Source organism: Micrasema longulum, unplaced genomic scaffold, assembly GCF_059751315.1.
Source record: "Micrasema longulum isolate JH-2025_06_02 unplaced genomic scaffold, ASM5975131v1 h1tg002452l, whole genome shotgun sequence".
NCBI lineage: Eukaryota > Metazoa > Arthropoda > Insecta > Trichoptera > Brachycentridae > Micrasema > Micrasema longulum.
Window position 1 is genome coordinate 8008 of NW_028279596.1, and position 62015 is coordinate 70022.

At 34.1% G+C, this 62015-nt stretch overlaps 3 protein-coding genes across 3 annotated transcripts; 2 read left to right on the plus strand and 1 right to left on the minus strand.

Annotated features, from left to right (window-relative positions):
* Window positions 1-3104: 3104 nt before the first annotated feature.
* LOC148272163 (uncharacterized) lies at window positions 3105-24374 on the plus strand. Its single transcript, XM_088240438.1, has 8 exons — window positions 3105-3314; window positions 13218-13597; window positions 14187-14400; window positions 16725-16866; window positions 18776-19162; window positions 21403-21518; window positions 22401-22556; window positions 23971-24374. Exons 1-8 carry the CDS (start codon window positions 3231-3233, stop codon window positions 24265-24267), a joined length of 1776 nt encoding a protein of 591 aa, XP_088096564.1. The 5' UTR covers window positions 3105-3230; the 3' UTR covers window positions 24268-24374.
* Window positions 24375-29755: 5381 nt separating this feature from the next.
* Window positions 29756-45311, minus strand: LOC148272164 (NEDD8 ultimate buster 1-like). Its single transcript, XM_088240437.1, has 12 exons — window positions 45063-45311; window positions 44724-44983; window positions 44154-44254; window positions 42127-42242; window positions 38825-38982; window positions 37373-37569; window positions 36658-36949; window positions 35857-36028; window positions 35473-35544; window positions 33486-33585; window positions 32155-32263; window positions 29756-30967 (listed from the first exon to the last, which is right to left on the minus strand). The coding sequence occupies exons 1-12, from the start codon at window positions 45189-45191 to the stop codon at window positions 30838-30840; spliced, it is 1836 nt and encodes a 611-aa protein (XP_088096563.1). The 5' UTR covers window positions 45192-45311; the 3' UTR covers window positions 29756-30837.
* Window positions 45312-46451: 1140 nt separating this feature from the next.
* On the plus strand, window positions 46452-60710 carry Ccdc39 (Coiled-coil domain containing protein 39; the record flags this gene model as incomplete). Its single annotated transcript, XM_088240439.1, has 14 exons — window positions 46452-46685; window positions 46764-46872; window positions 47941-48088; window positions 48944-49101; window positions 49289-49408; window positions 50141-50242; window positions 52125-52315; window positions 53213-53264; window positions 54862-54987; window positions 56652-56741; window positions 56885-57011; window positions 57142-57230; window positions 59184-59411; window positions 60516-60710. Coding segments are annotated over exons 1-14 (1845 nt in total), but the record flags the coding sequence as incomplete, so codon positions are not given.
* Window positions 60711-62015: the final 1305 nt, after the last annotated feature.

Genomic DNA, 62015 nt, shown 5'->3' on the forward strand with positions numbered 1-62015 from the left:
ATAAATAAATTTAGTGAATACATATAATTGGATGGCGGGCCGTACTATGTATACATTTTTTATAGTTTTTATTTATATTCATTTAATCTGTACATCTGTTTTTACTCGAAATAAATAAATAAATAATTTTGTTTGTTACTTGTGAAGGCGAAGGTGACAGAAGACATAAGGCGGGTAATTAATTAGAAGAATGCGAAATGAAAATAGTAATCACAAAACAAAGAACTTCGGAATGTAAAACACCTGTCAATTGAAGAGTCAGCTCTGCTGTAAATCGCGTATTCGAATAAACAGGACGTATTAGAGTTTGAAAAACATCGGAATTTCTCTGTCCGCACCAATTGGTGCACGGAAAACTTCGTTCTGATACTCTTAAAAATAAATAAATAAGTTTGGTTATAGGGTGCGGAAAACGGGACAGCCGAACGTCCATTTTAGTTAGGTAAAATGAATTGGAGAGGCATTTGCCAGAGAGGGACAGAAAACAATGTTCACCGGCATCGCATATTCTCTTAAGACTCCTTGGCGGTGTCCATATAGGTGTAAATTCCTGTTGTGATCGTACACAGAGAATGATTATTCGAAGTCCACCAATGTAAGACGCGAAGATTTTGTATATTAATTTATTCTTCAAAAGACATTACAAAAAGCAATTCTACTACACTTGAAAGCTACGGTATCTGACCAAGTATTACCCTACAATTTTCCATGCCTATGATTTCAGAAGAATGCAGAAAGCTGGCTACGAGCTTACCCAGATTCTCACGGGTCGTGGTGGGTTCATGAGCTACCTGCATCGCTTCAAGCTCTCCGAGATCGACAGCTGCCCATGCGACGATGAAACTCCTCAAGATGTCCCTCACCTGTTGGTGCATTGCCAAAGACGCAAGAGGCGCGATGCAGAAGCCTGGGTGAAGATCTTTGCGACATCCCATCGGTGATAGGTAATAAAGAACTCACACGAGAGTTAGTATCATACATGAACAATATAGTGCGGGAAATTAGTAAAATAAACCAAAGTAGGGAACAAAATGCGAACACTCTTCTAGTGGAACAGAAGTTGTCAACAGGTCAACTTCTCCTGAAGAGTTGTAAGTGGTTTCCTCTCCACTTGAGCAAATGCTGAGAAGTTCCCGATTGGCCTACATTAGAATATCCTTCCTGATCCCAACAGTTTAGCTAAAATAAAGTAATATACTAGCAGAAAAATCCTCTTTTTGAAATATAAACCTTGTATATTATAAGCAAGGTAAAAAAAACAATTCCGGTAAAAATATTAAAAAAACAATTACGTCGTACTAGCGTAGTAACGGCGTAAGATTATATCTCTAATTACCGCCCAAAGGACTGCGTATGGATTTATATAATGCAAGTTTTGGTCCTATGGAGGGGTAGGTTAATACAAAAAATAGTTACATTTATTATTCTCAGGCGACATTCTGAGATTCACGCGAAATTATGTTTCTCACGCACTGAAGCATATGATTTTCGGGTGCATACCATTAACGACCCTTTTAAATAGAAATACATTACTTTTGTATTGCATAAGATATTAATATTGGTCTTTGGGGATTTTACCAGATGACTAAGTGCCAAATGCATCAGAGCTCAAGATATATCACATCCTGTGGAGTACGTAATTTCTACCACCAGCTAGCTAAATACAATATGTACTATGTAAGTACATGACAGCGACATCCTGAGATTCACGCGAAATTCTATTTCTCACGCACAAAAGAATATGGTTTTCCGATGAATACCATTAGAGACTCTTTTGAATGAAAATACACGATTTTTGCATTGCGTAAAATAATATTAGAATCAGTCCTTAGGGGTTCTACCAGATGCTAAACGCCAAATGATTCTGAGCTCCAGGTACATTACATCCTATGCAGTGTGTTATTTCTTCCACCAGCTAACTAAATACAATATGTACTAATGTAAGTACATGACAGACAAGGATTTTTCCCGTAGCACTGAACTTAATTATTGGTCTGAGTGTTGTTGTGTATTTTTCATAAATTCCTTACATTTCCTCTCTTTCCCACCTGATCAAGCCTCTAAAATAGTGGCTTTACGGGTTCATTTGGAAAATATAATAACTTTTTTTTTCAATTATCCAACAAAATAAAAATAAATATTTACAAGGTTTACAAAAAAATGTGTTTGTAAACCTTGTAAATTACATGTTTTTATTTATTTATTTGTAGACACTCCACTGGCCCATAGGCACGTTCTGGAGTGTGGGCGTATTATTTATTTCATACATAAGAGTACTTTTAACTACCAACTACTCGAGAACTTTCGTTTCAAAAATTATAATTACAGGTAAACGTCGTTTTGCGCTGGTTCGATTTACGCCGATTTACAATTACGCCGGTCGGTGCCGGCGTGGGATTCCCCGGTTCGGTCGACAGCAGGAGCCGCGATTCTAATGGCAGACACACTTTTACACGTTGTTTTATTATATTACTGTGTACACGGCGTGTACACGAGCAGCCTATTGTGTGTGTGAAATTGTTTCCGAGTTAGTTTTCGTTTTGTTTTTAAGAAAAACAAAAAGGTATGATTATATTTTATTATTATTAAAATTAAAAGAATATTAAAATATTTGTAGTTTGAGCTATGATTCTGCTAGAAAGGAAGCAACAATCACAGCAAATGAAATTGGAAACTTTTTCAAAAAAGTGTGAGAATTTAATTTAGTACCGACGAACTGGTGAGTTAGTATTTATTATAAAAAAAATCATTATTTTTATCAGGAGATTATTATTTATTTTGTAAACGAATTTAAACTGTATTTGTTAAATACGTTTATAATTTATTTTGAATATATGTAGGAAATGTATTAAATATACAAGTTAGATTGTTCTTAGAATTTTGACACGGAACCTAACCTTATATCTGTGTTTATTTTACACCCGTGTCTCTCGGAACAGAACACCGGCGTAAAACGACGTTTACCTGTACTTTAAAAAAATGTAACTTTTTCCAGCGCCAGCGATATGACTCAGGGCCACTTTACACCTTGCGCCATGCCTTGTCAATTTGCTGATAAACTGATAAGCGTAATGATATCTCCGATAACACTGCGCGCCATATTCAGTACCCCGTATTCTGTAGTCAGTATGTAGTTATGTTACCCACTTTGCCGAACATTTGTCCGTTTCTGAGCCGCGTTATACGAGCGCAACCGCCCGCATATCCCACCCGATAAAGCCATATTCGCCATGAACGGAAACGGGAATGCTCCGAAAACAAGTGTCGTGTGCTATTTCTGCAATGAGTCGTTCGCGAGTGCGTATTTATTGCAGGTAAGTCACGGAAACGCCGCTCGTAAGCGTACCTTTGTGATTAACAATTACTAACTTTAGACAGGTGCATGGCTCGCGCGAGTCACCGCGGATTACCTAGAAAATGGAAAACTGTCATCAAAACATTTTTGTAAATACATTTTAAGATTGAGAGAATTTAAAAAAAAGCACCTAAACTATCGTCAAAATGTACATTTTAATAACTATGAAAAAGCTGGAGTACACAAAATCGATACCTTGCAATCTAAAAAACCATAATTGAAAACGTTTTCCTTTACAATATAGTCGATAACATTCAAATTTATTGCAACAGAGAGGGAAAATTTTTGCGTATGACCTGTCATTGGCTGGTTTAAGAGGCCACTTTACACACTGTGTAACATTCACCATTTTGCCCATGTTTAAACATCCACATTTCCTCAACTCTTCCATCTGTTGACTTTTGTGAAGTAAAGGAGCTGAAACCTTTATTATGCGGGCGAGATTCATCCGGCTGAACCAAATCACCTACTAGACAACGCCTGAAAACAATTTCCCAATTCTTATACATCTTTTACCGGGTAGTTAATTTAACAATGTTTTGAATATGCCAAAATGCTTGCAGACTGGCTGGATTTCCTCCCTAGGGAAGACTTCCATATTCCTTGCTCAAAAATATTTTCCATCTCTGTTGCAATAAATTTAAATAGTCGTTAACAACTTAGATTGCCCTCAACTGCTTGAGAAAATTAAAATTAGTATCCCTCAACGTACAACTCGACTTGAACAATTATTGTTTCATGTTGGAATTTCAAGCACAAACAACAATAAGAATGCATCTTTTCCCATATTCCTAAATTATTATAACAACTTTTTTATGATATCGATATATATTTCCTCACTCTAAACTATTATAAAGAAAATGCAAGAACCTTAATTGCAAATAATAATTATAATTTAATTTAATCTAATTTAATCTAACTGTACCTGTATAAAAAGGTTTTACGTTAATTTATTTATACATACTCGTATTATCATATTACATAAAAAAAATTGTACTCTTTGCCGAGCTAACAAGGGTACACACCCCGTTCCAAGCTAGGCAATTACTTTTTAATACACTATACAATATAAACAGACAAAAAAAATATAAACTTACCAGTAAACACATATTGATACATACACATATAAATACACCCATACATATATATTAAATTTAAAAAAAATGCACCACAACAGGCCAGGAGGCCCAATTACAGTGGTGAATTACATCACAGAACACCCAGGCTTGAGAAAAATCACATTTAAATTTTGTGTTCTCACCGGGAATCGAATCCAGAACCTTCCGTGCGTGAGTCAAGCGTCTTGACCAGTACACCACGGAGGCCGTCTAACATACATACATACACACACACACACACACACATATATATATATATGTGTGTGTATGTGTATGTATGTATTTACATACATACATACACATACACACATACATATACCCATGCGCATACACATACATAAATTATCCAAAATTTAATGAATGTACGCGAAACTTCATAATTGCCTTTTGTATTTTTTCATATTTTTTATTTTATTTTATTTATGAAACAGATATCCTGTAACCATCCGGTACCCGGCCTAGTGTAACTATCCGGCCGGATACCGGATAGTAGCACAATAAATACTTATTATAGGTTTTAGAGGGTATAATTTTCTTAATTTTCAAATGAATGAAAACTCACGAAAATCTGTAAGTGTGACAAGCACTGCATATTATAATAAATATTACACGTTTTAGATTTAACAATTATTGTTTTCCCCTTAACAAATTGAAAAAAAGTTATTTTTACATATTTTCTTTGTTCATATTTATGTGTAACTCGTTACTATCTATCTATAGCTACAATACAGACTGTCAGTTTGCACCTAAAAATATGGACAAGCTACTTATCTACGTATTGCCGTTGCGCAATATAATATTTGTTAAGTAACGTTGTAAAAATGAGGTTCAGTGGGTTTAAAAAAAAGTATTCGTTAATAATAACAATAATAATAATCATGGCTTATTAACAAAAAAATATAATTTCTTTATCTACTACATACATACATAGGTAATATATTTCTCTGGATTATGTCTAGTCTGCCTAACTATGTAGGTACAACCTGTTTTAATTTTTGTTAATTTTTCCGATTTTTCTCCAGTAACAATTTTTTTACAAATTTATTTAATTGCATTCGGGTCATGGTTTTGTGATGTTCGAGTAACATATGAAATATTTTGGGGCCCAGAAACCTGAAATTTCTTTGCCCGAATTCAGAGTTTGTAGTAGGCCCCATGACCATCCTCTAATTTGACTTCTGGTAGTGTGGGAGTGTTCCTTTTGGGATTTAGTAAAATAATTTGCTTTCACAAACATAATTATTCTAGATATATATAATTGCCTTATATTTAATATATCGAATTCCATGAACAACATGACGCTGGGGTACCTGAAGGGCTTTTTAAAAAATATTTCAATTATCGATTTTTAAGCAGATTCGAGAGATTTTAATAGACTATTAAACTAAATTAATATTTGTTTATGTATCGTATAACTGCTATGATTTTCAAAGTTTTGTATTTTTGAAATTACTTCGCGTAAGACGTCTCAATTTATCTTCCTCTTCTTCTCGATGAGTTCTGTTGATGCTTTACTTGACCTACCGTAAACTGGAAATATATCACAACTCTCTTATCATCGGTTGATTCGTAAGAACTAGTGAGGTCATGCAAAGTAGTTCGTTTTTATTAAAATCATTTTATTTTGTTGATAAATCTACATAGATAGCCAACGCCTTTCAATTACAGTTCACAGCTACAATAATATCCTCTATTTATAATTATGTAGATGTAGATGCCTGACGCCACATCTTATCCGTGTAATCTTTTCTTATCAACTTTAATCGACGATTTAATTCAGATTAAATACAATCTGTTAAATTTTAACATCCATTAAGGCAAACATGTTTCATATCTTTTGATTTGTAGTCTTAGAGTATTAATTTGTGTTTTTTTACCTCTTTACTGTCGAGTTTTGGGTTTACTTACAACAGATTTATCCTTTCGCCCTTTTCACACATCCACGCCAATGTCGCCAATCCACCTGGCCCGGCCTGGTGGATTGGCGTGGCATGTGTGAAAGGGCCTTTCTGAGCCCAAGCGTGAAAAAACCCACGAGTTCCTGACGGGGATGCCAGTACCAGGAATCTCTTCTTATTCAGCCTTATTCTCTCCACTGCTGGACAAAGGCCTCTTCCAAACGTCTCCATTCCTTCCTATCACCCGCTTTCATCATCCACGTTTTACCGGCAATAGAGGCAATATCGCCGACCCATCTTTTTTGTGGCCTTCCAACACTTCTTTTGTTTGCCCATAGTCTCCACTTTGTTATTCTGGGTGTCCACGTCCAACTGCCATCATTTTGCCTCGTCAAGTGTCCTGCCCACTGCCATTTCAATTTCACTGCATGATCCATGATATCCACGACTCCGGTTCGGCGCCTTATTTAGCTACGTCTACAGATAGGTACCAGGAATACCTCAGCTAAAATGTTATATACGTCATTATGTTTGGCATGGTATGGTAGGTGTTCGGTAGCAGGCAGGTACGGCGTAAAGTTGGAAAGGGGAATGCATGTAAAATCTAACGCACGAAATCCAGATTTTTGTAGTTATTGCTGGAAATTAACGACCAAATAGCAAGAAGCACACGCGCGAACCGACCAATGTATCAACAATTATTAAACTGTAGAGCGATTAATTGTAACGTTTGCTGTTTGCGCAGGGCAAATGCAAAGACATGTGTGAATTATTGAAATAATTCAGCAGAAAAATATTTTCAAAATTTTGAAAAATTCTTAACATTATGGGGTAAGATTATGCAAAAAAAACATTTTTTATACAAATACTTGTATATAACAAAAAAAAACAAAAAAAATAAACGTTAGCGTATCTCCAACTCTATGAGGCCAAGAGCCCCGTGTTAAGTTGGGATAACAAGTGATTCGATTTAAATGAATTAAAAGTACTAAGATATTACTGAAGAAATATTCCACAAATCACAACGCATGACAATAAGCTAAAACAATACTCGCTCACAGATTCAAAAACTATTCTCACTCAAACGAAAAACGTAACCCCAACAATTATAACATAGGTACAAATAATATAATCTCTAGATCCTCAACACAAAGACAACTTAAACAAATACAAACCAATACCACTTTCTGACAAAAGGATTCTGAGTACCTATTATGCAATTAAAATCTATAACCTACTCCATTATCCATTAAAACAATTAGAAACGAGAAAATGTTCAAAAAGGCTAAAAAATTGGATAGTGGAGCTAGGTAGAAGTAAAATGGATTGTCTTATTCGCCCAAACCAACATTGAATCACCTGCTCCACAAACGCATAGTTTACGTTATGTTTTTGTTCTTTTATTGTGCGTTTTATAATATAAATACTATAGGTATACAGAAATTAAATACAAACATAAAGACGTATTGTTTAAAACTGTATTAAAAATTTATAATTTCTCCATGTGTAAAAAAAATATAATAAAAGGATTGTTATGTGTCCTCGGCACGGGTAACCCTAGTCAGGTTACATTTTAAAAAATATTTTTATTGTTAATAAGGAAAAAATAAAACAAAACATGATATCTATAAAAACATATGATATGTATACCTACAGTTCGCACCAACTATGCACAGAACTCTTCTCTGATTCGCTTGGCGCGTAATTATAATGTATTTTTTAATAACATAGACATTTTTAACTGCAGTAAACTCACTTTTGAATCAAGAATTAAAAAACTATGATTTTAAAAAAAATATGTTTCTTCATAAAAAAAAAATATATTTTTACATTATAAATTTAAGATGTTTCTATTCACTCATATTAAACACACATTTTCACCCTGTCTATAAACCCACCCTCACACCCATATACACTCACACACATATTCACATACCTACCAAAACCACACTCCACTCACTTACATACGCATTCTCACACAAAAAACTCGAAAACATGCACTTCTATGAATTAATGTCTAACTGAACTGGATTTTTATAATTGTATTTATGTGGAAAACTAATTTGGTTTTATTTTATGTTCTTTATTAGGTTGTGTTTATTTTTTTGTATTGCTGTTGCTTTTGGATAAACAAAAAAATAAAACAAAAAAAAATTTTTTTTAAATCTCATTGCACAATGAAAAGTATCTGAAAATATATCAGTATTATTTACGCAAAATAATTTCAAACAAATAACGTAAAGAATTTTACACCGACATTTTCGGCAAAATTAAATATATGAAAGCTGCTTCGAGTGGTTAAATTATAAGCGTTAATTTACCCTTATCAAAGCTTTTGTATTTTATTTAGAAAAAACAACACTTGTTATATAAAAAATATACGATATAAAAAATAGAACATACATCCAGTAAATTTTTTTCACAAATATAATGAGAGAACATGTTACACAGTAAAGAGAAAAAATAATATATTATATAAGACGGAGTGGAGGAGTGGAGGAGAGGGGGAGAGGAGGAGAGGGGGAGAGGGATTTTTATAATATAGTTGACCAATTTAAATTTTGATATGATAATAACATGAACATAATTAAAGGTATATAATCTTATTATACACTGAAATTATTTGAACTATTTAAATTATTTTCCACTAACGATCAGACTTTTTTTTTTAAATCAATACTTTTAACCACCTGCGACCGGCTTTCCTATTAAGGCCACTTAAACCCTAGACGTAGGTTCTTTCGGTTCGATATAATAACGACTTTCGACAATTCGTTCCGAGTAAATATTCCAACAATATTATTCAATTCCTATTTTAGGTTATGTGTAACCCTGGCCTGAAAAAATATTGTTGTGTAAGAAGTGTTGAAGTACCTACTACCTTCAGTACTACTGAATATTTGAAAATATTGTTATTAGACATTGTACCGATCTTCAGGAGCTGTTAAATAGTGTGGATGCATTTGGCGAACAACTGAGTTTAACAATAAATGTTGGCAAAACAAAATGGATAACATTTGGTCGACTTGATTACTCCGAATTTTCTCTTAAATTAAAGAGTAGTTACATTAAAAAAGGTGGACAAGTTTAAGTACCTCGGCAGCATTCTAACAAAGACCCTCGACCCAGATATAGAAATTAAATGCAGAATTGAGAAAGCAAGAGATGCTTTTAATAAAATGAAATCCCTCTTCTACAATGGTAATCTCAACTTGAAAATAAAGCAAAGATTAGTAAAATGTTATGTGTGGTCTGTATTGTTGTATGGCTGTGAGACTTGAACTCTGAATGTGAACACTATGAATAGGCTGGAGGCTTTTGAGGTGCGGTTGCATCGCAGAATGCTCAAGATCTTGGATATACTTAATTACGAACTCAGAAGTCTTAAGTCGAGCTAGAACGTACAGAGAACTCTTAACTACTATAAAAGTTCGTAAAATTAAATATCTGGGGCATATAATGCGTGGAGAAAAGTACCACTTGCTTCATTTAATTTTGAAAGGCAAGATTGAGGGTCACAGAGGGGCTGGAAGAAGACAGATGTCCCGGCTGCGAAATATACGAGACTGGACTGGCTTCAGGACTGTGGAGCAGATTTTCCGGGTGGCACAGGACAGATAGACTTTTGCCAGAGTGATTGCCAACGTTGGGGATACCTGACAGGGCACTAAGAGAAGAAGACATTGTAAATATGAAAATAAAACAAATATTCCTGAAATGGTTGCAAAAAATGTTCGAGCGCACGTGATTGACGAATGCGTAATTCCTATACTAACGTAGGTACTGAATATCAAGGTACCTGCTTGGCCTTTGAATCTGGATACTATTCTTTAATTTGAGTCCAGTCGTATTACAAATGTTCTAATTTCCGCGCACGCGCATTAAGATTCATAATGTTGTCATATTATTCTACAAGACTCGGAGATAACAGCATCAAACTCGTGTAATGCAAAGAAAAAAACGACTCTAATAACATAAATCATAAATATTTAAATAGCGTATTATTGAAATTTGGCCAAAATTGAAAACATCTTGAGTTTTAGATACTGTCCTAATGTTTATAGGTTCCCCGCTAGACGTGCCGCGCTCCTGTGCCCCGTAAATTTATAGTAGTTCTGACTGTAACAAATCTTTATGATGAACAAGAGACTTATCATTTCACCTTATGGTAGAGATTGTTTTATTCATAATTGATGTAATATTTACCTTTTTTAAAATTATACGTTATAATACCTGAAAGAAAATGCATTTCCGTCTAAAAAAAACTTAGTTAAAAAGGAAATAAGCATAGTTACTCGGAAATTTCGAATAACATATATAGGTAAGTGATTCAAAACAAAGTTATATTAATTGATAGCGAACATTAATAAAGTTATATCTGCTATATAAATATTTTATATATCATTGTAAAAAACCAATACAAGTGTAACAGACGCGGCGGATCACTGGCTTCCGTGGCAATCGCGCCAGTCACAAGAACTGTATACTGTAGGGGCTAATGTCAACGCAGGGTGGCTGGGCGTAGGCAGGCCGCGGCCGGCGAACGATAAGCTCCGGAGGAGGTATCGCTGTCTAGAGATCCCTTGCGGGGTCACTAGTGAGTAGCACTGGTGGCCGCAATCCTGAAGTAGGCAACCGGGTTGTAAGGCCGGTATCTCTCCGTCGGCGGGAACGGCGGGGTGTGTTCCTAGGAAGTAGCCAAGGGTCCAATTTATCCGGGGTCCAAAATCCAATCCAGAGAGTATCCGGGTTACAAGTCCAGGGGGTAGCGGCGGTCGAATATTCCAGGTGGCGGCGTGGTCCGGTTGAAGCGAATTAGGGAGACGAAGTGGAGAGTAATAGCCCTTAGTGGTATTGACGAATGATTGACTTTCATTTTTGGCCCGGTGGGCTATATATACAATACATTTCGCCGTGCGGCGGCGATGCTAGACCAATAGCGACCGGTACTAGTTTGGCCAATCACGCGGCGAGAGAGATAGCGAGCACATTTGCCCGCTCTATCGGTCTCTCTCGCGCCACGTATAACGACGCCCCCCTCCCGCTACCCGGCCGCAGTCCCCTGCCGACCGCGTGGCGATCAACATTCAAATAGGACAATGAACAATTTTATTTCTGACACAGTAAATAATATAATAGGTAGTCAATAATATTTTATTGCGACAAACGTTAGTCTTTATTGGGGAGGAGTACCTCGCATACACATACTGAAGTCCCTAATAAAAATATACTGAAAGGCCCCAGGAAGGGCCGCCAACAATTTCACGTTTTTAAAAATGAAAACAAATTAATACTCAAACTAAAAAATGTATTTTTTAAAAATTCATTTTGTTTTTACTGAAAGTAATTAAAAAATCTTATTTTAATAACACCTTACCCGAGAGTATGCTGTCTTTGTTCGCGTCCTAATATTTTCTATAATTTGAAAAATTGTATTGTTTAGGAATGATTTAAAGATACGGCAAATATTCAATTGTTTCAAGAGTTCAATTCGAAAATAACAGGTATTTTATGTAATTAAAATAACGACTTTTTTTTTGTTTTTCATTTTTATTTATTCATACAAATACATATATATTACAAAAAATAAAAATAATAACGCATCCCAAACTCAATGAAGCCAAGAGCCCTGTGTTGAGCTGGGATACAACATAATGGACAGTAGAATCACATACATTATAAAATAATAGCAAAAATAAAGCTTTCCAATGCGAAATCACATTAAAATGATCCAGATACGCTGCGATTGGTGTACCAATGCAGTGCCTTATGCACCATTAGGTGCGGAAAGGGAATGATGATGAACTGTTTTTTTTTACAAGACCTTTAAATAAAATAATATTATGGAGCAATCACTAGGGTTGTGGGCATCCAATTTTTATTTATGTAGTACCTACTAAAGATCATTGAATAATTATTGAGAGCAACACTAAATTTTGAGTGGGAATAATTTGGAATTTGACACAGAGATAATGTAGAACTATTACTAGTATTTGACATATAAAATGGAAAATGGCGGATGTGCTTATGACTTATTATGACATCGAAAAAATTAATTATGAATAGTTTGTGATGTTTCTCTATAACAATGTCATATGATAAAAAAATTAATATTTTATTTAGCGCCATAGATCTTTTTAACGAAAAAAGAAACTGTTTAAAAAAATATATCAAAATTGCGATAGAGACGTCATAAGAGCAACATTTTTAGTTACTATTTTTTTATCGTTTTACTTATGAGTGTTCATTATTTTATTATCAATTATATATATGTACGCGAAAGTATGTGCATTAGTGTATGCTTATATGTTCATGTGTGTATGTATATATTTGCATGTTCATGTGTGTATATGTATGTATGGGTGTGTATGTATGTGTATGTATGTATAAATATATATATATGGATGTGTGTGTGTGTATATGTATGTATGTTGTATGTGGACATTTAAATACATTTTTATTTATTTTTTCATTGTTTTATATTTACTTACTATTTCTTCTTCTTCTCTTCCTTCCCTATTTTCCCATCCTACTTCCTTTCACCCCTAGCGAACTGTACATTTTGGTTTTTTTATATTTTTGTTCCTATATGAAATCCGTTGGTATTATGTGTTGTTATTCTTTATATTGTTTATAACTATGACTGAGTTGGTATTAAAAAAATATATTTATATTTTTTAATGTATTTAAGATTAGTAATTATCTTACCTAGGTACCTATGGATTAAAAACATACAGTCATGTTATTATCTTGCCCCATAATCGACTGGAGATATCTAAATATTTTGATTGAGTTATGATATGAAACACAATATAAAGTTTACTCAATTTTCCTTTTTTGTTTTAGGGTCACATCAAACAATGTGGAAGCATTTTACAACAATGCCCAAAGTGTCAAGCTTATCTAGAAAGACGACATTTCGAATCACACTCGAGACAATGTCGAAATCCAAATACACTAAGCCAGACACAATATGTATCGAACCATTACACTTCGACTCTGAAATTACCCCAATCCAATAAAACTTTGTTTTTACCCGAGTACAGCCACCTAGCGGCTGCTGATGGCGTTCAGAAAATACACTATAATCATTCACAGAGGGAGACGGATCAACCCACCCTAAATGGATATGGACCTTCCCAACAGAATTCTCTCAGTAGAAGACCAAAATCCGGAATATACGAAAGTGAACCGCAGTCCTTCAAATGGGAAATTGATAAACTAAGGTAAGTTTTGTCAATTTAATGACCTTTGCGCGGTAAAAATTAGAGCTTTAAATTGTATGTCAAAGTTTCTTGAAAATGTATATATCAAAACATGATCGGCCAAAAACAAGTTACATTAATTTACAATAAACATAAGAACAACACAAATAACAATAAAGACACAAACAATAGACAGCAAAAATATAAGTACAAGAATAACATAAAATAATAATTGAACATATTATATAACTAAACTAACAAAATTCCAACCAAAATTGAAATAGGCACTAACAGAAAAAACCCATGTACCTATCTTTCTTTTTTGGTGTAAGTCTTTCTAAATTTAAACAATCACTAAGATAGACCAGATCTTGTCTTGATGTAGTATTATTATTTTAGTTTTTTTTTCTAACTTTAATTTTCTTTAGTTGTATATTATTTCAATTGTACCTGCATATATTAAAAAGAAATGTATTTGTCATTGTTGTTCGCCACACTAATTAATCAATTTAGGAATTATAAACCTTGCATTTCTAACTTTCCTCGAATCAAAAAGATTTTTAAAAATATTATAATCAAACTTTAAAAATTTACATTTTGATGTTTCAAGACAATCTCTAGACGAGGAGAAGAGCCTGAGGGAACAAGTCCAAAATGAGGTGAACAAAATGAAACGACAGTATCTCCTGTCCGAGGAGCGGAACCAGATACTCCTGACTACCATCGCCACACTCCGCAAGACCATAGATGACGAGGCCAAAAAGTACAGCTCCCTTCACGCACAAGTCAATCAAGAAGTTGAAATCATCAGAAATAAATTTCAAGTAAGTTTTGATTATATCTGCGTCCGAGCTGAAAGAGAATACAGTTCAGTGTTTGAAATAGAACTGGCATCCCGGACTAGTGTTTTTCACTCGACGTTTACTTAAGAGCATGTAGTAAAACTCCTAAATATTTTTCTTTTCTTTTTTCTTTCTATTTCTTTAAATTGAGTGGAAATAAGTCTGCCTTGTGGTGTAGTGATTGGGGCATTCCCTTTCCATGCTCGAGTCCCTCTGTTGGATTCCTGGCAGGGCGGACGTGTAACATTGGTTTTTAAGGTTTTTCTACGCTTCATTGTTCTTGGACTGGCGCCTGGAAGTACGTCTTATATATTTATTTATCAAACGCCCAGAGGGTCTCACAATGCACGTTTAAAAGTGTAAAGTTAAAGCACAGTTGTATAACATATAATCATTGCTATTGCATTAAATAAAACAAAATAAGGAAAAAAAGTTAAGAAGGATTGAAACAAAAAACACATTATAAAGTAATGAATCGAAGCGATGGTCGTTCAATGGATAAGATAACTGATTTAATTTCAGAGTGGTGTGGAGTGAGTCCAACAGCTCCATTATAGGGAAATATCACGTTTTATTTTTTTTACATTTTTTTACATACTGAAATCTATCTATCTATGAAATACTTTCCAGTAAAAAAAATATTTTTTTAAAATTATCAGTAGCATAAAAAATACTTTTAAATTTGTAATTTGAATTCCCACAAAAACGGTGATTCCATTGGCCATGCCCCTAATACATCATGATTTATGTTTATTTGTTCCTTGGCATTGAAATTTGTGTAGAACAATATCACGAATCTTGACATCACAACAACCAAGGCCAAACACATCGCGTTTTTCTACCAATGTATTTTTAAAAAAATTCTTTTTTACATTTATGTATGAAAACATTTCTCCACAATGTTCATATTGATTTTGAAAATACAATTAAGTATTCTTAATTTATTTCATATATTTTTATCGGTATTTATAGTATGTGATATTTCCCTATTAGCAGTTCTGTGCATGGGGGTCAGGGTATAATGGTTAGTGTAGTTTGTCTTGTTGTACTTGCATTGGTACATGGATCGGAGTCTGGCGGTCCGGTCCTCGTGGGTACACGAAAGTTTATCAGGGACAGTAATTTTTGGCAATCTATCAGAGTGCATACCACTGTGCATTAGAGTGAAGTCAGCAATTGTCCTTTTGGTGGAGAGCAATGGTAACCTTAACTCGGACATCAAAGTTTGGTAGCAAATTTCATGAACAGGTTACCCTCTTTGAGCTGTATGTAGAGTAAAAACTTCCGCTTAACTTATCACTTACTTTCATGTATCGTTTAGCATTCGTTAATAAACCTCAGCCAAATTCCAGTGAGAGTTATCGTTAGAGCCCTCACAGGACACTGTAGATTGAAGGAACACCTCGCTAGAATGAACCTTTCTGAAACTTCTAGATTTTTTAAATATTTTTTTTATTTTCTTTTATTCAGGAAACATACAGTACAGTTACAAAGTTTAATATTTTACACAATCAGACTTAATTCTAATGGACCAGTGAAGTTTCCATATTAAAAAGAAATTAAATGTAAGGTTAATTATGAAAGTATAAAAAAGAGAAGGAAAAAGAAAACATAAATGAAAGTTGTTTAAAAATTAAAATTTAAGTGAAAAAAAGATATTTTAAGGTTTGTAGTTTGTAGTGAGTATTTACAAATGGAAATAATATTAAAAATGAAGAAAATTTGTAAGAGTAATTAAAAATTAAGAATGGAAATAAAGAATGAAAAACATGCTCAGATGTAAAAATAAAATAAAATAGTAATAACATTTTTTTTAAAAAAGGAAAAACATAAACACATATTTATTTTAAGGGTAGATTAGATGTAGATTCTACAGTGCAGATGAGGAAACACCTATACACTATCTATGTGAATGTAATTCTTTACATCACAAAAGAAGCTTTATCCTCGGGGGACCATCGGCTAGGATGGGAAGAACTAATTTACAGGGACCCGTCACAATAGATCTACCAGGAGGTGACGAGGAGCTTATATAACACTGACTCCTATTTTTCAGAATAAAAATTGTCTGCACAAATTTTTCGTGCACAGGCATAGATGGCCTAGAATTCCATTTGGAAGACAGTGGGATAGAGCCCTAGGCTATGGAACACTGATTATAAGAATTTATGTTTTTTTAGTGTAGTCTTCTTTAATTTCAATTTAAATGTTAACTTGTTGATGGCCTTAAGGGCGTTTAAGTAAATAAATAAAAATTTCTACATTTCATGGTGTTTTATGTTATTGTAATTCCATTTCATTTTTAGGATTTATCATTAAGAACATCCCAAATGGAAATGATATTTTCCGGTTTACAAAAAGACATTGAAAGAGAACAAATTGAACGAAGTCATTTGGAGTTAATAGTTAATGGACAAGATGCTAGGTTGAGAATACTCAACAAAATTGGTAAATAATATCTTTTAATAATTTTAATATGATGTTCATTATGAGGCTATTGTCGATGAGTTCTAAATAACTCGATAAATGGGAATGAAGTTGTGGTAGGGGTGGGTTCGAACCTCAGTCCTCTGATTCAGCCAGCCATTGGTTAATTTAGAGATTTTTTTTTTTTAATGTGACGACACTTTTCTTTGTATTATGGCCACACTGATGATTAAACGTCAAATGATATATGAAACTATTTAAAAAATGGAAAAAAACAAAGATGGTTTGGTCAATTCAACCTATTTAAGTGTTTTGGGTAATGCTTAAGGTCGCAATAATGTTCTAAATAAAAATCATCATGTATGGTTTCACGTGTTCCAATTTATTTGACGTGTTTAATCATCAGTGTGGCTATAAATAAAGCAAAGTTTAGGGGCATGCAAAAAATAAAAAATCCCCAAATTAATCACTCTAGGGGAGAGAGAAGATTCAGAATACCACCCCTGGTTCTATTTGTGAACAGCTCAAGAGGATATGCGGTTCCGGAGAAATTTAATAAATGGGTATTTCAAAATAGTTTTTCTGTCACTCTATTATAGATGCCTCTCTGATATTGCGCCTAACTAAAATCAACATTTTACTGTTTCGTTTTCCGCACCCCATGACTGAACCGATTTTTTTTTTCTAGAAAGGGTATCAAAATTAAATTGTCTGCATCGGTACCTTTTCAAGTTTTTTTTCATTTAAGTTTTTTTATTTGGTTAGTCAAAGTAAGAACTCGAAATCCAATGTGCAGCCTGAAAAGTAACATGAAACTTAATATTAATATTTAAATTATCAACTTTGTGGTAAAAAAATTTCAATGAATGTCAGTAGATATTTGTATATAACCATTTACAGACATTTCTACGTCTACCAGTTTTGAGACGTACCTGTCTATAAGATTTTGCTTGGTTGTAGTCAGGGAGCTTCTACGGCAGTTGGAGATGACAGACAACAGATTGTGCATGTCCAACCTATTACACACGCGAGTACATCAACTATAGTCTGGTGTACATCAACTTCATCCCCACCATAGAGATGTTAAAAATAAAGGAACACGACATGCAAAAAGACCACAGGGCATGGTCACATTCTGTTCTCGCTATCCTGAATTATATTCACCATAGTTTCTCCTGTAATTTTCAACTGGCGTAGGAGTTCGAGTGGCAGTAAAATCCTACATATGTTTTATGTTCCATTTATATATTCCTGATAGCTGTTTCGCCTATTATTGATCTATATCAAGACATTATAGCAATCTTTTCCTTACTATTTTTCATATTAAAACAGAGATGAAGAACATTTTAGAGAAGGTAATAATATAGGTCTAGGCATATAAGGCCTATGACCTGTCATTGGCTGGTTTAAGTGGCCACATTACACACTGTGTAACATTCACCATTCTGCCCATATTTTAACATCTATATGCCTTCAATTCTTTCATCTGTTGATGTTTATGAAGTTAAAGAGCTGAAACCTTGAAACGAATTATTTCACCTACATACTAGGCAACGCCAGAATTTTTTTTTTCTTCAATTTCTAAACTTCTTCATGGACCGGTGGATTTATCAATAATATTTTCAGTTTGTTCAAATTTTTGTTTGTACAAACTTCACAAACACCAACAGATGAAAGAATTGAAAGCATATAGATGTTTAAATATGGGCAGAATGGTGAATATTACACAGTGTTTAAAGTGGCCACTTAAACCAGCCAATGACAGGTAATAACCCCCGTAGATGCTTAAACTTATATATTACCTTCTCTAAAATGTTCTTTATCTCTATTTTAATATGTAAATATTAACAGCTCCCCAGGTAGTTGAATCCAGTCCTTGTCTACAAAATTTGGACAAACTCAAAATATTGTTAACAATTTTTTATTTTAGAAACGGATTTAGAAACATTACGCAACGAATTAAGCCAAGAACAACAACTTCGCAGGGAAGTAATGTCGCACATGCAACACGACGCCGCCCAAACCAGAGAAACCCTAACCACGGAACTCTCCATCAATAAACAACAACTCAAGGAGTTGGAAGCTTCTCAGAGTGAAATTACGGAGACGTTGAGGAAACACTCCAATGATATTTCCAAGTATCAGCTTCTGCACATAGATTCCAAGATAATGAAAGGGACCGTAGAGACGGACACGGTGAAACTTGAACTGGTGGAGAGTAATGTTAAGGAGCTGATGGACTCCGTACTCGGACTACAGAGGCAGAGGTATACTAGTCACATAAGCCATGACATTTCCAACAATTTTGACACCACAGGTATGACATTTTAAAAATATTATTTTATTACTTTCAAAAAAATTAAGCGATTAATACAGTCAAACTTGGTTATTACGAGGAAGATGGGACCGGTTGAATTTGCTCGTTATAAACGTTAGGTACTCGTTTTACCAGAGAAATGTTTTTTTTATACAATCGCTATTGCACATTGTCACTAAGTAAACAAGTAAATATGGTACATTGATGGAAAATCGTGCGTTTCTTCGGGTACAAAACCATTGGAGCAATGCGTCATCGACATTAATACGAACGCACTTTCTAAATTTTTTTGTGTCCGTGATATTCTTTTCAAATGCAGAAAATAAATATCTTTATTTTTCCACAATGTTGACACTGTGGATGAAGATAGAGAAAACTTTGTACACAATTCTACATTTTTCGCGCCACGTTCGATTTTACAAATAATTGCCACTTTTTTACGAATTGAGAGACACTTCCTCTTGTTAGTAAACATGTTTTTATAATTCAGGGGTTAAGTTTTAACTGATCTGGTCTAGAACTCATTTGACATCACCCACTTGTAATGTTTATTGTGTATTGAAATAAACATAGAACAAAAAAAAACTAAAAAATCCAGTAAAAACCCCCAAAACAAGCATGTCATTCATAAACTACAAAAGCAGCTGTAAATTATATCAATGTGCCGAACCGGCACTTACTAAGTTCACAAAGCTTGGATTTCTTAAAAACCATGTGTGTTCAGTTTTTAATATTGTCGGCGAAAAATACAATTAGGGACTTAGACACTTACATGGCTATCATTAACATAATCCGATCCCAACGCCTGGCGGTATTTATCCTTTACGTTAGCCGACCGTTTGGATTTTATCGCTTAGGTTTTTATTTCGAGAATGATGTTTTTAACAATTGAAGATTTTTGACAATATTTTTGTTCGGTATGTCCGAGAAGTAGCTCGTTATAACAGTGAATAATTGTATGGAGAAAACCATGAACTAAAATGTCGACTAATGTTTCCTCGTTACATCCGAGATCTCGCTATTTCCGTGATCATCATAACCGAGTTCGACTAAATTCCTATGTTCCTGAAAATTTTATGAAAAATTATGGAATGCGGAATTTCAGCCCTACGGGAAATTGGATACCAAAATGTTTTCTTGCGCGCGGTAAAAATTGTATTATTAAATTACGAAAATAATTATAATTTTTTTTAAATAAAAACGCACTACTTTTAACGACGTCACTGGTTCATATGAACCAATTAATAATTATATGAGAGCTGTGAAGGATATCCGGTTTAACGTACCTTTAACAAACCAATCGGAAGAACTGACAAAGAAAAAGCTCTGACATCGCACGCGGAGTTATTTATTGCAGAAATACAAAACTTTAAAAAACCTACTGATAATACGATGTACTTTACGAAACCCTGCTTTATGATTTTCTTGTTATATTGATCCTTTAAAATATTTTATTTTCTAATTTGATTTTTACATTAATTTTTTTATCATTTTAAACTTCTTTTGAATGTGTTATATAATTTTTAGGTTTAATTTTTTTTCTAAATCTTGGGTAAAAAGTATTGTATGCGTTAATTAAACCAAATATGTTTTTATTATAATTTTTGAAAAATGAATTTTTGCCGTATATGTTAATAAAATAATATTTTTTTGGCTTAGTTTAATAGTCTATTTAGAAATAAAAAAATTAAAAAAGACTCAGAACTTCCTCATTGTAAAAAAATATCATGTTTTTCAAAAAATGTCTTTAAACACTGATTAAACTTTTTAGATTTTCATCAGGGTTGTTGATGGACGCTGTAATGCGATCCGAAACTTTGGTAATGAGCACAAATGACACGACATAATAACCCAGAAAATGTTTATAATTTTATTTTTTAAATTGATTTATTTATTCATATTACAGAAAAATAATAACGTATCCCTAAGTCTATGAGGCCAAGAGCCCTGTGTTGAGTTGGGATACAACATAGTTGAAAGTGTAAGCATGCATATTATTAAAGAATACTAAAAATAAAAATTATTACATTAACATAAATTTTAATAAACACCTGGACAACTCGCTTACTAATCTAATACTTACTGTGCATCTGACGAATGTGAAAATCTAAGAAGTTCAATCAGTGTTAAAAGTTGTTCATTGAAATGCATGATACTTTTTTTACAATTCCATAATATAAAAAAAAAATCTTTCACTCCGACGTCTGTCTCGTAATATTTAATTCTTCTTTGTATTTCAGGACATCTGTTATGGAAGATAGGTGACTTTGAGGAAAAATTAAAAGATTCCATTGACAATGAATCGGTACTTTTGAGCCCAGTTTTCTATACCAGCAAATATGGTTACGCTTTACAGGTAATACTGAATTGAATGTGCCTAAATCTTTGTTAAAGAGGGGCACGTTATGAATATTTGAATCGAGTAGTGGTCCTGTGGCTAGTGTTGCGAACTTTTGGATCAGAGGTCCGAGGTCCAACTTGATTTCTATTTTCTAATAGCAAATTATTTATAACTCGTTGAAAATGGTCGCCAAAATTAAAATATTTGGGTAAATTATAAGAACCCCAAAATAACGTCCCCGCAGTTTGCGTTTTTCCGCGATTTATATAAAAATTTTGTAGTCCCATTAAATTTGGAACTTTTTAGTACATTAAAAACCCAGTTTTACGTTTTTTCCCGCAATTAATGTCAGGGAAATTTGCAATCCAATTCTTATTTTATTAATTTAAATGTACAACACAGCATTTCTGCCAATTACAATGTACATAAATTATATTATTAGGTATCTACTAAAATATGAACAAAAAAAAAAGAGTTGATAAAAACAAAAGTAAACAAATACGAATAAGTCACTAATACACATTATGATACATAGTTAGAGATGAAGAGTCTAAAACTGGTAATCCCAGTATGGAAAAGATCCACCTCTCTCGGTAGAATGTTCAACAGACCAATCATTCTTCCCACAGGCATCAATAACGGTAAATTTGTCCGGCATTCTGAAAGAACAAATGGTCTGTGTTGCCTAGCCTTAATAGTTGCTAGTTGCATCAACTATGACTAGACTAGACTAGACTACTACTGGCTGCTTTTTAAAATTTATTTAAACATTTACTCAAAGTATTGAATTAACAATTTTGGCACTAAAAACATATGAGATCTTCTAGTTTCTACTATCTTATTTATGGTCTATCTATTCCCACTCGTGTCCTTCTGCTAAAGTGTCGAATTCCGCAGGCAGAAGTGTACCTGAATGGTTTGGGGAAGTGGAGGGGCCGACATATCACGGCTTCGGTGGCCCTCGTTCCCGGTAACTGGGACCCCGTACTGGCGTGGCCCGCACAATTGTCAGCCAGGATAGGCATTAAGGACCAAACTCCCAAACGGACTCAGGTAATACTCGATCTAAATCTTAAATAAGGAAAACAACAAGTTTTTCACGGCATTTCAATCAGAAAATTCTCTCGGGAGATGTTTGATCTAATAATAGTTTAAAACACCAGGCATCTATCGTTTGTTATACTGCGCATTTTACGATTTGGTTGAGATGTATTAAAAAGTGATGCTTTCAAACAAAATGCAAAAACAAGAATGAAGAAGTGATAAACAAAAAACAAGAATGAAGAAGTAGCATACAAAAAACAAGAATGAACTAGTTATGTACAAAAAACATTAATGGAATCAAAATGAAAGTACGCGGGTAAAATAATTCAGTGAAAATCTTACCCATGTCAATCATAAAGGTTTCAGCTGTTTAACTTCACAAAGATCAACAGATGGAAGAATTGAAGGAATATAGATATGGTCTATCTATGGAATATAGATGTTTTAAAATCCGCGTATTATAACAAACTTATTTGTCTTATATTTAGTTTCTATAATAAAATCTTATTTTATCTCTAATTCTTAATATTTTATATATTTTTGACACTTGTGCAATAATATTTACACACATGTCCACCCTCATTCCATTATAACACCCACTCACCTACCCTCTCACACACTTACACTCACCCAAACACACTAGCATGTATTGTACGAGTATTTAATGTATTTCTGTGGATATCTGTCATTGGTTTTATTCTCTGTATATTTTATTTGTCATTTTTTTTTTTACGTGTATTACTGTTGATATCCCTAATAAATAAAATAAACATAGGCAGAATGGTGAATATTACAGTGTGTAAAGTGGCCACTTAAACCAGCCAATGACAGGTCATAAGCCTTGTAAATGTCTAAACTTCTATATTCCCTTCTATGAAGTGTTCTCCACCTCTGTTATAATATCGACGCTGAAAAGGCTATTTACTTTAAGCAACATTTTGCAAACTTTACAGGAGAGCCATTTAATTTTTTTTTAATAATAAAAAAATATACCTCCATTCAAAAGATCATCTATAGATGGGGTAAATCATATTTTAATGTGTATTCGCCTGTTTATTTTACAATTCCGTTTCATTTAATGTAATTAGTTCTGTCATTATTAAAACTGCGATGTCGCTTTAAGTAAATAGCCTTTCCAGCGTCGATATTATATCAAAATGAAAGTGTTTTAAATAATATTTCGGCCTAACAATTTAGAATTTGCTGGTAACAAAAATGAACTCTGCCTTTAAAATCATAATTAACATAAATAATATTCAACAATTTTTTGAGTATGTCCAGTTGTGGAGAGAGAACGTTATTATATTTATTACCATAATAAAATATTTTACTTGAAGCATTAACGGACATCATTTAAGCGATTTTGCAGAAAAATTTTGTAAACCAGTTTGCATATTATTATTTTTTAAATTTCATGTTCCAGTCTATAGACATAGTCAAAACTCTGGTCGTGAAGAAGCGAGGTCTCCAGAACGAGCTGACTAGGGTCCAGGATGGAGACTCACTCCGCGGGAGCGACAGGAGCCGCAGTAGTGACCGGCCCGGTACGGGGGACAGGAGTCGCAGTAGTGAGCACCTCAGTACGGGAAGCCAGGACTCGAGGAGTACAGAGGCGGCCATGAAGAAGCAGTATGTCTTCATACCACACGCGAGCCTGGACAAGTTTGACTACATCAAGAATGATGCGCTGTTTATAGAAATTGTTGTGACTGATCTTTAAAAAGAAAAATTATCTGTCTGCAAAAATTACAAATGAAACAATAATGATAAGTATATTATGTATATTTTTGGTGTAAAAAAAATATTAAACAATTTTTAAAAAGTAAATAATATTTTTGTTTTTTTTTAAATAAATTTTTGAAGCCTCTGATCCAAAAATCATCTAATAACTTCTGGTTACATACAATAAAATTGATCCACTGCAAACATACAATCAATGGTTCGAACTTGCTACCCCAAAATGCTGCCCATTTTCAAAAGTGAGTTATTTATAACTTGAACATTAAATTAGAATATACTGAAAAATAAAATAGCGTGAATTGAGACGGGAGGAATGAGATGGTTATATTTGTAGTTTTTGTTTAACCACTCTAGCGAGACGCAAAATGTACCCCAACTGCCGAGCATTTTGCCTGGGTGCACTGATTTTTCAGCTTTTTTGCGATTGTAATTTTTATGTGAAAACGGAACATAATCGCTGATGGTCCAATCCTTGGTTGGCCTCTATATAAACTGTATATTTACACGCGTTTAACTCTGCAATAATGTCTATATAAGATTATAACATGACATTCTTAGGATGATAACTTAAATGTTGTACTTTATCTTAGAAAAAACAAATATATTATTGTTATCAAAAACATTTTTCACTTTGTGGTAATGACATTTTAATCTTATATGTCTACAAAAATTTGGACAAACTCAAAATATTATTGATAAATTACCTGGTCCATGAAGAAGTATAGAAATTGAAAAAATAACAATTTCAGGCGTTGCCTAGTATGTAAGTGAAATAATTCAATTAGATGAATCTCACCCGCATAAATAAAGGTTTCAGCTCTTTAACTTCACAAACATCAACAGATGAAAGAATTGAAGGAATATAGATGTTCAAATATAGGCAGAGTGGTGAATGTTACACAGTGTGTAAAGTGGCCACTTAAACCAGCCATTGACAGGTCATAAGCCCTGTAGATGCCTAGACTTCTATATTACCTTTTCTTAAATGTTCTTCATCTCTGTTGTAATATGTTAATTATACTTATTTGTTTATAAATTTGTATTATTAAATTAAAGTGGTTTATACAAATTTATAAACATATAAGTGCAAAATAAAACAAAGACTGCATCACAAAACTGCGCATTAAAAAAAACTATTGTAGGATATAACAGGCTATCAGAAAAGTAGTAAAACAGTACGGCATTTATACAAATACTGGATAAAATGGATACCCTCTTTAGTTTATGGCGTTCATTTTCAAACCAATCTACCCGCTCGCTAATTTGTTTGTAAAAATCGTAATTTTGTTCTATCATATATTTTTTAAATCCTTATAAAATTTTCTATGAACTGGCAATGTATTCATTTTTATATACTTTTTACAGAAAAACCCATGTTGAATTTATTCCACGAACTGTCACATTATTTGAATAAAACTATCAAAATACTATTATATTGCCTGAATCTATCCCTAAATACAATCAAAATGAACAAGTACTTACATTTATCGTTCTTTATAAAAAAAATATTTTGATTTCTCAAAATCAAAAAACACTAAACCTTAAATTTGCGATCCATTGAATACGGTTTTCGGCACTGTTATGACGCCACGACGTTGTTTTATGACTTTTATTATTGAAAAAGTGATATGAAAAATATGTTTTAGGCCCTAAAGTTTATAATAAGGAAAATAAGGCGAATTCCGTTTGAAGAATTTTCCAACGCAGATCTTTCAGGCATTCGAGCGGTTAATGATAGCGATAGCACGAAGGAAGACAATTTATTACCAACTTAGTCTATACAAGAGTAGTTGTTAGCTAACCCGATGATTTTGGCTAACTGTAACTAGTTGTTTGGTCTTTTGCGTGAAAAACCTAATTCCGTCTCAGGTTTCTGAAAGGTCAATTAAAGTAGCTACTAAAGAGTGGCGACATTATTATTTCATTTATTCGGAAAAAAAGCACTTGGTTTTTAAAATATGTAGTTTATTTGACTTTAGGTCGATATAATGGTAACACACAATGATTATATAATTATTAATGTATTTACAACTTATATTACTAAGTAGACGGATAATATTTGAATAACATAACACATAATTTGTATATATATAATTATTCTATTTAAGTACCCCAAATAATATATGGCGAAAGAGATTCACTAGTGACCTTGTCAGCCGGGCAGAAATATGGGAAAATATCACATACTACAAATACCGATAAAAATATATTAAATGAATTTAGAAAAATTAGTTGTATTTTCAAAATCAATTTGGATATTTTGGAGAATCATTTTCATACACAACTTTAAAAAAGAAATTATAAAAAAATATGTCCCTAGAAAAATGTACTTTGATAATTGTGACGTAGAGATTCATGGGGATGTTCTATTAAAATTTAAATGGTTAAAAACAAAGTTTAAAATTACAAAATTAACATGAATCGCGACGTATTAGGAGCGTGGCCAATGCAATGACCGTTTTTGCGGTAATTCAAAATTATAAATTTAAAAATATTTTTTACTCAACCAATAAGTAGTGAATCGACAGTATTTCATAGAACTCCTTATTACTTTAAAATTATAAAAATAAAAAAAACGTGATACTTCCATATTATTGATTTCAACTGGTTAGGGAAATGTAGACATTTACAGGGTTTACCACCCGATGTCCTGATGTTAGCTGATCTAGATGTCTGCACTTTAAAAAGTATCTTTTTTTATTGAGATATCAATCTATCATAAAATAATCTTTGAGAGTTAAATTCAAAACTTGTTTACTAGGATTTGGACATTCTCAAAATATTATTTATTTTAAATAATAATCAGTTAATTTTATTTTGCATATAATCGCCTCCTTAACAAAAGGTTTTTTATGTAATGCTAAGAGAAACATTTAATGTACGAAAATCATATGTAAAAAAATAATATCACTATAGTCCTTAAAATATAGCTTGATTAGAATGACAGTTGTAAGCAAAACTGCCGACATAACTTTGTAATAACGTATAAGGAGTGATTTATATTGACACACGAAAAATCATTCGTATCTGGCATGTTAATTTATTTTTTTAAAACAATGCTTGACATATAAATCAACATAATTACATAAAATTAGCTTTAAAACTAAAATAAACCTAATTATTAACGACGTTCTTACAAGGTTACGTCATTTTGCAAAAATGTTAGAGATAAGACAAATTGATTAACGTAAATCGATCGAATAAAAAATAATTCATTTGTTGTTATTCATAAAACAAAGCATTTAATGTCTTATTTTTTAGTAAATAATGTCTTAAACGCACTATAATAGGCTTGTTTTTTTGGGCTTTTATATCAATTTTCGGAAACTTCATGGAGTTTCATGTTTGCATGAAAAAACTGATAAAATCGATTTGATCGGTACATGATCAGTGATCAATAATTTCCCATCACTAGTGACATTACTTTGACAGCTGTCATTTTAATCAAGCTATATTTTAAGGACTATAGGTGTAAAAATTAAATTTTAAAAGGTTTATAACACAAGGAAGGAAGACATTTTACAACACTTAAAATAATTCAAACCACCAAAATCCATCGTACATTTTTATAACAGTGATTCACAGCATAATTACATTAATGGCAGAATCAAATAACTGACCACGCTTTTGTATGTAACATTTTTAGTATAACTATTCATATTCATGTGCGTGGTTCGATCCCTAAATAACATCAAATCACTTCTGTGTACCAATTCGTCAATTGTATAATTAAATCAATAAAATATATACATAATTCGTTTATTAGTAAAAGTCATTAGAATTTCTTGATGGAGAAAAGTTGAACAATTAAACACCGAAAATTGTTTATTGTATACAAATATGAGTTTTTACAGTAAATTAGAAGTTATTTTGACACTTCCAATATCTTAGAAGTGCTAAAATGGTTGATAGAGCCATTTTACAAGCACCAAAATATTATTCTTAATTTTGCCATATAAGATGTTCAATGTGGGTACATTTTTTTTTTTTAAAGTCAAATTTTTGAAGACAAAGACTGGATTCAACTCCCTAGGATGCTGTTAATATTAACATATTACAAAAGAGATGAAGAACATTTTAGAGATGGTATCATAGAAGTCTAGGCATTTACAGGGCTTATGATCTGTCATTGGCTGGTTTAAATGGCCACTTTACAAACTTTGTAACATTCACCATTCTGCCCATATTTGAACATCTATATTCCTTCAATTCTTTCATTCGTTGATGTTTTTGAAGTTAGGGCTGAAACCTTTATTTATGCGGGTGAGATTCATCTGATTGAATTATATCTGCCTAGATGTTATATGTTATATATGCTTAGAATTTTCTATTACCTTACCTAAAATGTTCTTCATCTCTGTTGTAATACGTTAATAAATGTATTTCTTTTCTATTAATTACTAGATCCATATTAAAGTGCCTACCAACAAATTCAATAGTTGTCGCCGATACTCGACGATCATTAAATGTCGAGCGTATTTAATGTAGAAATTAGGGTTGCCAATCCTGCCGGAATTTCGGGATTGTCCTGGAAATACGCTTCTAACTCTTTTAATCTCCCGGAATCGATTGCTGTATGATAATTACTGATTATTGCAAAAAATTGAGAAGTTGTTGCGAGTGAAACAAAGGAGGTAGACTTAATTTTTTTTTCATTGTAAAAGGAATAAATAAAAAACGATAAATTTATTAATCAATCTCAATTGCAAATGCCGCGTGAAACGCACGCAAATTCATTTACTACACTAAAAACACGCAAAAGCGTGTTTTTAGTGTAGTAAATGAACTTTTGTCAAAAAATCTTTAGATTCTGCGTGCAGTGTAAAAAATACCCACAGAAGTTAAGAAAACATGCGCACATAGTTGTGACATTGCTTTTCACTAACAATAATTTTCAAAATCACGTTTGTGAATATATTATATTCTGTGTTATTCTTTTTTTAAAATTCGTATTTGATATTAATTACTTTTTATTTAACTTCCTGGGTTTTCGGTTGATTGCGAGCTCAGACATTTGGAAAGACATTTGTCCCTGACGTCATAGATCGAACATTTTTGGCAGTAATTCACAACATTTGACAAACATTATTTGTAACTTTATGATGGTCAAATGTTGAGTATATCAGTAGGTGCCTTCACATTGAAAACTCGGAGATTTAGAAATGTTCATAGATAATATGAACTAGACCTTTGCACATAAATATTTTCATATCCGCACAAAATCTTGTCGGTAACGTGACGGATGTTTGATCGATCGATGCACCTGAAAATGTATATTTAAAAAATCCTGTTTCGGGAGAAAAAAAATCTGGTTGAAAATATTGATAAATTTTGATTTTTTATTTTTTAAAAGGAGTAACCTGTTAAGCCTCTATTTAGAGGCTTGTCAGCAGGTCAGCAGGATATGGAAGGAGGTAATGAAAAATACACCATTGGTCTGGGACCAATTGAAAAAAATCTTTCTTAGATTTTTCTTTCTTGCAACTGGCGGGAATCAAACCCGTGTTTCACAGTTGGCCGTCTAACCGACTGCGCCACGGCGCCTGTCTTGATTAATCGCTTACCTTTCCATTATAATAGAGGCTAGAACTGTTTCATTGAATAAATGAATTTGAAAGAAATTCATAGCCAAATACATCAATATTCCATACATTTTAAGGTTAAAACATTATTTTTATTATTCTTCCGATATATCGTTAGTTGGATGGAAAAAAAATATTTATTTGTAATGTAAACTGTACAGGACAAGGAAATAATTCACCCCATATTACAATATGACCATTTAGAAGGCAGCTCTAAGCTCTAAAATATATCCTTTTGTCAGATGAAAGAGCGGGGTAATTACTACAACTAAATAACTTCCAAATCAGCATTTGTAAGTTACCCACATAAAACATGTTTTTTTATTCTCCTCCATGAATGCTACAAATAAACACATGGCGCTGTCGAGGACATCACCACAAGCCGTGAAGTTGACAGGGCCGAACACCGCTTTGGCCCGCAACGCATAATCCGATGCAACGCCAGCTAGGACAAGTTATTAAACGTCGTGCATCGAAAGAAGATACACATTTCATCTTGGCATTTCGTGTCGCCCGTCCACCAGCTCCTCGCCAGTGTTCGCTATTTTAAATTCTCGCTGTACCAAATTGTAAGGATGTAACTCGTGTGTATCTACTCAATAAATAACTTCATTTGTAATCCATCTTTCATCTCTCATTTAACTTCAAATTAATTTACTTTCACATTCCAGCGCCCTTTTTTATTTGTTATTATAACATCTTAATTTTTTTATTTCCGTAGTTGTAGTAATTACCCCACGATATGTAAAAATAACCATTTAGGAAAAAGTAACGGATATACCCTTTTGCTATCACACTACAGATATGTTTATTTTTTACAAAACAAAAGATTAGCAGTAATGGACGTCGAGTGACAATATTCATTCAATGACTGCCACTTAAACTATAAGACTGTTTGGTCAAGTCTTGTTCTCCGAACACATTGGGATGGTTTCGGTTCAGTTTGGAGGGTAAATAAAGACGAAGCTTCACTGCAGCAGATCCTTGTACCGCTGTAGGAACTCCTCTTCCTGTTGGAGCTTCAGGTCGAGGTAGTCATCATCTCTTGTGTTTATTCCTTCAGAAAGTCTCTCAAACGCCTCCTTCACTTCTTTTTGCCTGCAATTGTAAAATACTTTGTTACAAGCGCATATATTTTAGTACATTTTAGATCAATTTTATTTTATTTATTTCGAATACAAACAGATGTACAGGTTAAAAGAATAAAAATAAAAACTATAAAAATGTATACATAGTAAGGCCTGCCATTCAATAATATGTATTCACTAAATTATACTACAATAAAGCGACGACAGTTTGAACTATAAATAATAACTATACTATCTATTAAAATAAAAGAAATATGGACAAAACAAGGAGATAGTGGAAAGGAAAATAAGGAAATTGATAAGGAGTGGTGAATGATGATTGAAGGAAAGTAGGAGTGGAAAATTGCATTTGACTTAATGATTAAGAGACAAAACGTCTATTCTTTGTTATTCTGAATCAAGCCTATTAGTTCTCTTCTGTACCTATCACATGGAGTGTTAAGTATATCGAAACTATTAAAATTCTTGTTAAATGCTTCACATATACGAGGGATGGTAGAATGTTTGAGATGATTAGTTTTAATATTACGAATATAGAAAATAACAGACAGTCTAGTTGATCTGGAGGGGACACGGTAAGCAAGTAGATGAATTAGTTCTGGGCAATCAAATTTATTATTTACAATTTTGTATAGCAGGATCTGATCGAAAATAACTCTTCTGTGAGTTAATGAATCAAGGTTATGAAATTTTAAAGAAGCTATATAATTTGGGATATGCAAATGAAATTAGTATTCTTCTTGTTTCAGGATATTTTTTTTATCATTTTCGATTCTATTCATATTAAATTTACAAACAGGGGACCAGATAGCAGTGCAATATTCAAGATGGAGGCGTACGTATGTAATGTATAGCATTATAAATGTACCTAAGTTTTTAAAAGATTTACGCAGCCGCATGATAAATCCAGTCATTTTGTATGCCTTGTTAATCATTGTTTCTATATGACTATTGTAATTTAATTTTGAGTCCAAAAGAATTCTTAAGTCACGAATTTCGTTTGCTTCTCTAATTATTACTATTTAATTTATGTTTGTTTTCGCTCCAAAATATTTTAACGTCTATCGGTTAGCATATATACCTACGACGCGAGTTTTAAATACACTCCACATTTTATTTTATGACATTGAAAAATATATGCACAGATCGTAGGGAGGGGACGGGATACGAGAGGACGATATAATATTAATTACTTACATTTTAAATTTCTTAAGCAGGTCCTTTTTGCTGTTCGTTGATTGCGATGAACCAGAAGTGCCTCCGGCGCTAGAACTAGTAGAGGGGCCCGCAGCACTGTCAGGGCTACCTGTACACGAACATCCACCGTATCAATCTCTGACCATGATTTGCACGGATATCAAAAGAGTTCCAACAATATTTATTCATAAAACTTAAAACGTTAAGGGCAATCGCAGGGAAAACGCTCAGACATCGAATCCGCAATGAAGCAATAAGATGGGCCTGAGGCACTGAAGATTTTGTGCGGGGGAGCAAAGCGAGAAGGTTCTGGAGAGATCACGTAAACAAAATGTACAACTCCAGAATCCATTTCAAAGATAGAGGGACAGTCGGATCTTAATGTCTCGAGAGTAGCAGCATTCTGCTAGAATATATCGATAGATCTGGATCTATGGTTATACATATAGGTGACTGGAACTGAACCATTTGCTAATTGTTAGACCTTGCTTTCCTTAGATAAAGTTTTATAGTTTGGGAGATATGTCAATTTTTATACATTATTTAGATTTTTCCAAAATTTGACCTTCAAGCATTCAGAACTTTATTATTTTAGATTTTTTTTATTATTTGTTGGTAGTCATAAACATTTGTGATTAAAATAAGTCTGGATTTCCCTCAAACTACGGTTAAAAAATAAGATTTTACAGTTTTGAAAAAAAAGGTGACGAACTGGAGAACTAACTTAAAGTAGAATAAATGATTGAAGCACCGTGGTTTTTTTTAAATTTTAGGTTTTTTTTTAAGTTTTTTTTTTTAAAGTTTTTTTCAAGGTTAATATCTTATTTTTTAACCCTAGTTAAAGGGAAGTTCCAAAATATTTTTATCACAATTGTTTATGACTACCAATAAATAATGAAAAAAAATTAAGTTCTGAATGCTTGAAGGTCAAATTTTGGAAAAATCTCAATAAAGTATGAAAATTGACATATCTCCCAAACTATAAAACTTTAGCTAGGGAAAGTAAGATCCAATAAATAGCAAGTGACCTCCTCTATGTGCGAATTTGCTATGGCGGGTTCAGTTTCAGTTACCTGTATTAATAGGTTCTTTGAAATCATGTAAATAATTAATCGGAAAATATTAATCTTTTGAAAATCAAAAAATCTTCTCACTACGAGAAAAAAGTGTCCGCGAACATGTTAAAGAAATTTCCTAAATATAATTTTCTGAGACGTATTTCAAACATGGTTAATTCAAATATGTTGGGATGGGTGCCTACCAATTGATAATCGGACAATTATTTAATGAATAATCAAATACACATTGTAATCTAAAATACAATATTATACCTAGTGAGTTGATGAGCAAGTCGGCTGCTTTATCCAGTTGGTTCTCGCATTCCTTCAGAGCTGCTTTTACTTTCGTCTTGTCAAATCCGAGGCCCAGTAGCTAAAATAAGTCACATTATTACTTCAATCAATTTTTTAATATTTATTTTATTGAAATCTACAGTCAGATACACAATGACGGAGTTGTAATATAATAGATACTTAATACTAGATTAAAAATTATTTCAAAAATTTACATAATGTGTTATTATATTCCATTATATTACAGAAGAATCGAAATTGAAAAACAAAAAATTAAATGTTTGTACATATGTATAAGTCTTTGTTAATTTAAAATAAGTATTGCATTTACCTATCATTACTTACCTACAACGATAATGCCTGTATGCTGTAGCTAATTTCGTTTTTGAATTTATTACTATTCAAGTTGAATTTATCGCTCGCATTGGCTCCAATAATGTTATTATACCAATTGCAAATTCTACGTATGCATGATTTTTTTGCTGCATTAGTGTTTACGTCAGAACAATAAAATAATTTGGTGTGACGGGTACGTTTAGAGGGGACATGAAAATTAATTTTGCTAAGTAAATTAGGGCAGTCAGCAATGCCATTTAAAAGACAGGCGCCGTGGCGCAGTTGGTTAGACAGCTAACTGTGATACTGGCGTCGCGGGTTTGATTCCTGCTAGTTGCAAGAAAAAAATCAGAGAAAGATTTTTTTCTCAATCGGTCTGGGTGTTGTAGTGTATTTTTCATTACCTCCTTCCATATCCTCTCTATCCCACCAGCTGACAAGCCTCTAAATAGAGGCTTGGCGGGTTATTTCTTTAAAAAAAAAACATTGAGTCAGCTATCTTTCTTATTTCTTCTCATTTCGTTATAATTATTAAATAGGTAATTGTTTCTGTGCAAATTTTTTAATATTTTTTAAAGGAATAACCCGCTAAGCCTCTATTTAGAGTCCCGTCAGCAGGTGGGATAGAGGGGATATGGAAGGAGGCAATGAAAAATACACCACAACACCAAGACCAATTGAGAAAAAAATCATTCTTGGATTTTTAACACTTTGTTATATAACTACGCGTTGTGTCCTGGTCACGTGTTTTCACGTGGTTTACCAGCTGTCTAAAAAAGTGCATTTTATTGACATCTAGTGACTTTTATAAGTGCTTTTTTGCTGCTGGTACACCACGTGAAAACACGAACCGAGACTCAACGCGTGGTTATTATAATCATGTGATGTGTTTTCACGGCTCCGAGATACAAAGCACAAAAGAGGAGTAAGACCCTGTATATGTGCGAACATTGCAATGTGGCTCTCCATACTCTCCATAAAGGCCAATGTTGGCAAAACTATAGTTTGAAATAATTATGAGAAATTTCAATTGAATTAACTTAGTATTTTCATAGTTATGACACTTTTAAGAAACCCTTCACAAAACATGAAATTTCACAAAAATGGGCCGGGCGCAGGGTAAATTCTATGTGTATTTCGCCGGTACTCAAAGTGTTAATATTATTACTAAATATTATTTTATAAATATCCAAATGTTTGTTGACAAGGCTGGATTCGACCCCGTAGATTGATATTTGTTGATTTATTTTGTTTTACAAAAAAAAAACACAAAAAAAGACATTCCTTGAATGAAAAAATAATGTAACATGAGTTCAAAAAATAAAATGATCATTTTATGATGGGCCAGTTAACCGGAAATCAATAGACACTGATTGATTAAAAATCCAAGAAGTCCAATTTTTTTTAAATTAAATATTTCCATTCGCGATTTAGCCAAATATTTAAATTTTTAACGAGGTTCAAATATCTCACTATTAGAAAATGGGAATCAAGTTGGGGTAGAGCGGGGTTCGAAGCTCTGATCTGTGAGTTAGCAACGCAAGCCGCAGAAGCGCAACCCGATTTGAAGGTTGTGGTCCCATGTTAAAGTATAAATACAACTCGAGACAACATATAAAAAGCATCTTACCATTTCTAACGATTGTTCATCTACAAATATGTCACCGAGCGATGTAGAACTCCTAGACAGATCCTCGGCCAGCTGAAATGATATATTAATTAACTAAAATATTCTGCGATAATAGTTTATGGGTATTACTTTTGAATCGTCAACGCAATACCTATAGTTCTTAAAATATAGCTTGATTAAAATGACAGCTGCCGATCTAATGTCAATAGTGATGGGAAATTACTGATCACTGATCAAATTTTTTTGCTGTTTCAGGCTCTAGTGAAATACCACGATTCACATCCGTAGAGGAGAACTGGGAGTTCAACAGTTTGAAGGCTGTCTGGAGATCGGATATTTGCTATAGAAATTTAAACTATATAAATTTAACTATAAAAATATTACCATTTCTGGTTGTTCTTGTATGAGGCGCACGGCATTTGAAATGTGGTTGTTGCTATTCTTGAGGGCCACGATAGCCGTTCTGCGCGGGTAGCCCATTTCCTGCAACAACTTCACAAAGGGGGCGGATATGTACTCCTGGCCATTGGCACATTTGCCCATTGCCCTACTCTCCCTGAAAAAAAAGAAGAAAGACATTTACCCCACAGCACCAATGCAGTACCCTATGCATTGATGGGTGGGGATAAGGGTATGATGGGTGATGAATAAACGAATTCCCACGCGGATGCGGGGCGAGAAATAGCGGATGCGAAGCCCTAGGGCTTCTACGATATTATTTAGCAGAGTGGACTGTACTTAATTTTAATGAAATAAGTGAGTATCCTCGATATGCGGTATGCAGTGTCAATCGGTCACAACCCCAACAAATAAGATGAATTAGGAATGGAGGCCACTAACCTTATATTCGTTCTTGATGGAATTGCTGTGGTCCGACTGGTCACTTGCGAGCGGCACCGACACGAAGGCGGGCACCATGGTGGAGCTCAACACCGGTGGTTAGTGGAAACAGCAGTTTATGATGCAGCACACGTTCAACAAAATAAACGCGCGATGTACGACACGAGGTCTCAATGTGGCGGATGATCAAAGGATACTGAGGTGGGAAGTAAACAGTGGTTGTGGGTACAAAGGATGTAGAAGTTGTGACAATACTTGACCAATCCACACCCACACAATTCGCAATATAAAGCATACATCAAGGAATAGATAAAAAAAAAAACGAATAAGTGAATGTCTACATACTGTTCTTCTCTTGCTCTTTTCCTGGCCTGCTCCCGGCGGTCGCGCGCGGCGAGCACGTGCTCCAGCGCGGCCTGCACGCCGCCCCCCGCGGCCCGCAGCGCCAGGCGCGCCTCCGCCGCGCCGCAGCCGGCCAGCTCGCGCAGCTCGCCCAGCGCCTGCGGGTCCACGCGCAGGGCGCACAGCTCGCCCTCGGCGCGCCCCAGCAGCGCGCGCGCCCCCTCGCGCGCGCCGCGGTGGAACTGCACGATCCCCTGCAGCAGGTGCAGCCGGGCAAACAGCGCTTGCTCGTTACCTTGAACATATTGCACATTTTCTTATCTTGTCGTTATCGTGCATGAAAAAAATACGAAATGTAGTGAAACCGTGGTTCAAGCGAGATAGTCCTAATGCCTCGTAGCGATAAATCATATGTGAAAGGGAGAAAACAATATTTATTTATTTATTTGACGGACTTATGCAGTCCATTTTAACGATGGTAAATACAATTTCTTATAATAAATACAGGCACTAATAAAATAAAATACAACTAGATAAAATCAAAGCTAGGAAAAAAATACATAATCCATGCAGAGTCAACTCATGTGTTGATCGTTTGTAGTGTCACTTTGAATAGGTCCACTGATAGAATCTTGTTTATCATATTTTATTGCGATTAATCGTTTAATTATTGACCAATTTTAAATCAAAAGATGGTTTTGGTTTTATTTATACTCACAGCTACTTCCCTTGAGAGCGATGAGCCTCTCCAGCTTCGGCCCATACGTAGACAGGAAGGTGTCCTCGCAGCGCTTGAGTCTGGCCTCCGCATCGGGGATGTGCGTGATGCTGCCGAGGTTCAGGTAACACCATGCAATGTCCAGGTTCAGGAGAGCGTAGTTGTCCACGGACTTGAGGATGTCAGCGTTGCATTCACTGGAACACGAAGTTTATAATTATAAAATTTAAAAAAGCATTTTTACACTAGAATATTTCATAGTCCCTGAACTGATGCCTGAAGCGTAAGACTGATTATCTTAGCTTCTTGTATTCTTGTAATAAAAATGATCAAGATATGTTGCGGTAGGTGTACCAATGCCTAATACCAATGCCCTATGAACCATTAGGTGTGGAAAAACATATCGTTATATCGACATGGTAATGATATGACGATGAATAAAGTTAACCCTTTCAGACTAAAGGTGGTAAAAAAAATTGTAACTACTGTTTTAAAACAGTTACCCTTCTGAAATACCTAAAACAGTTTCACAAAAATAAATTAAATCGCAACAAAAAACCAAAACTAAATGACCAAGCGCAGAAGTCAATAAAAAAAAAAATTCGGTTAGCGCGAAAAATTCAAGGCCCCACCGCACTTTGCCTTAACTTAAAATCTTTATCTATAATACCTACTTGCTCGCATTGTAATCTCCCAAGGAAGAAGTACATACACATAAACACATGAAATCTCCCCACACCCGTGTAGTCCCGTGACCTTGTCCATCTATCTTAAAATTCGAAATTTTAAACAACACGCAGTTGTTTGTCGTTACCGTAATAAAATAACACAAAAACTTAATGTATTTCCACAACAGAGAAGCAAATGAAACTGAAACAGTGTCATAACCATTTGTAACCTTTAAAACATTTTAAAGAACGGGAAAACTTCACCGTTTTAAATAAACTGTGTGCCTACACCGTTTAAAAACAACTGTATTTCAAAGAAACCCTGTTTAAATATTACTGGGGTGTTAATTTTTACGTTTTTGACCCATCCATCCAAACTCAATACAATATTATCGGAATTTACACACAGTAATGAGGCACTTAATCAACGCAGTATTTTTTTTAAACGCCGAATAAAAGGAATGCTAAGTTTACTAAGTGGCTCAATTTTACTGCAAGCTTACATAAACAACGCAAGTAAAAAAGCCCGCCCAATTTACATGTACATTTTACATTGACAATTTCTTGTAGATACAATATTGATAATTTTATGTGGGTAATTTATTACAAATGTTAAATTAATAATTAAGTACATTTAATACGCATATAAACCGAATGAAAACAAAATTATAGGTATAAATGAAATGACATTTTGTGTATTTAAACAGAAGGGGCTAAAATTTTAGAGGACTCTCCGGGCGAACAGAGACTTGGCTTAACAGAATTGTTTCCTCCGGCAGATTACCTGAAGTGTTTGTCAGCCTCCAGCAGCAAAACCAGCGATAGAGGATAGTTGTCCTTCTTTAGCTCTTGTCGCCCTCGCTCGTGGAGGGTCATGGCCACCGTGAGTGCCTTCCGTTCGGCGGCCGGCAGCTTCAGGGTGTTGCCAGATTGGTCTTCCAGCTACCACAAAACGAACATATGAAACCAACCGGAGAGAGGCTGTCCTTATTTTTTGACAGAATGAATCATACAATGAGATAGTTCAGCGCTACGGGAAATTGCAAATTTTTTAATACAAAAATTAAAACATGGAAAAAAGAATGAAAAACAATAATTTAAAAAAATAAATGAACAGAAATATGCTCGTAGTAAATAGGGTAGGATTTACATGGGGATTCGTGAAGAGAGGATAAGGAGGGGAAGGTAAAGTGAAATGGTACATGTTTGTTATTATAATATAAATTATTATTGGTTAAATGGTATAGATGTACATAAATTAATTGTAAACATAAATACGTAGTGCTTAAATCTGTCTGAACATTTTGTTAATTATTTCCTGTTTATTAAGTTAGTTTTCTTTGTTTATTTTCAAATGTAAAAATATTTTTAAAAAATTATATTGTTAAGTGTCCTCAGCACGGGTAACCCCAGTGAGGTCACATTATGTTTGTTATTAATTATAGGTTGTAAGAGAAAAAAAAAGAATAAATAAAAATAAATAAATAATATCTATCAAGCTACATAATGAATTTTAAGTGTCAATTTTAAGGCTGACAGAGTGATATTTGTGTAGTCTGTCTTTAAATTTGGTATTGCATACTGAAAAAGACCTATGGCAAAAGCATTTTTAAAATACAAGTTTTACTTATTGACACATGAAACAGGTGGTACCGTCAACACATCCAGGCTGTGTATTTGGTGTATTAAAATCAAGGATAATTTCATTAGTGCCATTTTCGTAATATAATACCTTGAGGGCGCTTAACAATGCAGAAGGGAGAAGCTCACAACACGGTAGAGCGATGAATGAAATGTAGTATAGTTTATGCTAGTACGCAAGTACACGCCAGAATGATGCCTGCTCCTTCACTGCCACAAGACAGGGATATTCATTAAAGAATGTAAAAATAGAAATAAATAAATATTGGACCAAAGATAGTTTTCATTACATCGCTGGTCTTTTCTGTAGCTATGATCCGCAATTGGTGACCCAGACGTGATGTAGAGACTAGGGTTCTTAGGGCTAAGCCAGCGCGATTACGGGACAATGAAATTGTGATCAAACAATAAAGTGAAAATTTCTGGATGCTGATAGATGATGCGGTTATAAAAATAATGTTGCTATGCCGTAAAATATTTTTTCCCGCCGAGCAAAACAGTTACGGACCTCCCGCGAGTGAGGCTAAGTCGGTGCAGGACGATGATCGACGTGGTATGCTAAAGACAGAAAAAAATGACATGTAAATTCCCCCTGAAATCGGAGAGCAAACTCCCATATGACATACGACCCATTCAAGACGCAAAGTGCGTTTTCCAAAATTTATTTTCAAAATTAAGTACATATTTGAAATGTATATAAGAAAGACATATTTATAACGTTTATATTTATTATATTGTGTGTTTTATCAGTGTAATATGACTCTAAGTTGAGTTATCGAAAGTAATAAATTCCAAGAAACAATGAAGAAATTGTGTTTAGTGACATAATGAACAACACCAGGCGTGTAATAGGATGCCTAAGCATATAACAGTGCAGTGTTGAGTGCATCAAATAGAGATAAGAAATCAGTCAATACTAAGAAGCGAGCTAAGAATTACAGATAAAACATAGTATTTTTTATTAGAATTTGTGTGTAAGCAATAATACAATAAGAATAAGATGGGAAGCCATTTTAAAGAAATTCTCAGTAGCATTTAAATATGCTTAGATAATATTAAGGGGTTAAAAGCAAAAATACCATCGTCCATGATCACTGTTTCAGGGAAGACAAACAAAACCAGTAGGGAAAAGACTATTGAATGTACACATTCAACTTAAAACGAATAGTCTTTTCGCTACTTGTTATACTACGCACAAGTTGCGCATTAAACTTATTTATTTACAATTTGTTTGTTGACATTTTCTTATTATGCAGGGGACTGGAACTGAACCTGCCATAGCAAATTCGCTGGAAAAAAATAGAGGAGATGATTTGCTAATTATTGGATCTTACTTTCCCTAGCTAAAGTTTTATAGTTTGGGAGATATGTCAATTTTCATACTTTATTGAGATTTTTCCAAAATTTGACCTTTAAGCATTCAGAACATAATTTTTTTTCATTATTTATTGGTAGTCATAAACAATTGTGATACAAATAAGTAGGAACTTCTCTGAAACTAGGGTTAAAAAAATAGATACTACGCTTTAAAAAAAAACTTTACGATAAAATTTAACCTGAAATTTAAAAAAAACTACGGTGTTTTAATAATTTATTCTAATCTAAGTTAGTTCTTTAGTTCGTCACCTTTTTTGTTTTCAACCGTAATATCTTAATTTTTAACCCTAGTTTGAGGGAAGTTCCGACGTATTTTAATCACAAATGTTTACGACTATCAACAACTAATAAAAAAAATACTAAAATAATGAAAAAACCAAAGTTCTGAATGCTTGAAGGTCAAATTTTGGAAAAATCTCAATAAAGTATAAAAATTTACATATCTCCCAAACTATAAAACTTTAACTAAGGAAAGTAAGGTCCAATAATTAGCAAATGACCTCCTCTATATGCGAATTTGCTATGGCGGGTTTAGTTCCAGTCACCCGTATAACACTATATTTACCATATTTACACAATATTTATTAAAACTAAAAAATCCCACATAGGCATGGCCTGTGTGTGGGTATACTGAATCTAGAATTTATTATGAAATCTTTGGTATAGATTTAATCAACAACTTAAAGGAAATAGTCTTTTCACTACTGATATTGTTGGTTTTAACAAAATCAGCGATCATTCACAGTGAAGTTTTTGTTTTTAACCCCCTCATATAATATAACGTTGAATGTGTTGTTATTATTTTATGCAAGACTTTTTTTCCCCAGTGGATGCGGGAGAAAATTGGCTGTAAGCCGACATCAGGTCAAAAATAGCGCAGTCATGGGCCGTGTCAAATCAAATGAAAACGTGGTGAACAACTTGCGGAAGACGCAGAGTCTACCGGCGACCGATCACATGCGCCATAATGCTGGGGTGATTAGTGTACCACCACGGCCATCGATCGTTATAGGACTAGTCGTCGAGTAATAGTACGATAACATAATTGAATAAACAGTGTGTTTATACCTGCATGTAGTGTCCAAAATCGTTATCGGCATTTTCTGAGAGAAGTTCTGCATCGTGGCGGGCAGTTTGCATGACAGAATACAGATCAGCATCTTTACGGAGTTTTTCTGGAGATTCTGAAATTAGTATCGCAATACACTAAACACAAAGCAAGATTTGTAGATGAATGGTTTTATACCTAGAGAGGTATTTTTAGATTACATTTTAATAAATAAATTTAGCTACTCCTTTATTAAATTATCAATTCCCGGTGAGAACACATAAATTAAATGTCACTTTTCGCAAGCCTAGGTGTTCTGTGCTGTAATTCACCACTGGAATTGGGCCTCCTGACCTGTTGTGGTGCAAAAAAAAGAAAGAGGAAGTTCAGTGCTACGGAAAATTGGATACAAAAAAGTTTTTTTATACAGAGTGAAATTTAAAGCATTAAGTTGTACAGTGAAGTTTTGCAAAAATGTACAAAAAATAAAGAAATTAACTACTTTGAACGATGTTACAAGTTCTCCGAAATCAACAAACTAAAGAGTGCTGTGATAGATTTCTGGTTACCAGGAAGCCAATTCACCAATCACCGAAGAGAACTTGTGACGTCACAAGCGGAGTAATTTGAAAATTACAAAGCATTCAAAAATCATAGTTTTTTTTTTTAAAGGAATAACCCGCTAAGCCTCTATATTGAGGCTTGCTAGCAGGTGGGATAGAGGGGATATGGAAGGAGGTAATGAAAAATACACCACAACACCCAGACCAATTGAGAAAAAAATATTTCTTGGATTTTTTATTATATGGCGGGAATATATATAGATTATAGGCTAAAATGGGAAAAACATATAGCTAAACTAACAGATAAATTCAGATATTTATCTTATGTTTCCCAAAGACTGAAAAATATTTCAACCAAAGAAAAATTAAAAATGGTATATTACGCTTTAATTCAATCTTCAATAACATATGGTATAATAGGGTGGGGAGGAGTCTTGGACGTGCATAGTTGCTCAATAGAAATTGCACAGAAATTTGTATTTATTTCAGTGAATGAAATATGTTTACTTAAATAGGGAATTCTTTAGTAATAATTTAAATCGTATTAGCAATAGATCCGATAGTGTACTGTCAGTTCCAGGATACAGAACTAAGTTCGCACAGAAGGCATGTTACATGTTGGTCCAAGATCCTTCAATCTTCTAACTAAGGAATTACAAAATATTAAATCACTGGTACAGTTTAAAGTAGGTTTGAGGTCTTGGATTAGCATGGAAGGAACAGATAGACATCTTCTTTAAAAAAATTAAAAAAATAAAATGCATACTGCAAATAAATCCGGTTTTTGTAATTTTAGCATATGTTAATTTTGTTTTTGTTTTTTTTATATTTTTCTTTTCTTTTCGTGGTCATGTCGTACCATATTTATATGCTATAAACTTATTAATAATTAAAAAATGAATGGCCCACGCTCAGACGCTGAAGTCTTTGTGGGCATTTTTTCCAATTTATGTTATAGCTTAATTTTAAGATGTATTTTGTCAAAGTGAATTTTTGTAATTATATTTCCATGTAAATATATGTATGGAAAAATAAACAAATAATAAATAATTTTCAAAAAAATCAAACCCGCGACGCCAGTTTCACAGTTGGCCGTCTGACCAACTGCGCCACGGCGTCTGCCTTGCTGATGATACGATACATAAAAAAATATTTTCTTAAATTTTGACTTAGTTTGATATTTTATAAACAAATAATTTAGATAACCACTGAACTTCCACATTTATCTTTTGAAAATTTATTTGACTTTTTTACATTTTATTTGTACATTGGCTACACAATAAAATAAACTAATAGTGTTATTTTTTATGTTTCAATAAGCATGTGAAGAAAGTAAATAAAATATTTTAACTAGCAAATACGTGTAGGTATATGAATTATTTGAATAAAAGAAAATTGGAAATAAAAGGAGAGAGAGATTACCTTGCATTTTTAATAAATGTATTGCTTATGTATTATATTAATACGAGTAATTGTAAATTTACCTGCTAACATGACAACTAAGATTTGAGCCCCGTTTTTGATTCCTTGAGTCGACAGAGTCGCGTCTCTTTTTACCACTCTGCCCTGGTGAATTAATTTTAATCTGGAATTTGAAATCTGGGTTCAATTATTGGGGTAATGAGGAGAACAGAAGTCTTGATAAAAGGACAAATGGTTCCTGTTCAAAATCCAAAATCATATTAAAATATTTGTAGATTATGCTATGATTCTGTAATAAAGGAAGCAACAATCAAAGCAAATGAAATTGGATGCTTTTTTTTTAAAGTGTGATAATTTAATTTAGTACAAGAGATTATTATTTATTTTGTAAACGAATTTAAACTGTATTTATTAAATACATTTGCAATTTATTTTGAATATATACGGGATATGTATTAAATAAAAATGTTAGATTGTTCTTAGAATTTTGACACGGAACCTGACCTTATATTTTCCATATTTGTGTTCATTTTACGTCTATTTTTTATACGCCGGTGTCTCTTGGAACGGAACCCCGGCGTAAAACGACGTTTACCTGTACTGATATATATTCACTAGATATGAAGAAATACCTGATAGGTTCAATCGAAAGCTGCACCGAAACCGCGTCAATTAATTCATTCCCGGAAGCATCTAGTTTTATCTGTAAATTAATATTTTTGTTCCCATCTTGTTGGGCCGGAACTTTCAGTCTCAATAAGGCAACACCAGTCTCTTTAAATTCATCATTCGCCTTCGCTCTCTGAATAGAATGGCTTTGCAACGACACTAGAGCATCCAGTACGTCGCTTTCTTTAATTTTCAGGATTTCAGTATACTTTTTCGCCAGTGCCTTAAAAACGAAAAGTAATTTAATCAAATATGGTTTCAAAAGTGCGATGTCAAGATTCAAAATAATAAGCAATCCTAACCTCAATTTCTTGTTGACATTGTCCAACGTTTTCTTCGTAATACGGCTTCTGCCATAACTTAATCTGCTCTGAATTCAGTTGGATTCGTACGCGCATCAGTACATCTTCATTTTTCAAGTCAGAATCCATTTTGAAAAAATGTCATTTCAACAAGAAAGAACAATAACAAAGAGATCGAATTTATTTCGCTTCGTCAGCTGGGACACACACACGAGCACAAATCACATAAGCCAACTCGAATGCATAGATAAAAGATATTGCGCAAATGTCACGCGTCACAAAGATTGATCTGGGTACAAACATTTTGGTAGCCATTACAAAAAAATATGAAAGTAGCCTACTTATATATTTTATCATAAAGTCTTAGGAAACATTTTATGTTCAAGAGGTGAATGTTTTGCCCTTGTTTTACCCAATAATTTACAGAACTACAATCGTTTCACTTTTATTATGACTAGTTTCATTACGATTTATTATTTTGATAATTTATTAATTTATTTGTACTTATTTCTTTTTGCACCACAACAAGAGAGGAGGCCCAATTACAGTGGTGAATCACATCACAGAATACCAAGGCTTTATAAAAATCACATTTTGATTTTTGTGTTCTCATCTCGGGAATCGAACCCGGAACCTTCTGTGCGTGAGTCAAGCGTCTTGACCACTACACCACGGAGGCCACATAAATAACGTTCATAAAGTTTTTTCTTTATTTGTAAACAAATTCGTGGTACTGTTATGGACTTGAAAATCAGAGGCTTGAAGTGTAAACCCCGCCCCGCTTTATTACAACATGCTTCAAATAATTTTTAAGCACAGTTATTTCCTACTTGTTGAAAATACACATAAAATTGAGAAAAAGTCCGAGGTTCGAATACCACTCTACCACAATTCTATTTTCATTTTTCCAGCTCAAATTGCTCAAAAACTTTAGAGAATGGTCTGAAAAATTAAATATTTCATATTTAAAAAAAAAAAAAAAAACAGCATTTTGTGTTTATCATTCATTATCAAATTTAACTACCTTTTTAGCTCACGTTAATTTAGTTCTACATGCATCCATAAAAAAACACATTTTAAATTTAAAACACATAGGTTTTCTGTCCTACTTATTGCCTAACGAGTGAATTATACAAACCGTATGGATTCCTATTGTAGTTAGTCTATGATTTTATGATATCCCCCGCGCGTTGTGATAATTTATTTATTTTATTTCAAAACTAGTAATGGGGTACTTATAATTTTTATAGTGGCTACCCAAATTATGGCGGCAATATTTGTTTTTTGTTTCCAGTTTCTATAGTGACAGCGACTACAGCGACAAATGTCAACAGTTGGAAAATATTTTTTTGTTTTGTCGATATTCTCTATTCTTTTCTATCTTTATTGTTTTCGTTTACCTTAAATATTCACAATATCAGATACCATTGCATTGAAATATTTTCTTACAATACAACCCCAGGTTAAGCGATATCTAGCGTGTAGTGTCGTTTAAACTCGCAAATAAATTAAAATGCCTTCGTTTTTAACGGATGTCTTGGAACAGCTCGGATGGAGCGACGGCACATTTTTGCCGGTCTCTAATGAAGAAAACAAGTCGTTTGAAAAATTGTTGGAAGAAAGGCAAGTACTTGAAAACATTAAAATTTTATTTATTCGTTTCTTAAGTTTTATAAAATAACCCCGTTTTTTACTAAACAGGAATAAAGAGCTTCTCCGTCTTAAATCTGAAACAGATATCCAAAGCGTAAAACAAAATGAGTTGGATCTGCACAGAGCGAATCTTTTGGCTGAGCATCAAGCTAATATGGTAATTATTTATCTTTTATTTATTCATTCATTTTTTTTCCATTATAAAATAAAGATTAACAATAAAAATAAGGTGACCTCACTGGGGTGTCGAGGGCACTTAACAATATACTTTAAAAAAATCTTTTTACATGTGAGAATAAACAAAGAAACAGAGATAATTAACAAAATATTTAGACAGTTCTAAATACTACGTATTTAAATTTATATTTATTTTAAGCACGCCTATATTATTTATATTATAAAGTGCACAATAAAATAACAAAAACATAACATAAACTATACATTTGTGGAGCAGTTGATTCAATATTGGTTTGGGCGAATGAGACAACCCATTTTACTTCTACCCAGCTCCACTATCCATTATTTTGTAGCATTTTTAAATATTTTCTCATTTTTAATTGTTTTAACAGACAGTGGAAGTAGGATATAGATTTTGATTTTATGAAAATCCCTTTGTCCGAAAGTGGTATTAGTTTGTATTTGTTTAAGTTGTCTTTGTGTTGAGGATCTAGTGATTATATTATTTGTATGTGATGTATTGTAGGGGTTATGTCTTATTTGAGTAAGAATAGTTTTTGAATCTGTAAGCGAGTATTGTTTTAGCGTATAATTGTATTGGTGTCATAAGTTGTGATTTGTGGAATATTTCTTCAGTAGATGTCTGTATCGGGACTCTAAAAATTATTTTAATTATTGATTTTTGTGCTACAAATACACTATTTGAAACTGCGTCACTCACACCACCCCAACCGATTATACCGTACTCCAAAATTGATTGGCACAATGCAAAATAAATCTTTAAAAGTTCCTGTACAACTAATTATATTTCTAATTCTTTTAAATATATATACATTAGTATTTTAAGTTTGTTTGTAATATTTTCAATCTGCCATTTCCACTTTATTTATTGTTCAATTAACATTTGCAATTCTTGATAAATACAGTATATTTAAGAGACTGGACCTTTTTTTAAGACATACAACCATTGACCAGTACTTTATCTGCTTGACACGTAATTTCTACTGTTGCATAATCAATGAATCTTATAATGTGGAGTATTTTTCAGCATCTTCTCGTGGTGCACAAGGAGCAGATGGATGGAGAGGACCATCGCACCAGAGTGGCCGCCACGGAGGCGGGGCGCTCCAGGCAGGACGCAGAGCTCATGGAGCGCCAGTACAAGGACTTGGAGCGCAAGGCTGAAGGCTTGCAAGGTAGCCCCACTGGCTAACCAGTGTTTTCCCTGGTATCTGTAGGGGGTAAAATCCAGTACTTGTCCGCAAGCATTTGGACATACCCGATATTGTTAGTTATTCAATGCCTTTAAAATATCGAATTTATTTGAAGACAGAGCAAACAGCTTTATTGTGATATTAATACTGCTGTCATCCAGAGAATAGCCGAAACTACGATTGTTGTTAAAAATAAGTTAAGTGTAGATCTGGGATTCGCTAAAAAATATAAATATTTGTATGTATTTACGTAACAAAGTCTTTTGCACATAACTGCACAAATACAAAACATATTCTATCATTTGTAGCATAATGGTGGATCTTCACAATAAAGTTGGCTGTAGTATTGCCCCATGTAAAAAGGCTCAGGTAACACCATCTGTCGAGAAACAGCGAAAACATATTGTTCCTATTAGTTTATCGCACTTGATTCCGGTATCAATTGTCAGCAAGCGGAGGCGGTATAGTTGGCTGGGCCATATGCTGGGGATGCCTCCTGATAACCTTAACTATGCTTGCCTACTTTACAAGGCACCGGTTTCTTGACGTCCTGGACGTCCGCTGCTGACCGTTTGTCGGCAGCTCATGTTGGAAGTACGGGACGCGAACCTGACTTGCGAAGGAGCTGCTAGCCAACAGAGATGCCAGGAGCCTCTTTGTAAGCATCATATGCTCCAATCTGAGAACGGACTTGATGATGTAGTTACGGCCTTTATTTGCATGACGGCATCAGTTGAAATATTGGCCATAACCGTAGTGAAACATAAATTTCAATGTCACTTAAACCGAAACCAAATTCGATTGATAATATTAATGATTTCTTTTGCACAATTTCAGCTGACATAGCTCGCGTGCTGCGCCGCGTGGAATCCCGTCGAACCGAGATCGGGGAGGACCGGAACGCTCTGGAAGAGTGGAAGTCTGCCCTGAAGAGGGGGGAGGCTGATATAGATGCCATAGAGAAATTCAGCAAAGAAGACAATGCTAAAATTGCCGTGAGTTATGCATCCATTCGTGCTTTTTATTTAGAAAGGAAAAAAAGGGTAGAAACTATGCCTTTTTGTCAATGTTATTACGTTACAACTGGTCAGATGTTGATCAATGTTTTTCAAAGTTATTATAAGTTAGGACAATTGGTAACTATGTTTTACTATTAATAAGTAAATAAACTGTTGTTTTCAGGAGATGGATGGCAAGAGGCAGCGCTTGAAGGTGGAATACGACGCTAAGCAGCTGGCCCTCTCCCAGCTGTGCTGCAACCTCCAGGCCGAGGAGAGGGGGCTGGAGAGGCTCTCACATCAGGTATTATCGTATATTCGCAATACTTTAGATCCGTGCATTATATAAGGCATTATAAGCATTATCGACAATCTCAAGAAAGATTAGCTCTGTAGAGCAAATGGACGGCGAAAGAATGGCTAAAAAGATTTCAGCGCAAATATTGATGGATGCAGGAAATGAGGAAGACTGAGAAAGACACGGCATGACTAAATTCAACAAATACTTAAATATGGATGTTTCAAAATTTGGAATCATCGGTGCACGTGGATGAGAAGATGTATTGTTGTGGAAGTGAGGTCTGTATGCAAAGACAGAGTGATACTGCGTTCTCTCCTCTCTGCCTACCCCTTTGGTGAACCGACTAGAGGGTTTAAATCTACATTTGTATGTTCACAAAGATTTTTATAGCTTCTATTCTAAATAAGGTTCTTTTATCCTTTTTTTTTCAATAATATAATATTAATATTTAAAACCGCATATTAAAAAGGCATCTTTAAAACTTCTTGTTCATATCACTTCTTTTGATAATTACAATTTAACGCTCTAATTTTTACCGCGCGCAAGAAAACATTATTTGTATACAATTTTTCGTAGGGCTGAAGTTCCTCATTGTTACCAAACCAAAAGACTGACAAAAAAAAAACTACGAGCATTCGTAAATTATTTGAATTTTTACTATGTTAGTCAAATTTACATGAATTTCGAGATTGTTACGCAAGTTTAAATAGAATAATAAACAAATGTAAATGACAGGTGGAGGAAGCATTAACGCAGAGAAGACACACAATAGCCACCTGGGCCGGTGCAGTAGAGAACTTGAGGCAGAGGGACAAGGACATCCAACAGATGAAGCAGGTACCACTAACTATTACCTACTACCACTCTTATGGATTTACCGTGAACCTTTTTTTGTCCTAGCTTTAATATCTTTTTAAGTTGTATTTTATTTATTTATTCACAGACTATGCAGTCCATTTAGTTACAGTAATTTTTTATTTAGAAGTGTAGGATTTTGCTGGTCGTTGGGGGTGGAGTTTCTACCCCATTTGGAAATTGACAGAAGCAACGAGGTTGGGGTTTCATGCTTATCTATTACATAGTGAATAATAATAAAGTGCGAGAGTAACGTAGAGTAATGACTCAATTGAACTGACTGACTGGACTACATGTTGGAACTGACTGATGTTACCACACCCTGTGGTCCTTTTATAGGCCATGTTCCTTTGTGCTTCATGTCTCTATGGCAGGAATGAAGTTAATGTACTCCTGGACGTTTTGGATATGTTATCTGATTTTGTTATTGAGTTAGCGTCCTCTATGAAATAGTGTTGGTCTTGCATAATATAATGTATTGTGTTCAATAGAAAATTCTGAGTTGCTTCTTGGATTGTAGCTCTACATTTCAGGTAGAGCAATGACCCAAGTCATTTGGCGGGTGTGTGTGTGTCATCGATCAATAGACTTTGACCCCCACACAGGTATGATTAAAAGAAAACATTACTTAAAAAATATTAAATTTTACTTATTTGGCATATTTTTTATAAAATTGGGATACGATAAATAGCAAACAATTTTTAGTTTTTTTTAAATCCTGAATTTATTTTCCTTTTTTTTAAAGGAAACCTTCCCACCACTGCCTTTTTTAGTATTATTTTTTTAGATGGTACTGTGTGGAATATATATGTAAAAATAAGTTAATGTTAGAAGCTAATGTATATTTTATAGTTATAATTAACATTTAAAAAAATGCAAACAGAGTACTGATTACTTTTAAATGTCTCCTTACGCACTCTATAAATAACAGTGAAAGTATTGATAATACATTAATTTTGTAAGTAAACAATATTTTTGATAGATTTGATATTACAGTAGAGATAGAGAACATTTTCAAGGAGGGATTCAGCCATTTAAAAAAAAAAAAATATATTTCATTGGAAAGCCAACAGACATTTATAAATTTATAAGATAAAATTATATTATAAATACATATCATAAAGTCGAATTAGAGGCTTTCACATAATATTGTTATTGTAAATGTTGTCACATAAAAATTATACATAACATAAAATAAATAATCATACAAAACTTATAATATAACTAAAAATGTAAATGTAATTTATATTATTAAAAATATATCTACTTTTGAATATTGGTCCCACAGTTGCACATTATTATATATAATTTTTTAGATATAAATTTACGAGGCTAATTTGTAATTTTTTAGACTTTTGTTTTTTAAAATTATATATATGTCTTTAAGTTAATTGACAGGCTACAAAAGCCCTTATAGTTTGGCATTTAAGATTAGTAAATATTGTCTGAACTTAATCTAAACAATGTCAGAAACTGGTTTAAGTGACCAATATATTTATTTATTGACACTTTATATACATATACAATAAATATACATATAAGGGCGGGCATATTGCCTTAAGGCAATTTCTTCCTACCTACCCAAACCGTTCAGTTTGAGAAAATTATAAATACATGGACATATTGAATCTTACAATTTTATACAAAAATTAAAAGCAAAGATTAACAAAAATAAATATATGTATATAAAAAAAAAATAACACTTTACTATGAAGAGAGGAGAGGGGATGGGAAGGAAAGAAGAAGGATAAAGGAACAATTCAAATATTTAGATAGTGACATTTCAATCTCGACTTAAATGTAAATAAAATATACACATGTCACGCCTACTCCTCGTTTCAAATAGTATAAATTTGTGATGCAGGAACTGACCATGCTCCGCGAGTACTGCGGCAAGCGCGGGGAACAGCTGCAGGAGAAGCAGGACTTCCTGGCCACCCAGCGGGACAACAATGCCGAGGCCGAGAGGGAGACCAGGGACCTCAAGGCCGCCCTGGCAGACGAGCGCCTCGCGCTGTCCCGGCTGCAGGAATTCATCAGGATATGGACGCTGAGGTAAGAAATTTGGGCTCGGTTGGTTGTGTAGTTACCTTCATCATCAAACCCTAAAAACACTTTATAAACTAATAATCAATGTCAAACCTCCCAGGAATTGCACCCAGGGTCTTATACATTGTATTTCCTTACAAAATTATAAACTATTTTGTTGCGCAAATTGCAATTATCCCCACTTACATCGTTACACTTTTTATCATACTCAAAAAATTTGTAACGCTTTTGCTCTATACAAGTAGGTTATTTAAAAAAAAAATTATGTTGATGATTGTGAATAGAATTATGATAAAGAATATAATTTTAATAATATCGAATAGATATTAAATTAAAATTAAATTTAAAAAATGTTAAAAAATAAAATAGAAATAAATTGTCTAACACATATTTGTACTCAGCACGCAATAGTGGTATATCGGAAAATAAATTTTGGCAAAAAATTCTATATGTTGGACCAGTAACGAATAAAATCATTAAATTACTACCGTCAAACGTCCGTCCGGCATATTACACAATCAATAATTTAGGAAAAAACTTAGATAACTCTAAATCACCAATAGATTTCCTCAACAAAAATGGCATATACCAAATTCAATGTGGAGATTGTAGCCATAGATACATTGGCCAAACAGCTAGAAATCTAAACATTAGACTTAAAGAACACCACCGAGCCTTAACTTCAAACACTTTCTCAGAGTTTGCCAACCACATCATGGAAACAAACCATTCTTTTCACTCACATACTCTCAAACTTTTACATTCAAATATTAAGAAAGGAAAAATAATGAACAATTTGGAGAACATCGAAATTCAAAAAAACTTAAATTCAAATAATATCTTAATAAATAACATAACTTTTCAAAATACATCACCACTACTTAATATATTCCCACTTTCTAGACCCCCTACCCCCCATACCACCCCTTCCACACTTAGTTCCTCCCCCACCCCTGTCAGTACCTAAACTTTCTCTTTGTAATTTTATGTTTAGTTTTTAAATACACCTGTAGATGGACAGTACTGCGTGTCCGAAACATGTCGTGTTAAATATATAAACTCAGTGGACTTAAAACAAAGTGTTTTATTTATACAATAGTTAAATTAAAATAATAATTTTGGAGATTATTGATAAATGTATAATTTTTAAGGGCTTCCCTAGATAATTATTACTCCAAGGTTCCACCCATATTTATTTATTTATTGAGTATTTAATGGTTATAAACATGTACGAGGTGTGTTCAGAAAATAATGGGAATTTTTTAATTTTGCGGGTTTGGAGAGTCCGACTGTCAATTTTTTAAACAATTATGTTGGTATACATGCCCCTAAGTATGCTAAAATTTTCAACTGTATTCATTGTTAACTTTGTCTGTGGCAGCCGCTAAGGTTAGACGTGTTTGGCGTGCTCGGCGATTTTCGTCTTGGCGATGTAGAATGCCTCTACTGGGACGATTTAGCCTTAGCTTCGATGTCATATCCATAAACCCATGTTTCGTCACCTGTTATAACGCGTTTCAGTAATTCTGCATTGTCGTTGGCTTCATTTAGTGACACCTGAGCAACTTCCATTCTCCGCTGTTTTTGTTCAAAATTCTTTTTTTTTTAAACAAATTTTGCTGCCACGCGTTTCATACCCAAAAAATTTCATGGCATGAGCCATTCGATATGTCAACATCATCAGCGGCTTCTCTGATTGTGATTCGGCGATCGCTCATAACCATTTCATTAAATTTTTCCACATTTTCATCGGTTGTTGATGTGCTGGGGCGTCCGGGCCATTTGTCATCTTCAACTCCTCCTTATATTTTAAAGTTAGTAGTAATTTTTATTATACAATTATGTAGGACTATCATATGATTTAATGTAAAGGATCTTTACCGACAAGCCATATTAATTGGCTTGGTGAGTCCTGTAAAAAAAATAAATTAATAAAATAAAAAATAATAATAAATGTCTTCACGGCCATCTTGGAAACGCTTTTACCACTCGTAAACTCTTTTTTACTCATAGCAGACTCACAATAGGCCTTTGTTAACATTTCACAAACACTTTTTTTAATTTTTTACATAAAATTTGATAAAAACTCTTTGATCCATTTTTTTTAACAAACAAATATCGCCGAGCTCATAAAAACACATCTAATCTTAGCGGCTGCCACAGACAAAGTGAACAATGAATATAGCTGAAAATTTTAGCACACTTCAGGGGCATGAATAGCAACATAATAAAAAAAAGATAATTGGACTCCCCAAACCCGCAAATTTAATTCCCATTATTTTCTGAACACACCTCGTGTATGATTTGGTTATACACCAAACTCCCGTTTTTCAACGATTTTTGCATGCTGAGAATCAAATTTACCTCAGGCAAATTCACCAACACTGTACTGATACTACAATGCAGACTAACCTCTGTTTTCTACCTGAGATTAGCCATTGAGTTTTGACAGACTAACGCTTGACCGGGGTTCTGGATTTCTGGATTTCACACACACTGTATGCCCGTATATAGAAAATATTACAACATAATAATGTAAAGTTGAATTCTAGTATACCTGCATGAAGAGAGAGCTGCAGGGGACGGCCAATCAGCTCACCAACTGTCGCTTGGACAACAAGAGGATGGACAAGGAGCGCTCGAGCAAGCAGGACGCCATAGAGAATCTTCAACAGCAGGTCGGGAAATAATGCTCCTACTTTATCTAATGTGTTAATTTTAGCTGGTATCTGTGTACAATGAAAGTGCCCACCTCTTTCCAGATTGTCTTTTCAGTTTCACATACTCGCTATCAATTTTTCAAAACTAATTTAGCAAAGATGTAAAATTTCTTTACACTCAAACTGCGAAAATAAAAGAACATGGAAACTTACGAAGCTTTCATTCTATTCTTCACAACAGTATAGTCACCAAATACACATGGTCAGTACATTCACTTTATTCTAGTTTTCCTGTATGACAGTGAAGGAATACAGTGTTAGTTCCAAATTGGGACCGCAGCTATATTTCCTGGATCCCGCTTCGAAAGGAAGAAGAACGTAGTAACTCAAACTAAATAAACAAGGGCACAAAATCCCCATGCATCTAGGAAACAAATATGATATATAAAAAAAACTACTTAGGAACAATTCCTGACTTGTACAATGTACAACAAGACATTGTTTTTGGAGATTTCCACCTCGGACGATTGCCGCCTTCTCCAGTCTGATATAAATAAAATATTTGATTGGGGAACTCGGAACCAACTAAATTTTAATGTTTCTAAATGTTATATTTTGTCATATACAAGGGCATTAAAAACCATTTTAATGCGGTACTGTATGGGAGTGTGTTCACTTAAACTAACTGCCACTGTCAAAGACCTAAGAGTTATGTTTGATGCTAAACTGAAATTTCATACTCACAAAGGCACTGTCTGTCTCATTAAGTGCGGTTAAATCTATTTCCAACAACCTTTCTAAATCCGCAAGTGATGAGCTACTCTGTTCTATAAGACTTAACAGTTGAAAATTCAGTAGAACTGGTAGAGAACTAATCATAGTCTGGATCCCATCGCATATTGGTATTAGAGGTAATGAGATGGTAGATGAACTGGCGAAAGCGGCTGCGATAGACGGCTCGCGTCCTCTTGAGTATTGTGTGTGTGTTTCCGACATGTCCCCTCGAATTCAGAACGAGGCAAAACGACAATGGAAGACCCAGTGGGAGTTTACCTCCAAATGTAAGGGAACTCTCTATAAAGATATCCAAGAGAGCATTCCAAGCTCTCCTTGGTTCCACACAAAAAAAATTGTCTAAGAGATTAATCTCAAACATTAGTAGACTACGAATCGGCCACTATTGCACTAATAGCCACCTTTTCAAAATTAATATTGTAGGAAGTCCATGGTGTGAATGTGGTTTGGACCATGAGACTCCAGACCATATATTCTTTGGCTGTCCAATAAGGGACAAACATAATATGTACTCCTCCTTAAAAAAATATCCTTACCCTATTAACATAGCATCACTCCTCTCCATCCTTGATCCTGAAATTATCCACCATATAGGAAGCTTCCTCTCAAAAAATACGATAAATTTTTAGTTTTTTTTTTCAAAAATGTTTTTTGATTTTTATTCATCTAAATAAATTGTACTCTTGGCAGAAATCATCCTTCTTAGGATGGATTGCCTAAATATAAAAAAAAAAAAAAAAAAAAAGGCACTGTCTGTGCGCGCAAACTGTACATTAATTGATTATATAAATCTCGTGTTGGCACATTAATTAATGATATAAATCCATAGTGTATTAAATTACAACAGATTTTCCGCTTAGAATATTTATGTTGATTGTTTATTGCAGATCCAAAATTATAAGGAGAAATTAGCGGAGGTGATGGACGGCTCTAAGACTGCGGCACAAAGGACACGGCAGCTGGAGGAGATGCTTGCTGTGAGTTGAAATACATAAGTCAAAAGCCTCCTGGAGATATCTTTTGGCACTTCTTCATAGTTCGTAATAATTAATACAAGTTTAAAATTAAAATAATAACAATAAGAAGAAGATAAAAGAAACGTTTGTTGGTATTATTGCAGAGTGAAGAGAAATACGTGAAGCAACTGATGTCAGAAAATGATCGACTTCAGCACTGTGTGTTCCGTTCCCAGCAGCAATTGGCCGGCCTCAAGGAAGAGGGGAACCTTACCAAACTAACGGCCAGAGGTGTTTATTTTATTGCAAAAAATATTTTGCGTACATTATTACTCGTGTATTTGATTTACATCGATTGTATCTAGATTTTCACAACTGATGTAATGTAATAATAACAGAAAAATTGACATTTTATTTTCAGGGTACAGAGTGGCTATGAACCAGTTGGACATAAAGTTGACTAAAATAGACAAAGAACTATTGGGGCAGAAAGAAATCCTTTACAAGTTGGTTAGTTTGATTCCTACTAATTTATTTATTTAACACTTTATATACATATACATACTAGCGGACTTGACAGACGTTGTCCAGCCCAAACGTTGGCTTGCCTACTATTAGCTGGTTGAACAAACGTTTTTTTGTAAATAAGGACATACGTTATTTATTTTGTACTTTTTTGAGCTATTTATATATTCGTAATAAGGGTTAGTTTTTCATTTTATCGTCAAGAGTCCTCGTCGTGCTCAAATAAAAATCGTGCAAAAATCACTACTCTAGTGCCATAATCCATGGAGACAATACGGGGATACATGTTAATGAAGAAAAGTCAAACCGCGTTTTACCCGAGCCTTCTAAAATTATTACATTCAACTCATGCTCAATGCGAGTTTAGTCATTTTTTAACCGCCAGCCGGTTTTGACATGACCTTGATATTTAATTCGAAACCGAAAGAAATAAATAAAAAAAATGGCCGATTGTGTCGTGTAAGCGTGCAAAAACTGTCAGGATAAAGGAAAAAGACTTCATTTATAAGTAGGTATCTAGGTACTTGTTTATGATTGAATTCCATAACCAAAAATTATTAATATTCAAATATTGAATTTAATTAGGTACCTAGGTACTTGTTTATGGTTGAATTCCAAACCATAAAATAATTAATTGTCGCGCTACTTACCAACAGTGGTGCATTTTGTGTAAGAATCCATTTTTCAAAAATGTATCAAATGTCAGTTAAAATTATTTTAGCAGTACTAAAAATAAGTTAATATGCAGAAATTAAGAAATTGTGAAGAAATTCATAAATTCAGTATCCATTTAAAATAATTGATGTTTGTAAATGTAAATGTTAATGTACAAAATTTTAATCTACAAAAAACAACATCCTCCGAATTTTTCAAATATGCATTTTAGTCTAATGCATCCCTGGAAGTTTGATAAAAAACATGTATTCGCTCCTTACTTTTTTTCTGATGAACATATTAAAGATATTATTATTTACAAACCTAATTCACGTAAATTAGATTATTTTGCACAAAATTCCATGTAAATTGGTCCAGTAGTTATTGAGTCTATAAAGGACAAACATACATACATTCATTTTTATATATATAGATAGATAAATAGCCCCGCCCCGCCCTGGGCATGTTGCCTCGAGGCTATTTCTTCCTACCTACCCTAACTGTTCAGTTTGAAAAATTACAAGTACAGGGTCATATTCTAGGTTAAAGAATCTTATGATTTTATACAAAATTTTAAACAAAAATTAACCAAAAATCTACACTATACTATGAAGAGTGGAGAGGGGATGGGAAGGAAAAAAAAAGAGAAAGGAACAACTCAAATATTTAGATAGTGACATTTTAAACATGATTTACTGGTAGGTAGATTATTCCAAGGTAGTCGCCTCGTGGTGTAGTGGTCAGCGCGTTTGCCTACCATGCAAGAGGCCTCGGGTTCGATTCCCATCATGGTTGACATGGAATATTTATTTTAAAAGGTGTTTTTACACTAGAATATTTTATAGTCCCTGGACTGTCACAAGCATAAGACTGGTCATCTTACCTTCATGTAACAAAAAATGATCAAGATTTGCTGCGATTGGTGTACCAATGCAGTGCCCTATGCACCATTAGGTGCGAAAATGGAATGATGATGATTATGATAATTTATTGTTTATTGTTCACGAAAACTTGTGACGTTTGGAAGTGTAGTTAGTTTTTATTAAAACCATTTTTATTAAGTTTTTCATACATTTTTAAGAAACTTTCATTTTTACCGCATGTAAGAATTGTTTTTTTTTATCCGATTTCCCGTAGCACTGAACTTCCTCATGGGGTTTTTTTTTGACAAAAAGTAATTGTTTTGCATTTATTCAAGTTCAAAAATAAATTATTTTAAAAGCAAAGCATTCACGTTAAAATGCTTAAAATAATATGCCTCTTGTAAATGTAATGTCTCCTCAGAGCTTCACGCTGGAGAAGGCGGTGGGCCGCTGCGGGCGGCTGGAGGGGACGCGCGCAGACCCGGGCGAGGAGGAGGCGCTGGCGCGGCGCGCGGCGCAGCTGCAGGCCGCGCTGGACGAGCGCGGCGCCGCGCTGCAGCTGCTGGCCGCGCAGCTGTCGCGCCTCGACGGGGAGGAGCGCGCCCTGGCCCGCGATCAGGACGCGAACCAGCGCCAACACGCACTCATGGTAATGGCTCGTCATTACTTTCAAAGAGGAGTACACTGGAAGCTCGTTTTAAACGGTTCCAAAATTAAACGGCCAAAAAATTAAATTAAGAATCCAATTTTAATCTAGTCATCTTCTCACGAAAATAGTTCCACGCAATTGCAGTGCCAGAATTAACTTATGGGGATCCATTGCAATAGATCTTCATGAGTCACAGTGATCTCAGCAGCGTATTTAGCGCTGTCCTTCATCATTAATAAATTAGTCTACACTCAATCCATCAGTCTAATCAGTCTACACTCACTTAGAAGGTTGTAAAAATTCTTACCCATTAATACTAAATGCACTCTCATACGAGCATTACTACTACCCATTCTAGATTACGCTAATGTTTCCATGACCGATTTAAGCTGTGAGCGACTCGATAAACATGAACGACTTCAGAATACTTGCATAAGGTATATTTTTGGTCTCAGGAAATATGACCACATTTTTTATTATTGTAGGCAACTGAAATGGCTCAAAATTAGACAGTGGAGAGACTATCACTCCCTCTTACTTCTGTTCATTGTACTTCATAGTCCTAACGCTCCTATATACCTCCGTGAAAAATTTCAACGCTTATCAGTTCATGGTTTACGTCTTCGTTGTAATTCTCAAGGCACTCTTTTAATACCCATCCACAATTCCTCTTTCTTCCCTAACTCAAATAGTCCATGCGGCTTGACTGTGGAATCATCTCCCATCCACCATCAAAGATGTTACTACAGTATCTCTGTTTAAATCACGTCTGAAAAGACATCTTCTTTCTCTTCCTTAATCTCTCCTCCTTTCCTCTTTTATCCTTTTTCCTATTGAGTAATAGTATTGATTTTAGGTATGTAGTTATTTCTATCTTTATATATCTTTAGCTTTTTTGTTTTCTATTGAATATGTTTTGTAACTTGAATTGGTTGATTGGAAGAAATTGCCATTTTGGCAATAAGCCCACCAAGTACAATTAACATTATGTACAAAAAGTTAAATAAATGAATTAAAAATAATGAAATCTGTCTGTGTAAGTTTTAGAACAAGTAAAGTTAGGTCTGAGAATCAGAATCAGAAATTTCAATTGTACACTTGCAGAAGGAGCGCATGCAGGAGCTGACGGCCAGCGCAGAGGGGGCGCGGCGCTGGCGGCAGCGGGCGCGGCAGGCGGGGCGTGCGCGGCGGGCTGAGGAGGGGGCGCTGCGCCTCCGCCTGGCGCACGCCGCGCGCGCTCTGCAGCGCCTCGGGGGGCGCTCGCTCTCGCTGGAGAAGGCCGGGGCGGGCCTCAAGGCGGTGAGTGGTGGACGCGAGGGCCTCTTTCTGTACATACTATACAATGGACTTGAGCAATACGACGACTCATCAGACTACTTAAAATTAACATTATTAAGAAGCACATTGCAGGGCAATTGCTACAACCAGGTAACTTCAAAATCAGCCTTTGTGAATTACCCACCAAAAACACATTTTTTTATACTCTTCCATGAATTCCACAAATAGTCAAGTCACATATCTTTATAATATGATTTGAATGCATCACTACTTGCTTATTTGTAGCATTCATGGAGGAATATAGAAATATGTGTTTTTAGTGGGTAACTCAAAAATTGGTCAAAGGTGGCTCGATGACATTGCCTGGATAGTTGATAAAACGTGGATAATTTAATCAATGTTTCTATGCGTTGCAAATAGAGGGTCCCTCATGATCAACAGCTGCACATGAATGATTGGCTTTTGGGATCCCCTCAATTTAAATACCATAGAATTAAGAATAGTCCAGAAACCGCATACACACATCAAACAGAAGGCGACTAAACTACTCATAAATGAGTAGGTTTACGTTTTGACCCATTAGTTTCTTTGTAGATGTCGCTCAGTACGCAGCTCTTGATTTGAATTCAACTTTGCCGTGTTGTGTCCTTTTAAAATGTAGAAATACTGCTAGGATCTTAGAGAAACATGATTGTATCACATTTCATGTGCAATTAGCAAATGAACGTGTAGGTAGCAAATGCATTACTTAAAAATGGAATTATTTTTCCATCTGTCAGATTGTCGAAGAAACAATATGGAAATTTCGTTAGTGTTGCCAGGGTAGTAATTTTTTTTACCCTACTTTGCTCATCTAATGAAAATGTGACCTCGGATTCAACAACTCTGTGGTGGACATTTGACCGACATTATCTTTAAAACATCAAATATTATTTAAAAGGCTTTAAAAAGTTTAAAAGTTTAAAGTTCATTAATTATATTACTCTCATTAAATGATTCTTTACTTCTACTCTGTTGTGTCAATAAATATTTTCGCGTGCACAATAAAATTTTAGAGAAATTAACAGATTGCTTTTTTTAATCTTACATTTGTGTTACGTTTATATTTTTCCCCATCGTGCAACACTACGCGGCGACATCACGAATGCGCGCGGTGAAAGTGGGGCATTGTAGGGGGATTTTTGGACACAGTCCGATGTATTCAAATATGATTCTACAGTCCTTCTGGACTATTCTTAATTCTATGGTATATACGAGGGTTGTGTAAAAAATAAGGTTCTCAATTTTTTTTCAGGTTTAAGGCATTTTTTATTTGAACTGAAACAA

Coding starts and splice junctions, on each gene's coding strand:
- LOC148272163 (XM_088240438.1), top strand. CDS start 3,231: ATGAACGGAAACGGGAATGCTCCGAAAACAAGTGTCGTGTGCTATTTC. Junction 13,598..14,186: donor TGGGAAATTGATAAACTAAG/GTAAGTTTTGTC, acceptor TGATGTTTCAAG/ACAATCTCTAGACGAGGAGA. Junction 19,163..21,402: donor CAACAATTTTGACACCACAG/GTATGACATTTT, acceptor TTTGTATTTCAG/GACATCTGTTATGGAAGATA.
- LOC148272164 (XM_088240437.1), bottom strand. CDS start 45,191: ATGGATTCTGACTTGAAAAATGAAGATGTACTGATGCGCGTACGAATC. Junction 44,984..45,062: donor AATGTCAACAAGAAATTGAG/GTTAGGATTGCT, acceptor TTCGTTTTTAAG/GCACTGGCGAAAAAGTATAC. Junction 42,243..44,153: donor CTTAGTTGTCATGTTAGCAG/GTAAATTTACAA, acceptor TACTAATTTCAG/AATCTCCAGAAAAACTCCGT.